We start from the raw sequence: 72,089 nt of genomic DNA on the forward strand, positions 1-72,089 counted from the left end.
CTTCAACTTTCCAGAGAAACTATTTATCAGTGTCTGAAAAATAGCTGTACAGTCCACTGCCCACCCATATCAGTGAGGGCTCCTGTTTATATTTTATGTTTAACTTAATTTATTTTCCGAAGAATGTGCTTTTTCACGTTTTTTGGATTTTTCTTTTCACGCAGCAATTACACTAATATTATTTAACTGGGTGGGATTTGGGTGTCAGTAGTATAGGCTGTAAACCAGGTTGTTGATTGATGGGTGTGTAATGCAGCGTTTCAGAGCCCTGAAGCTAAGCGAAGTTCGACTTTCTCTCAGTGCCGGTCAGTGGGGCCTAAAGGTGTTCAGAATACACGCTCATCCGGTCCTAGGCCACTCTGCTGCTCGCACAGTGCAATGGTCATGAAGTGCCGATTCTAATTGAGGTTCTAAGCAGAAGTGGGTAAAGCAGGTACACAGCTGTCAAACTTTTTACAGTGGAAAAGTAAATGGAAATGTACTGCTTGCAGCCAAATGTGTGTGTATTGGGAGGGTGAAGAGGCGATGCAAGGAAGTGCATACAGGAATGAACGAAAATGATGCAGAAGAGTAAAGCGGTGGTGTGTGCAGATATAGGATTTCATAAAGAAATGGGGAGAGAAGGAATGCATCTCAGAGGCTACAGAGGAAAGAACAGGAGTGATTGCAATATTCTTAAGGCCTCTACCCTTTCAACAGACCTTAGTCATCTTTAATTGATGCTTTCAGAATTGAAACCTTTTCAATCCCAATTGTTCACAGCAAAGTCATTGTTGTTCATTTGTCTGATTCTGTGAACAAGCATTGGCAAAACCAATAGGTCTGACTTATTTTAGGTGCGTGTGTTATTGTGACATGTTTTATTATTTATTTATTTTATTTTGAAAGTTTTATATAGCGCGAACAAGATCTTCGCAGATATCAGAGCGCTTTACAGAGGAGGGGAGCATGTATACGCAGATACATCAATCATGTTAACAGTACATTGAAGTGATATCATAAAACAATCAAGTAAGTCAATTTCAAAGTCAAAAATAAAAATACAAGGGTTCGAACAAGTAGTACAGATGAGTATCGAGTCTTTGTAGTTTTTCCTCAGTAGTCGTTCAAGTGTATTTAGCCATGAGGATCGCTTTCACTTCTCTCTTGAAAAGTATGGTAGAGGTGATAAGCCTTGTTTCAGGGGGGAGCGAGTTCCAAATCCTGGGAGCCATTCCTGAGAGAGCGTTTAAAGGTTTTTTCCTTGCGGAATCTTTTAGGCTTTAGCAAAAGGTTGTTTGTGCCTCTAGTGTTTCTGGAGCCTCCAGAAATCGTCAGCTTCTGAGCGAGGTATCTAGGTGAGCTCAGGTGGACAGCCTTGTGGGTCAAACAAGCTATTTTCAGGTGTATTCTGGCTTCAAACGGCAGCCAGTTCAATGATTTGAAGTCAGGGGAAATGTGTGAGTGTTTTTTTGATCCAGTGATAAGTCTCGCTGCGGCGTTTAGAGAGGCTCTTATGGGTGCCGTAGTAGCTAGGGGGAGACCGCAGAGGGCGGTGCTGCCGTATTCTATTCGAGGTATGACTAGTGATTGTACCGCCGTCTGGAAGTCTTTGGCTGGAAGGAAAGGTTTAAGTTTCCTAAGGGTGTTGATTTGGTAGTTTGCTCCCTTAGTTGCTTTGTTGATGTGTTCCTGCATGCTGAGATTGGTGTCAAGTGTTATGCCCAAAGATTTCGCTGAATCCACGATGGTGGGTTGGACATTGAGCGCCGTTAGGTCTTTAAGCCACATTTGTGCGGTAGTGATCTTCGCTGGAGGTGAGATCAGAAGGAACTCTGTTTTTAGGGCATTGAGTTTGAGATGATTAGCGGCCAACCAAGATTGGGTGCTTCTGATCGTTGAGTTCAAGAGCGTGATGTCTTTGGGTGATTGTAGTTTGAGATAAAGTTGGGTGTCATCAGCATACATGTGGAAGTGTACATTGGATTCTTGCAGCAAGGTGGTGAGAGGTTCCATAACTAGGTTGAACAAAGTTGGGGATAGGGAGGATCCTTGTGGTACGCCTAGCGATACGGGTCTTGGTGCGGACATCAGGTTGTTGCTCTCGAATTTCTGCGACCTGTTTTGCAAAAAGGAAGTGAACCATTTGAGCACAGTTCCAGATAGGCCCATTCTTGTGTTTAATAGTTTGAGTAAGCTCTCATGTTTGACGGTGTCAAATGCGGAGGAGAGATCAAGGAGGATGAGGAGGCAGGTATCGTTATGATCTAGGATTTGGAGGGCGTCGTCGATTATGTGAATCATGGCAGTTTCCGTACTGTGATTAGCTCGGAAGCCTGATTGATGAGAGTTGAGGAGATCAAATTGAGTAATGTGTTTAGTCAATTGTATTTGTGCGCATTTTTCCAGCAGTTTGGCCAGAGTCGGAATGTTGGTAATGGGACGGTAGTTGTTTAGGTCAGAGGGGTCGGCTGTAGGTTTCTTTAGCAGAGGTGTTACTTGTCCAACTTTGAGGGAGTCGGGAATGATCCCTTGTTGAAGTGAGCTGTTGATAATTTTGGTCCAGAGTGGAAGGAGCGACGGGGTAAGGACTTTGACAGCGTTAGCAGGAAGGGGGTCCGTGAGGTGATTGGATGGTTTCAGAGTGCTGAGCAGTTTGCCAATTTCTTCTTCCGTGTAGGTGACAAAGGTTGACCAGGTTGCATTGTTTTTTGGTTTAGTGGGTCTTATGCGGTGGGGTTTGGGATAGCTGCTTGCGTCCATGAGGAGATCATTCTTTATGTTGTCAGTTTTTTGGTTAAAGAAAGAGGCGAAGTCTTCGCAGGAGGGAGCTTCGCATATAGTGTTGAGAGGTTGGGGTTGTTCTTTGGTTTGTGTTCGGATAAGCTCAAACAGCTTTCTCGGACGATTTTTGGCTTGGTCGAGCTGACGGCTGAAGAAGATTGATTTTGATAGTTTTATTTTCCTGAAGTAGGCATTTCTCTTTTTCTTCAGGTTTTTTAAGTTCAGTGCAGAGGGAGCTGATCTCCAGGAACGCTCTGCCATTCGCATGGCGCGTCTATCGTCATTGAGACTCCCGTCGTACCAGGGATTGGAGATTTTTGTGGTGGCTTTTTTTAGCTGCAAGGGTGCGACTTCATTAATTATTGCGGTCATATTGTTAAGATAGTGATCAGTCAAGGATTGGACGTCCTTAACGCCAGCCGGAGGAAGTAGTAAGTTGCAGCTGTTGGGGGTCAGAGTTTGAGTTTAGCTTTTTCATGTCTCTTTTCCAGACTTTGGGCCTGGCGGATTGAATAGGGTTAAATTTAACTTTTTCATTGATGAAGAACGTGATAATATGATGGTCCGACCAGTCACAGGGTTGGATAGATTAGAGTTGGATAGAGGCCTCTTTGGAGATAAGGTCGAGGGTAGAGCCTTTCTTGTGTGTTGGACTGTTGCAAATTTGTGTAAGGTCAAGGGCGTTAAGGAAATTCTTCAGACCTTTTACCACCGCATCATTATGATCGTTCCAGTGGAGGTTGAAGTCCCCAAGGTATATTTGTGAGTTGCCGCCCTGAGTTGGTTGAGATCATGTCCATGATTTGTTGGGAGAAGGTGAGGTTGTCACCGGGTGGGTGGTAAACGCCGTGAAGAGTGCAGATCGGTTTGCCCTCACTGATAATATCTAGGCTGATGTATTCACAGGACGTTGGGGAGGGTAGGGGAGGGGAAGGTACTTTCAGGACAGAGAGGTTGCTCCTGTATATACATGCGATTCCGCCACCTTTTTTATTGCCAGACCTGTCAAATCTAGTGATGTGGTAGTTGGGGGGAACCAGAATGTCCATTATAGGTGTAGAAGATTCTGTTAGCCATGTTTCAGTCAGGATGATTAAGTCAAGATCCAATTTTAGGATGAGATCAGCGATAGCGGCGGAGTGTCTAGCGGCTGATCTGCAGTTTAGGAGAGTGCATTTGAGACGGGGTGTGTCGAGGGTGGAAGGGTGTTCTAGAGCGAGGGGGACTTTACTCAGGTTACTATGGATAGCGACTCTGTTGTTCAGTGTGGGGGGTCTAAGGGGATTGGAGTGAATCGTAGGTATGGCAGTGAGAGTGTCGGGTGTGTTGCTAAGGGGAGCTGAGTCATAGGAGCGGAGGAGGATGATTGTGTCTAGGTCCGAGAGAGGGTTGCAGGAGCGATGGGGGCGGTTTTCACGATTGAGAACAGGGATTGAGGTCCAGTGCGGTGGGGGTCGAGTGCGAGAGTTCGCCGCCCGGGTGGGGGACCAGTTGGGAGGAGAGGTGATGGTGGAAGCGCGTGAGTGATGTCTGGGGTGTGTGCTGAGCAGTTGTTTGATGATGTGAATGTCTTGTTTGATCTGGTGGAGGGTGTTTGGTGGGGGGTGACTGGAGTGTGATAGACAGAGTAGTTGTTGTTTGATGATGTACATGTCTTCTTTGAGTTGGAGGAGTGAGGCCGTAATGTGGTCCGCAGTGGGACATGTGTTGGAGGTGGGGATGGGAGGGTCAGGCGTGGATGACATAGGGGAGAGGTTGGTGGTGCGGATGAGAGTATTGGTGGTGGGCGTAGAGTGCAGGGTGGAGGATGGGCGTTTATTGGTGGTGGCGGGGGTGGAGGTTGGGTAATGGGGGGGGTGAGCCTGGGGGGGAAGTGGGATTGTAGATGGGGTCGAGTTGATGGAGGTGGCGTGTTCTGTGTGATTAGTTAGTGGGAGGAAGTGGGGGCTGAGAATGGGTGGGGCTAAAGGGTGGGGTTTGCCTTTGTGTGTGTCGGTCTGATGTTGATCTAGAATAGGCCGGTTGCGGGAGGGAGCTGTGGCATCAGGGGTGAGAGGGACGGGGATGAGAGGAACGGGGATGAGGGCTGGTGTGTAGGTGGTAGGGGTGGGGTGGTTGTTGTAAGAGGGAGAGAGATCTATGTCTGTGCTTGAGGGATGTGGGGTAGCTACGGTAGGTGGGAGAATGACTAAGGTGCCGGGAGTAAAGGGGTGGTGCATGTCTTTTTGGGTGGGGGCTGTGGTATCAGGGGTGGTGAAGGGGATGAGGGCTGGTGTGTGGGGGGAAGGGGTGAGGTGGATGGTGTAAGAGGGTAAGTAATCTATGTCTGTGCTCGACGGGAGGAAGGTAGATACGGTAGATGGGTGAGTGACTGGGGTGTCGGGAGTGAAGGAGAGGTGCATGTTTTGGGGTTGGGCTGGGTTAGAATGAATGTGGATTGAGGCTGTGGTGTCAGGGGTGACGGGAATGGGTGTGGTATGGGAGGGTGACACGGTGAGGTTGTAGGGGGGAGAGGGTAGATGGGTGAGTGACTGGGGTGTCGGGAGTAAAGGAGAGGTGCATGTTTTGGCGTTGGGCTGGGTTAGAATGAATGTGGTTTGAGGCTGTGGTGTCAGGGGTGACGGGAATGAGTGTGGTATGGGAGGGTGACAAGGTGAGGTTGTAGGGGGGGAGAGGGTGCCGCTGGAATGTGTGGGTGAGGGATCTATGTTTGTAAATGTGGAGTGCGAGGTAGCTACATTAGGTGGGTGAACGTCTAAGGTGCAAGGGGTGGAGAGAAGGTGTGTGTCGATTTGTGGTTGAGCTAGGTTAGAAGGGTTGTGGTTGGGGGCTGTGAATTCAGGGGTGATAGGCCTGCGGGTGCTATGAGTGGGGGTCCGATGACTGGCGAGGTGCTGTTTGAACGTGGGGAACAGGTTGTCTAGTAGTTCCAGGTTCTTGTCTGTGGATTGTGAATTGTTTGGTTAGAGTAACCGAAAAGTCAGAAGCCCGATTCACAAAGAGCTTCCGCAGTCATAGCCGGATCTCCGCCCTAGTGGTGAGATCTCCGTGAGAATCCCCAGTGCGGGTATCCTGCTGCAGAGGCTCTGTTAGTTGGGGGCCCTCCGAGTGGCACCAAAATGCTGATGGGATGGGTTTCATTGCTTTAAGGCCACATCCTCTTGGAAAGCATTCCTAAGGCATGCTTGTTAGGGGATGCCCCTTTTAGAACTCCCCTCACTTTTTAAGCCCTTCCAAGCCCCACTCACTGGATGGGCGAATTTGGGTAATTGTACCCCTTGCCCTCTCCTAGGGACATTTCTAAAGGTTCCAGATAAAGGCTGAGGGCGATACACCCCACACCCTGAAGTCTCGTTTGTTAAAGTACACTTCGGAAGACTTGCATTTCTTGTGTTTGTGTGACTACCTCTGCTCTCTCCATTCAGGTTTTTAGATGTGCTTCTTTATGCTTGTCTTTTTTTTTTTCCATTATAAATTCATGGCCATGATTTACAGGAAATACCTGGGCTGTGGAAGAGCAAAGCAAACACTGTGGAAGAGCAACTCACGCAGGAGACTCAGACACGAGAGCCGTGGCGATGGTGGGGCAGAGTCCATGCTTGGGTAGGCTTCAGGTTAATGTAACATTTGAAAGTGTGTATTGGGTAATGCAGGAGAAACTGATTCTGCAGTGCTTTCTGCATGATTAAGGATTTATCGCACTAGCCACATCTGCAGCATAACTTTCAGACTTCAACAAAAATGTTTCAATATCAACATTGCTTCTGTATCACATGGATGAAAAGTTACAAAATATGAAGGGTGGTTTTGCGAAGGTTAAGTGGTCCCCTTTCTATTGAGGATTACTGTGTTCAGGTGTTAAGCTGGTGCTACTAAGGAGGTCAAGCATTGGATTAGACCGCCTTGTTTTTTTAAAATGGAAAAAAGTGACCAAATACAGCCACAGAAAATGTAACAAAATTTGCATTTTCTTGCTTCATGTCACTCAAATCTGTAGCATAATTCGATTTATATTGTATACTTCAGTGGCCCTTCTGTCCCGTTATCCCCACACGAATGGACATGAAATGAATGCACCCAAGAATACCCAGTAAATTGGGTGTTTTTTCTCCTATTCCTGCCCTCTCGCATTTTTACTTATTCAGTGCCCTTAGAACTGCAGGTTATACTGCATAACCTATTACGTTTCCTACTGTGTTCTGCTATATTTCTAAACTATTTTAGTTTTCTATGTTCTTTCAATACCTAAAGTACTTGGTTTCTGTTTGTGTGTGAGCTTGTGAAGGCTTTGTCAGACCACCTGGGGTCTCATATCAATTTGGAAGTCGAACTTTCTACCAGTCTTCACTTAGGGTCTTCCATGGGGGACACGAAACAGCAAAATGCACAGAAAGCAGGTGCACAAATCTAGCAGTTTGGGAGCACTCACTGGTTGTGACTGTTTTGTTTTTGTTCAGGCTTTTCAATTTTTTTTTAAATTGGCCTGCTTCCCAAGGTGCATTAGCTCCTATCCAGTTCCCGCGATCCCAGCATGTGAATTAGTGTTAAATATTCCAAACATGCATTGCATACACAGAATTAGTCACTCCCCAGAGTAAGGGGTTTACTTTTTATATTTGAATTAACAATTGTATACTTTTGAAATGCTTAGGCTTCTTATAAGCAGTTACTATTGCATTGTATGTGCTCCTTGCATTGTCTTTAGTGACTCTTACAATCCGTTCTCATGGTAACTTCAAACACAGGCGTTTCCAACCTTTTATGTAATAAGAGCTACTCAAATTTAACGAAAATTAAGGCAAGCTACTCGTATTATTAGTGTTGTAATCGTTACCACATCAGGCAAGATTACGTTTGTCGCCACCATATGTAAGATTACTATCATTGATCGCTCAGTGCGCAAGTCAGGGCTGTCAGCAGTAATGTAAAAAGATTGTCCGTTTTGAGTCCCTTTACATGGCAACACAACAGCCATAGCTGCAACGTCCCTCATACCAACTTAATTATAATTTTAATAAGCCCTCCCTAAACCACATGATTTTTCACTTCAGTATGAGCTTTTGATATATTTTGGAAATGTTAACATTTTCTTTTCTTCTAACATCAACTAACTTTAGAAAACGCACACAACTTTGTCTCAAATAAACTTTCTCAAGTTTTAGGGTATGTATATTCCAAGCAAAAGCTAAGCTAGCAGGCTGGGTTGCACACATGAGAGCAAATTGCAGATAGCCGGAGAGCTACAGGTAGCTTAAAGCTACTCGTCGACTTGTCCTACACTAACAGATTTTTTTGTATTACGAAGTTTTTTTATTTTATTGTGCTGAAGGATCCTGATGTGTCTTGATGCTTGAGTACTAAAAGTCCTGCTATCCACGCTAATAATCATGCTCCCTAACTTCAGTTGGTAAAATGACAGATTTTAAGAGTAATTCAAAACTTGGAGTTTTGCATCAACTTTAAGGTCTTTTTGTGATCCCAGAGAAAAGCCGCCTGAGCGTAGCTGGAACTTTGATTCAGATCAGGAACCGGTCTGAGACCTGGAGAGCACGACCTTGTGTAAAGACAACGTTTGTCAGTGATGCCAGTTTGGGCAAAGTGCATGCCACACAGCTTATAAATTATAGTGCATTTGGTCTTTAAATGTATCCTCTTGCGAGAGGCAGCCTGTGGATATCCTATACACCAGGGGCATTGGAAATACATTGGCGACACCAGTTGTGTTGCATCAGTTTTTTTTTTTTTAACCAATGAAGACCGCTTTTACAGGCTGGCATGGATGTATCACTGCAGTCCTCAACACCAATAGCTGACATCACGTTGAAACAGGGCCGGCTCTAGGCTCACGGAGCCCTGAGCAGGGAGTGTAGGTAGGGGGCCCGAGGCCGCCAAATCCCTGCCAGGGGCCGCCACGCAAATATGTATCTAAGGATATATATTGGCGTGGCGGCCCTGTGCAGGTGCACAGCTTGCACATGCCTTAGGCCGGCCCTGGTTGAAATGGGACTCCACCTTGCCAGATCATGCAGAACGTTTCATAGGCCAGCAAGGAAATCCATCAGGAAGATTTATTTAAGTTTTGTATAGCGCTAGCTGGACCCGAAGGTATCCGACCGCTTCACATCGAATACAAATACGCATCAACAAGACAAGTAGGTCGAAAGCAGGGCAGGGAGAACAGGGAAGTAAAAGTCTATACAATATCAGCAAGAGCGCACAACATGGCGGAGATCAAGGGTGAGTCATCCGTCTGTGGGATAGGTTAGTGTGTATTGAAAGAGTACATGGTGGGGTTTTAAAGAGGTTTACCTTTAAATTACAGATATGCCCTACCTGCTCAGGAAAAATAATGTCTTTCCTTTCTATCGAGTAAAGTTTATGGACCAGGTCCACCACATGCTGACAAATGTTTAAAGGAGAAACAATTTAACATCTTTTAAGGTTTGTTCTCCACAGACCGTTCATCAGCTGTTTTTACAAATGGTTGCAAATCTTTTGATACAGAATATTCTTTAGTCTAAGACTTGGTGTGCAATGTGCTAGGTAAGACATAAGAGACTTGTGGCGCCATTTTGCTTAATTGTAATTCATGGTTATGGTGTGTAGCCAATTCAGGTGCCAGGGCCGTAATTACAGATTTCTTGTTAAACTGGTTTTGAACAGGTAAAAAAAACCTCATGCCACCAAATCCTACTCCGCTAGATTTCCATTCTGGCAATATTGTGCTATTCAGTTACTTCCAATCTGTTTTTAGGGCTGCAAGGTATGCATGCAAAGGAAGCATCCGTATTTTGCTTTGGCAACCCCAGCCCGAAGTCTGCAATATTTTAAGAACAAGATCAGAGCTACAGGTTTTGGTGGTGAAGAATGACCGACTGGAAAGGAGTGTGGCAGAGTGCAAGGTGGTTTTCAGAAATTAAATATGAAAAGGAGATCGGTTCCAGCATAAAATCAACCTGAAGGTTGGTAGTGTTCCCAAATGGCATGAAACAAGGAATATTCCATTTGGAAACGATGCAATGTAACTTTGGTTCGCATTGTGGCTTAGTTCTTGTAGTTGTGGACTGGAAGAACAGCACAAGCAGGCTCTGCGCTGCTCCACATAACTTTAATGGACATCAGAGTGCATTGCCGCCAACTGTGAAAAGTCCAGATATATTGCCACTATAGGGTCTTCAAAGTTATTTTCAACTTTGGTTTTCTATGCTGCATACCACCATATAGGATTACCCATATATGCATATGCTACCTTCAGAGGTGACATTGCATTTTTGTGCATGCAGATTGCTGCCTTCTTTTTGCAATGCTTGATGATTATCTGAGGCTTGTATTGTTATAGCAGTATTTCCTGTTCCAAAGGATTGCTGTAGCTCACAACTATATGATCAGTAATATGGGTATTAGTTGAAACCTATTTTCACATTTAGCTATTAATACCCATTAGGCTAAAACCTATGCGAGAAGCTGGCCTGGTATAAGATGTCCACTAATGTTAGTGGGCACCTTCCCCCAGTCCAGACAGCCCTTATGGTGATTTAAGAGGTCTTAAACCACCTCGGAGAGCGCTCTCTAAGTGGTAGCTGTGGAGAGCAGCCTTCAGGCTTAGTCCAGAAGGAGTGTAAAGCTGCTTATTTTATCAGACTGCAGTCGAATAGTAAATCTTAAGTGAAAGAACCACACCAAGTACTTATAAAACTGTGTATTTATGATATAATACACTCTAGTACATTCCAATATCTCAAAACCCGAAGATGAACACAATGCACACAATATGTTGGCACAAACACAGCAAATAGCACACAATACCCAGTGGTCCTTGGGGGACCAAACCATATACTAAGAAAGTGGTATTAGAACTATGACTCGTGTTAAGAGGACGTAGAAGTGCTGAGACCCCAAGGTGAGTACTCTGGAGACCCCACGGAGAGCACTCTGGAGACCCCACGGAGAGCATGTGCAGTGTGGAAACAAGACAGGGTGCACCTTACAAATCTGAGTGCAAATCGTGGTTGGATTTTTAGATTAAGGACCCTGAAGAAACACTTTGGAAAATAGAAGGTTGGACAGCCACCCCACCTGTGTATATCCTAGTACCACGATACCTACACCAGGGAAGCCGGGTGCATACATGTGAAGTGGTGTTGGAAACTGCTGTCGAAACCAATGGAGGACTTCAGGAAAGTGCAGCTGCTGGAAGAATGAATGTCCCTGTGAATTCAAACCTGGATTCTTGAAGAGGAGTACCTGAAAGCAGAGGTGACCATGTCACTCAGGCGTGACAAGGAGACTTGGAAGACAAATGCCTGTCGGGTGCTTCAAGGAGGATGACTATGACTTAGACTCTGCAGCTGTGAGGACCAGGCAATGCTGAGGAACACCAGGGTACGAGCTGTTCCACGAAGGATGTAGAGTGCTGAGGGGTCTGTCTGCCGGGAGCACCAACAATCCTTGGCAAAGGCAAGCCACAGGAATCCAAGAAAGAGCAATGTCCAGACCAGAAGGGTCCATGGCACTCACCTAAGGCAGGGGAATCAGGGCAGGCCCGAGCAATTGGGGGAGCCTAACAGTAACAAGTGTCCCTCAAGTGGACCCACAGGCAGGAGGCACTGGAGTTGCGAGAGGACTTAAAGCAGAGGCAGGCCATGACGAACACCATGCCGTGTGGCTGAAGATACTAGTCATAGGTGCTCTAGGTTGGGTTACTTGGAGCCCGAAGATCTTTTTGCAAAGAAACCAACAAGCCTTTGCAGCGGCAAGTTGGATGCGATGCACAGGGGTTCGGTCATTGCAACCTCCATGAGGGATACTAGCTTAAACTTGGTGAGAGGATAGAGCAGGCCTCGGGAGCTGTGGAAAACTACCACTTGTGTTGCAGAGCCCACTGAGTCCAGAGGAGCTCAGGATCTGTAGACCAGTCGACTTAGTTGCGGTGCCTGCAAATGCAGGGGAGTGACTCCTTCACTCCAAGGGAAATTACTTCAGGTGTCTTTGATGCTTCACAGGCCTTGGAAGGTTCCTGTATCATTCACAGACAATGCAGCAAACTGGAAGGGAGACTGCCAGGCCCAAACTAAGTCCAGCGAAGTCCAGAGTCCCCAGACTGTAGAAGTGCAGTGGTGTCTGATCTGAAACTTATCCTGCGACGAATCTAGGGGCATACACACAGGTAAGACCTTAAGTAGCCTAAGGAAAGGGCTGGGAAGATTCCAGGGACCCTCCCAGAGGGAGGTTACCCCCTTGTTCTTTTTTGCACCGGAAACTGAGCAAAGGGCTCCCAGAAATGGCTTAAACCAGACTATGCACGGGGGTACCAAGTGTGCCCCTCATTCAGACATTTTGGCGCTAACAAGCACACCCACCTGGTCCCAATACACTATCCTGTCTGAGAGGTGGTCACACCTCCCTGTGAAAGGATGCCTATTCCACCTTTCTCTTAAGCTTGGCTCAGCAGCAGAAGGGCAGAAATGTGTTTCTGGTCGGCAGCAACCATTTTGTGCTGTCTGGGTCTAGAAGACTGGTACTGAGAACACTAAAAGCCTAATGGAGGGCTCATCCAGTTCTTGGAATCGTACCCCCCACACCGTCTACAGTGTGGAGGGTATGATTCCAACGTGTTTTATACCAAACAGGATAGGATTCATTGCAGCAGTTTTTGAGATGGTCATCTTGTAACTATGAGGTGCCCCTCTATATAGCATATGGCTGCTTCACTGATATCCCACGAGAATGGTCTCCGTAGGCTTCAGGGGTGTCTTGCTTACTTAGAACCAAGCACCCTGCCTTCAGGATTGCAAAGGCCTGCTATATGGGTGATTTATAGGTTTGAAGTGCAGTGACCTATATCTTTAGTAAGTGGTGCATGCACCAACTTACACAGGCTGCAATGGCCGGCCTGTAGTTCCATTTTGCATGGTCTCATGGGTGGCATAATGAATGCTTCAGCCCATGGGAGACATCTGGAGTACCTATGCCATGGGTACCTTAGTACCATATACTAAGGACTGACAAAGGTACCACATTATCCCATCTGGAGTGTACCGAAGTACTCAACACAACAATTTAGGGAAAAAACAGATTGACTGGAATCCTACTAATCAGGACCCCAGTCTGTCTAGTCATAACACCGCTTGGCATCAGACAGAGTGGGGGTAACCATAAAAGTAGATCCTAGTTTCCTACACTATATTAATAGCTTTTGAGTGTTCTGCTTTGGAATCTATGCTACTGAACACTAGCAAGCCTATCTGGTCCCAATCACTTCAGTGAATTTGACTGCTTCATGGTAAACACCTTCACCTTCTTTCCAGGTGGGTGAATGTATGTAGCCAGTCGTGGAGTGGTGAACGGTGGAGGCACTCTCCTTTGATAGGCTGTTTGTTGGGGGCTGATATCGCAGGCAGTTGCAGTGGAACACTAAACACAGAGGGGGACTTGGAGCGCTTTATGGTCCACCATACAGGCTCCATAGGATACTATGTATAACAAAGTATGCCGTTCCTGGGGGGAGGGTAGGACGGGAGGATCTAGAACAGGGAAACTGGGAGAACAGATCTGGGGGTCTGATTGCTCAGAAGCAAGAACCCTCACACACCTGTGTTGGTGTTATGCTGCATCATAGGTCAGCTCCTTGTTTCCCTGGTCGAGGTGGCCCTTTGCCAGAGGTCTTTAGAGCAAGAGATGCTGATTAGAGGTGCTCCATGTGTAGATTGGTGTAATGTGGTATTAAAAATAGCCAAAAGAAACCCAATTACATTTAATAGGTGGGTTCTCTTGTTGTGATTAAAAGGCAATGGGTGGCTGAATGTGGAAGTAATGGTCCTATCCAGCTCATAGTAGTGTGTAGGTCAACATGTTTCTTGCCTCAAGTGTTGCTATCGATCTGGGCAATTCTTCAGGACTGGAAAATGGAACTTAATCTACTTGTGGTTGGTGAAAATGTATGTAATAGCAAATGGTACCCCAATCATTCAGCCAAACCCTCACAGTAAAATATGTACCCTTACAATATATTCGAACTAGTTAATCTGTTATGCCATTTAAATAAACATGTTGAGTTCAAAATGTTCATTTAAAGTGGCCACTCATATCTTTTTGTTTTTACTGCAGATCACACTATGAACATGAGGGCTACCCCGCCGCAGCATGATAGCTTACACTGGCAGCCAAAGAGGACCCCAAAAGCTAGTCTTCCACGAGCTTTTGTTGCACCTTTTAAGCTTGGTAAGATTGTTTGTTCCTTTTGGTCTTTGTTGCTACCCCATAATGAAACATGATGGTGCATTACAAATTAGCATGGCCAATGATTGGTGTTTTAGAGCAGGATCGCAAGGAAGCCAAATGAGGGGTGAGGGTGTTTATAATTCAGAAGGTATTATTGACCAATCTTCCCCCACCCAGTGGGTGTCTTTCCAGCAATTTAACCAAGCAGTGGGTCTTTCTGCCCCTCCTACCACACCCCCAATTTGATCATTGTATGGTAATCACTACAGTCCAGCTCATTCCAAATCCTTTATCTTCAAACCCTAACCAGCGTCCAGGGGCTGTAGACTTACTGCAGAGGCTGAGCTAAACAGCCAGACTTCCATACTTTCTTTGAAGCAGACCATTAATATGTTTACATTTTACAATATAGCTGTATCGCTTCTGCCTGTAACTTTTGCCATCTGGTGTTCCAGGTTGGAAAAGGAAACTGTCATCAAATCTTTATATCCTGATCTTAAAGCTGAACCCAGGCAATAATTTATAAATCTCAGTAAAGTTTCAGGCCTTACTGAATACCAGGCTAATGTTCACAGAAGCCACATTGGCCCCTGCTGCTTGGACTGCATGGTTTTCAGTACGCTGCAGCCCTCTGCAAGAGTACTGGGCAATGGGTTTCAAAATGCGCAATTCACTGTCTCGGCATGGTGGTCCTGAAATCCAGAAACTGTGGAGATCTTTTTTGCATCTATCCGGGAACCTTAAGTAATGGATATGCTGCCAATATGGACCTCCCTTGATGGCCTTCGTAAACAAGAAGCTTAACTTCTAAGAATTCTGTTCTAACCAACATCAAATGTAAGGAGAGAAATGTAGATATGGTTGGCCAGAAGCCTTGAGTTGTAATCTTACCTATACTGTCTTGTGCTTACCTTTCATGGTGGAAAAGATGTATCCATTTCAATTTGGCTGAACTTGTTTAGCATTCTACATAGTAGTTACCTAGGAAATTTAATAGCTGCATCAATCTAGCATGCAACCTAATCTTAACTGTTGGTTTCTGTTGTCCAATGGGTTTGTCTTTAACTCCGTAGAGAACAGCAATGCAGAGCAGTTTGAAGTCCTAGCTGCTTCCGTTGGAAGTCTTCGTGCAAGATTGAGAAATGTGCTGGATGTTGGACCAGCTGAGGTGCTGCCAAGAAGGTGAGGTGACCAGAGCCCTGTATCTTTTGAATGGGGCTGTCCAATGTCTTCTGATACAGTATTGAGACTTGCTTTATTTTTTTTAAAGGGCACCCCGGAGACTCTCCATGCAGGAAAAGAGTAGGCAGTTGGCGAAGATCCGAGAGGGTAGACGCACTATTCATTTCCTGCCTACTGTCGAAGCACAAACGCCACCAGTTGATTCCCCATTGCCTAACAGAGCTTCAGTTGCTGCTGGGCACCCACCAAATAAAAAACCGAAGCTGTAAGTTTACTAGTAATGGAATGTTTACTGTGGAGAAATTTAAAGTAGACAAACAAGAGTTAGGCGAAGCAGGTTTCTAATATTAAATATGCATAGCAAGACTTGTGTTGGGACATAATGCAATCCGCTTTTGTTTCTATTTAGGACTGTGCTGTCTCCTACTTAGGTCCAGAAATGCCATATCTCAGCATATCTGCTAATTATCTATATTCCAGTATTGGTTAAATGTGTGTGCATGTATACTCAAAAGCTGAGTTGGATCTGGACGTCTTGGGCTTAAGTTAAATACACCTCCTTTTGGGTGTAGATAGTTGGATGCAGGCTGACTAACCTCTAGGCATCAACTTTAGTGCGAGGACTTGATATGTGGAGATCATCCTTGCACAAAGCTAGTTAACACCTTGTAGGCATGCGCTGGTTGAAAGCCAGGTCAGACATAATCAGTTTGAAGTGCTAACAAGCCTTGGTGTCTGGAAAACATGTGTGCTTATGTCTTCTCTGCTCATAGGATCTTTAGTAATATGAGGAAGGGGTCCCAATGAGATAGAGAACACAAAGTAAAACTGAATAAAGACAACAATCACATGGACATGAAATTTAACCGCATTGTTTTAATCACAATGGGTAAAACATAATTAATCACAACAATAGTAAAATAATTCGTGAAAAGGTGGAGCAAAGCCCCGAAAGGAAGGAAAAGGGGGGGAGCGTGATGTTGTGAGGATACAGTGATAGGGAAGGGTTGGTAAGTGACAGAATAATCAGTATTTCCAACTGAATACTTTTGATGGTTACAAACTATGTACAAAGCAAAACTGAAAATAATTCACTTTAAAATCAAGACAAATCGTACTCCAAACAGTACAGTGTAGGAACAGTTGGGGCGTGGAGTCGATGATTAGGACGGGTAGTTGTCGACGTTTCGACCCTCTGTTAAGCAGGAATACTTTTATCCTTGCAACGGGGTCTTCTTCAGGACAGGAGAATAGGGGTAGACCACGTAATTAATGTATACAAATACTGGCATTATTTGAAATTATTTGACAGGTGGAAATAAATCACCATCATTAGATGAGAAAAGCACAGGGATCTATTGAATATAGGAAAGGGGAAACATGCAAAATTATACCATTGGTATGGATTAGCTCCACCGTGGTTGGACTATGATTCAAAAAGAGCGCTAGGAGAAGTTCTTGGAAGTTGCGCAAGAGACTAGTTGTTGCGGTATGCATGTATAGAGCGACTCCACAAAGGTAATGACATGTATCCAACCGTATTCCCTGTCGGACATCATGTGCACAGCACACAACCTTTGGGTGACGGGTCACTAGTCTCTTGCGCAACTTCCAAGAACCAATTCCCATCAATCACAATGTGGCGAATTACGATTAAACTCCCACACGATAATTTTTTGGACTTGCTATACCCTGTCAGACACTCCGTGCCAATCTTACACCCTCTGGTGGCGGATCACTGACTCTCCTAGCGCTCTTTTTGAATCATAGTCCAACCACGGTGGAGCTAATCCATACCAATGGTATAATTTTGCATGTTTCCCCTTTCCTATATTCAATAGATCCCTGTGCTTTTCTCATCTAATGATGGTGATTTATTTCCACCTGTCAAATAATTTCAAATAATGCCAGTATTTGTATACATTAATTAGGTGGTCTACCCCTATTCTCCTGTCCTGAAGAAGACCCCATTGCAAGGATAAAAGTATTCCTGCTTAACAGAGGGTCGAAACGTCGACAACTACCCGTCCTAATCATCGACTCCACGCCCCAACTGTTCATACACTGTACTGTTTGGAGTACGATTTGTCTTGATTTTAAAGTGGATTATTTTCAGTTTTGCTTTGTACATAGTTTGTAACCATCAAAAGTATTCAGTTGGAAATACTGATTATTCTGTCACTTACCAAACCTTCCCTATCACTGTATCCTCACAACATCACGCTCCCCCCCCCCCCCCTTTTCCTTCCTTTCGGGGCTTTGCTCCACCTTTTCACGAATTATTTTACTATTGTTGTGATTAATTATGTTTTATCCATTGTGATTAAAACAATGCGGTTAAATTTCATGTCCACGTGATTGTTGTCTTTATTCAGTTTTACTTTGTGTTCTCTATCTCATTGGGACCCCTTCCTCATATTACTAACCAACCCAGGTCCCCGTGACTTCGTCTGGGTAAACCCCCCCAATTGTACACCCATAGGATCTTTAGAGCAGTCCTGTTCCTGTGGTGGGCACAATCAATAAATGTGTACAGCGCGCTACTCACCCGTAAGGGTCTCAAGGTGCTGGGAGGGGGGGGGGGGGGGTTACTGGTTTGCTCCTACATCGGTCTTCAGTGGCTTACACTTGGCCTTTTCGGAGCTTTGACATTTGCTGCTATTTTGGAATCCCTACAATTTGTTTCAAACTTTAGCACTACAGGTCAGCTATGTGCATTATTGGTTAGACCCTTCAAAGAATTTGCTTTAGTTCAAGCTGGTGGCTTTACCATCTAAATGTTATGCTTCACTAAGCCAGGATATTTGTTTCCAACAAGTAATGCATGGCCCTTACTTGTAGCTTTAGGGCGCAGATGTGTTGTGCTCAGTGAGTGGATTGGGGTGTAATAAGAGTTTCTTCTTACAGGGTTAAGGGGAATGAACCAATGCTTGCAATTAAGCCACAGCTGCTGAGACGGTAAGTGCTTGACTGTAAGGTACTTTTAACCTGTGTACACTCTTATATAAACGTGGTCCAATGTTTAGATTCAAGCAGCCTCTAGCATTCTGATGGCAAATGGTGAAATCTCTGGCGTGTTGGTGGCACGTGGCGCCTCTGGCGTGTAGGTGGCACATGGTGAAGGCTCTCTCATTGGTGGGATGTGTGGTGCAGCATTCTGCATGCCTCTGGCTGGTTGGTGGCAAATGATGGTCCATCTGGTGTGTTGGTGGCACGCGCTGAAGGTGCACTTGCTGGTAGGACGTGGTGGAGCCACTGGTCATTAGACATTAACTTGGAATCTTCTTTCCTCTAAAGTACACTTAGCAAAGGGAGTTCAGCGGAAGGACCTTTGAACAAAGGCTCAGAGGACCATGAGGCTAATGTCTCTACCAAGCCCAAGCCCAGACTACCTACTCCAATCACCCCGATGGTCCTGAGGTAAGTTTTTTCAAGGGTGGTTGGTTATGGCTGAGGATGAGCAATATTCAGTCCTTTTTTTGTGTGTGACATTGATACTGAGTCAGTCGAAATATTCAGGAAATGTTAAACACCACATTGGGGGATTGCTTGAAGACCATAAACCCAGTCTAATGTTTGGGAAGTAATGGATAACTACTTGGTGACTTAGAGAATGGATAAATCTGACAGTCTTTTTGTGTTTTTGTAAGGCTGGTAAGTTTCATCTAGAAACTGAACAAATGTTCATATAAAACGGATGCACATATGCAAGTCATTGTTATAACCAGGTGTACAATGACAATAAACCTTGAAGCCCCCCCCCGATACCGTACTAACGAGTGCCTTGCATCCTCCGCTAGCCATGCTAACCACAGGAGGGCATGGGTTTTTGTAGGTCTGTCGTTCTTGTGACACCTCCACCACCCTGTTGACGTTTACGGGCCTGATTTTTATTTTGCAAGTATATGCTATTGAAGGACTCAAGTAGGTGACCAATTGAGGCTTGAGTGCAGAAAATGGGCTGCCTTATGCTAATCTGTGGGTGTCCACAGGAAGATTTTACATGTGCTTCACTTGTATTCTGAATTTTTGTTTGGCACTGGAGACACAGTAATCCAAGCATGTGCATAGGCCTAGGCTTGTTCTTCACTACAAGAGGTCCTGTACCTCTCCAGTAATCTGGAGTGGTGCTCAAAGCATGCCGTCATTGTGGGCAGAGGACTACTGTGTCTGTCATTTATATAGTGCATAAAGAAGGTGGGGACCGCATAGTGTATTTAATAATATGGCCAGACTGTTTGACTTTCTCAGGTTGATGTCTTTTGGTCCACATGTGCAAAGGTTTGCTCCAATGGACCAGGTCAGACGTTTGAGACCACATCCTGAGTGAATGTTTAACATGCATTGTGTGAGAACCTGAATAACTTAGTCTAATGAGATCCATTTTTGGTGCCACTGGCCTCACAAGATGGAGGGTGAAGACCATGCTCCGAAGCAGTGGAAGTGTATTCTCTACATTCTTGTAGCTTGAAGGAGATCAGACCCTGAAGCAAGGGGGATGGAAACCAGGCTACCTTTAGAAATGCCAGAAGACATCTTGTTAGTAAAGAGCTGCTGATTGGTCTTTCTAAGCACTGCTTTTTGATGGTTGGGTAGGTGTGAGGTGTTGGACAGCAGTCTGTCAGAGGTGAGTAGGTTTCTAGGTGAGATCTGCTATTGTCTTTCCTGGATCCTTCAGTTGGCTCATGACCATCTGATGCTGAAAGCTCACATCTTTGTGTATGGGCTGCTACAGGATGACAATCACCCCAGGGCTGCCTCCTGCTATAAGAAGCTTCAATGTTCACAAATGCAGTGTCTGAAGACCATGATGGAAAGGGCACTTGAAAGAAAACCCCCAAGACTGTTCTACAGTTTAAGAACATGGATCCACGTCCCCTCTCCAGAAGTTTATTAGTGGGACCCAGACCACCCCTCTTGTTCTGCATCGAAGTCCTTTGACCAAGGAAGGGAGTCCTCTGTAGGATACTCACTATTGTGGAACTAGGGCTGGTCTGCCTGACAGCTTCTGGGTTTTTTGCTTGATGAAATGTGTGCCTGCCCTGGAGGATGAGTAGCTAGGGGTATTGAGCCTGCCTGGCCATGCAGGAGGAGAGACTCCAGAAAACTGAGGTCCAAAGCATGCCTGGTGGATGTTGGTTTTTGAGATTGTGCAGTCTGCATCAATAGTGCACTGGAAGGATCCTAGTGCATGTAGGAATACCCCCTGCCCTCAGCACACTGATTTGTGTTGCAGGACACCACGATTACTGGAGGCTGTCTGGGCTGCAATTGCACAGCCCCAGAAGGCCCAATTGGGACTTTCTCTTCCGAAAGTAATTGTGTCTGGTAGAGGCTACATCTACCATTTGTTCAATGCCCAGTCAGGCTACATCAACCAAATACAGAAGGCCCAGACAGGGGTGCAATTGAAGGAATTGCACCTCCGTCGTCCCCTATCGCCCCACCCTATACACACACACATCCAAGGTTACATCTTCTGTGGTAGAACTGCATCCTCTACCTCATTCCTGCATGACCCAGTGCTGCCAGCTCTGAAGGATAGGCTGGGTGGACATGCTGCTGAAAGCAGCCAATGCCTGGCTCTGACGAAAGGGTTCATGACATCTTCACAGAAAGGAAGAGAACTAAGCAAATGTTTGTACTGTGGGTAACCCACACTGAACCGAGCCTGATTCATGCTACTCTATTGCTTTTGATGCAGGGCTGAACCAGTGTAGGTGGCCTGGGATATAACCGAGCAGGGAAGGTATCTCTCCTACGCGAGTGCCCAGAGTCGCTGGCATGTGTATGATGTTTGTAGCTTGCTCATTGCACCATCAGGATTCAAGCAAGCCGGGCCGACAACGGCTGAAATGCCAGAAACCGGTCCCCGGTAGCTTGTTTCCTTCCCAGTGTAAGAATTGGCTTGGTAGTTTGGTTTGCCCTGTTCCCATCATGCACTGGGACAGGAACAGACTAATTTGCATATAGCCAGGTTCTGAACTGGGATGGTGCAGTGAGCTAAAAAAACTGTGTTGGATCTAGCCCTGATCTCTTGACTGGGTGAGAGTATTCTGCTTAATTCAGAAACTGTCCATCACCACCCCTTGTTGTTAAATATAATATTTAAGGCAGCCGTGTGGTTAACCCCTTCCGCGCGGATGACAAAGCCAGCTTGTCATGGGCATTACATGCGCTACGCGCATGACGAGCTGGCTTTGTCACGTAACGCGGGTTTTTTGAAAATCCAGCGCGCAGCGGTAAAACCCGCTAGCGCGCATGCGGTTAAAGTCCTGTTTTATGCAAAGAACACTATGCTGGACATTAATCTGTCACTATAAATTTGCTTTTAGTGCCTATCTCCTTTACATGCTCGTTTTACTTTCTCCTGAAACCCCCATAGCACAAATTGTCCTTCCAGTACAGCTCTGGTCATTCTTTAAAGTGACCCCATTGATTTTCAATTTTCTGCCTCCTAATGGGAGGGTACTGTTGTGTGGGGGTGTGTGGGCCTTGCCAGGCACAGGTGGCCGCTTGCGCAGGGGTTGGGACGCGCAGCGCCAGCCAGTGAGCCACACACTCGTCCCAGTCGGAAGTGACGTGTCCGAGCACACGCCTTCCTTTTATTGATCCCCGCAGGCCACGCCTGGCCTGCGGATGCATGGATGCGTGCGTGCGTCCACTAGAGTGCTAACCGCACTACATCTCTATCCAACTATACAAAAATTCGAAAATGCTCAAACCAAACTGTTCACAATGTCACACTGAATGAAATCAGGCACTCTGTACTTGCGTGTCCCTCTTGATGACGGCTTCAGGGTCTCAGCTGGCAGGCGTAGTCGTTGAGTCTTTGACTTGGGCGGGGATTGGGCCTCAGACTGTATCGAGGGGTGCGGCCTTGCCCTCGTTCTCCCCCCCGTGATGGATTCCGGGTGGGGGTGCCCAAGATTGATGCTCCCGCCCCCGGCTCTGGCTCCGGCTCTCGGGTGACTCGTACTGAGCTGCCCTCTTCTTCTTGTGCCACTGCCCGTGGTGGCTCGTTGGTTCCATCTGTGTCTTCGGTGTCCATGCTTGAGCTAAGAGGGACCGTCTTAAACCATGAGGTGTTCCTCGAGACTTCTTCTCCCTCCCTGCTGGCAGTCACCATAGTCCCCTTCGTGTTGGTTACAGTCCACGGGCCTGGTTCATAGTATGTTTGAAATTTCCCTCCTGGGCGTCTGTTTCTGATGACAACTTGATCTCCTCGGTGTAGTTTTGGTGTCGCTCTGCGCCGGCGGCTCGCTCGCATGTTGTTCCTGCGCCGGCGTTCTTGAACCTCCCTCATGTCGTCCCTCACCAGTATCGGTACTGGGGAAGTGGGGAGGAGGTCTCTGCGTTGACCTTGAAACATTAAGGACCATGGGCTTTTCCGAGTAGTGCAGTGGGGCGTTCCTCGATATTCTCTCAAGAACTCATGCAGTCTTTGCTCCGGGTCGGCTTCCTCTACCACTGCAATCCTGAACATTTTGTTGAGAGTCCGCATGAATCTTTCTGCCTCTCCATTAGCTTGTGGCCACTGGGGAGTGATGCGCCGGTGAGCGATGCCTCTGGTTTTCAAGAACGTGGCAAACTCCGTTCCCTGGAATGGTGGCCCATTGTCACTTTTGATCTCGCCAGGCAGTCCAAACAGGGAGAATATTTTTTCTAACGCTGGCCCCACATGTGTAAATGCCGTGGATGGCACTCTTTCCACAATGGGGTATTTGGAGTACGAGTCAATGACTACCAGGGTGTGGCCCTCTCCAGGGAAACTTCCAAAGTCGACGCTGACCTTTGACCACGGGGTCGTGCATGCTTCTTCAGTGATTATGGGGACCGGCCTTTCAGGATCGCTGGTCAGCTGGCAGGACATGCAATTCTTGACATACTCTTCCACCGTGTTTTCCAGTTCGGGGAACCACACCTTCTCCCGCATGCGCGCCTTCATTTTCGTGGCCCCCATGTGCGAGCTGGGTAGCTCGGTGTCTGAGGCGTTTTGGTATCACTAGGCGTGTCCCTCTCAACAGTACAGCCTCTTCTGTGGCGCTGAGCTCGTGACGGATGTGCCAAAACTTCGTGAGGGCTTCTTTATCCGATGCTGTCCAAGTGTTGGGGGGGTGTAAGTAGTCGGTCCAGGATCCTTCTTGTACTGCCTGCAGTGACCTCATGTATGGATTATCGTCCACTGTCGCCTCCTTGATCTCATCGATGGTCATGCATTGGGGGCAGGAGGTGAGTGCTACCCACTGGACATATTCTTCGCACTCCATCAGCAGCTGCTGGCTCTTGGGGTATTGGGTGGCGCGATAGGTAGTCGGCTGGGTTTTTGGCTCCCGGTCTGTATACTACTTCCATGTCGTATGTTTGCAGCTGGATCACCCACCTCTCAATGCATGGCGGCGGATGGGGAGCAGTGCCCTTGAAGAGCGACACTAAGGGTTGATGATCTGTGACCATCACAAACGATTGTCCCTGTAGATAAAGGTGAAAGTGGCTGCAGGCCCACTTGATGGCTAGGGCCTCTCGCTCTATCTGTGCGTATCTGGTCTCGGTTGGGGTTAGCGCCTTGCTGGCAAACGCCAGAGCCGTCCATTTCCCTGGTTCATGTTCTTGTGTCAGGACGGCTCCTAGGCCCACTGGGCTTGTGTCCACGATGACCTCGGTCCGCTTGGCCGGGTCAAAGTACGAGAGTGTTGCGTTTTCAAGGAGTGCGTTTTTTTATGCTCTGAAAGGCATCGTGCTCCTTTGGGCCCCACGTCCAGGTAGCATCCGTCTTCGTTAGAGCTCGGAGGGGCTCGCTGCGGGTTGCCAGTCCCGGTATGAAGCGACCACAGTACGTGGCCATCCCGAGGAAGCTCCTCACCTCCGTTGGAGATTTCGGTGCTGAGGCGTCTTTGATAGATTTTGACTTCCTTGGATCAATTTGGACCCCTTCCTGGTTGAACACGTAACCAAAGAATTCTATCGATGATTGGAAAAATTGACATTTTTCTTTATGGAGAGTTGCTCCATGCGCACTTAGTCTTTTTAACACATCTCGCAGCTGTTTATAGTGTTCGGATGCAGTGGCGGAATGGATGAGGATATCGTCGCTTACATTGATCACCCCCGGCAGTCCTGACAGTAGCTCCCTGATGGTGTTCTGGAACACCTCCGCTGCCGAAGATATACCGAAGTTGAGACGTTTGTACCGCCGGAGGCCAAGGTGGGTGCTGAATGTTGTGATGAAGCGACTTTCTTCAGCGAGGGGCAGTTGGTGGTAGCCCGCATTGAGGTCGATTTTCGAGAACCATCTCGATCCATTCACATCAGCTATGATGTCATCCATCGTGGGTGTTAAGTGCCTCTCCCTTCTGATTGCGGTGTTCGGTAGCCTCATATCGATGCATAGTCGGATCTCGCCCGGTTGCTTGGGTTTTTCGACTATGACCATGGGGGAGACCCAGGGGGTGGGTCCCGTTACCTTCTCGATGACCCCCATATTTTCTAGTTTTTCGAGTTCTTTTTCCACTAGCGGCCGCAGGTGGAATGGTATTCGCCGATGGCGTAGGGCTGTAGGGATGACGGACTTGTCGATGTGGAGCTTTATCGGATCACATTTGATGCACCCCAGGCCCTTGAACAGTTCAGGGAAGCGCTCCAGTAGTTCCTCCACCTGGTGGTTCCGGATGCGGTTAGCGAAGGCGATCAACTTCAAGTCCTCCGCCGTGTGGCTGCTCAGCAATGTGTCGGCCTCCCGGTCGATGATGTGTATCGTTGCGGTCACTTCATTCTCGTCAGCTTGTATGGGTGTTACGATTTTTCCCTTCAGAGGGAGGGGAGTGTCTGCTCCGTAGGCGAATATTCTGGTCTTGGAGCGCAGGACCTCCGGACGAGGGCGTAGCTTGTTAAATTCTTGCAGTCCCATGACATTGACGGTGGCGCCCGTGTCAATGACTGCTTTTACCTCGGTCTCTCCCACCTGTACAATACACGTTGGCTGTGGTCGACGTCTGAGTTTGAGTTCTCTGGCAAAAGAGATTACATACACCTCTTCGTCTTCCGAATCCGACTCATCATAGGTCGTTGGCAGGAACTTGTCCGTTCTCTCTGGGGGTGGATCGGTGAGTGATAGTTGGCGGACAACTTTGGTAGGTGTCCATGACTTCTTGGCATTCCGGGGTTGGCTCTTCCGGCGGCAGACTGACGCAAAGTGGTTGGGAATTCCGCAGTTCCTGCAGGTTTGCCCTTGGGCTGGGCAGTCTTTAGCTGCATGTGGTTCATGTCTGCAGTATCCGCAGCGGCTTTGCGGTGCGTCTCTTCGGAATCCCTTTTTCCCTTGGCCACGTGGTCGTGGGCGTACTGCGTCAGCACGCTCAGCCTTGACGGTTTCTGTTTTGACGGGAGTTTTGTGTAGAGCCTGCTCCATGGCTGTTGCCCTGGCATCAGAGAGTTCGTGTGATCTAGCCAGAATGAGGATGTTTTCCAGCGATATTCCTGGTTTTCTCAAGATGTGGCCCCTCAAAGTCTTATCTCGGCACCCTTGTATTAGCTGGCGTCGTATGGCCTTTGGCTGGTCTTCGTCCGTGGAGCTAGCCAGCTCCCGGACTCGGGTGTAGAATTGGTCCATGGACTCACCCTCACGCTGGCGGGCTTGCCCTAGCTTGAAGACCTCGAAGTCTACATTTAGTTGAGGGTCAAAGTGGTTGTTCAGGGCGGTGACAGCGTCAGCATACGTGGTCGCCCCCGTTGGGATAGGTAGGTGTTTGAAGAGCCTGAAGACCTCGTCCCCAGCGTAGTGGAGAAGCAGCGATCGTTTCACCGCGTCATCCGTCTCCCTTGTGACTACAAAGTAGTTCTCGAGCCTTTCTAGCCAGATTTTCCAGCGGGGCGAGGCAGTAGGCGGATCGTTCGCCTCACTGAATGGCGGCAGCACCCCGGCAGCAGCATGCTGGAATGGGATGTTGATGATGGGGACCACAGCGTCTCCATCCCCCATGGTGGCGGTGCACAGGGATTATTACGGTAGAGTTCCAAATCACCCCAGCTCTCCCACAGTTTGCAGCAAGAAAGTACCTTGGCAGGGTCTCTCTCCACTTGTCGTCCAGAGTCGTGTGCCACGTGGTCCGTGGGTGAGGGGTGGTTACTGTGGCACTAGGGACTTCCCATCAGGCAGGCACCGACAGCAGGGGCAGCACCAGGCAGCAGTAGGCCCACTTGTGCAGTAGGAGCAAGGCAGGGTAGTGGATAGCCCTTCTTCTGGCGATTCCCGTCGTTTTCTCACCCCAAATGCGTGGGAAAAGGCCCAGGGCGGCGTCCTCGCGTACCACGCGAGATGCGTGGTAGTCGGCACCACGTGTGCCTCGTCGGACCGCTCCGCTCCGCTCCGCTCAGCTTCAGCGGCGGTCGCCGGTGCAGGCTGCAGGCACACTCGCAGGGCACTTCCCCCAGGGCAGGGCAGCGAGGGCGGATGATCGGCGCCCCGTAGCAGGCAAAGGGCATGCAGGAAAGAGCACGCCGGCTCCCGGGACACAGGACAGTGCGCCAGGATACACGCGGTATGCACCGCGGGGGTGAGCAGACTGCTCCGCTCAGGGCACGGCGTACGGGCGAGGGTTGGGCCCCTTCCCCTCGTCGCCAATGTTGTGTGGGGGTGTGTGGGCCTTGCCAGGCACAGGTGGCCGCTTGCGCAGGGGTTGGGACGCGCAGCGCCAGCCAGTGAGCCACACACTCGTCCCAGTCGGAAGGACGTGTCCGAGCACACGCCTTCCTTTTATTGATCCCCGCAGGCCACGCCTGGCCTGCGGATGCATGGATGGATGCGTGCGTGCGTCCACTAGAGTGCTAACCGCACTACAGGTACTATAAGCGGTTACCTTTCCTTTTCAATTGGATGAAGTCCTTTGCACGGGTTATTGTATTGAAAACTGACAATTTACCAATGCGGAGTACTAGCAGTCTGTGTAGAATTGAGCTGCCACTCTTTGGTCAGCCAAGAGTGGTTTTAGCAACTTCAAGCACCTGGTATTTTTTTTGGTCGAAATGTTTGTTAGAATTTTTTATAAAAACCATAGAAGACGTGCATCAGTATTGAGGTTGCACCTGGAATGTTTAATTGCACCAGAGGTTAGTCCAACACCCCTGGATGGCTTTAAAGGAGTGTCAAACTCTGGAAAGCAACACAACTGCTAACTAATATCCATGACCCTTTTTAGAAGGGCCTGTACTACGAATGCCCAGCTTGGTTGTCTGGAAGCATGCCTTTAGTTCAGGCTGTGCCTGAAAGGTAGACCTGATGTGTTAGGACCATTTGTATCCGTGATGGTGCCAGCGAACCCATTGCTTTGAATCCTGTCGGAAAATGACGCTGAAGTTTCCAGTGTATGGGTGAACAAAGCTGTGACTGTCAGGCTGGGGTGGAAATTTATCTGGTAGGAATGGCTCTTCAAATCTCGTTTACTGTTATGCAAGGGAAGGCCATTTTCAAACCCTGTCTAATTGTCTCTCTTGTAGGAGAAGAACTATGATGAAAGCAAAGAGCACCGAGGAACAAGAGCTAGAGAAGATTCATCATATGCAGCAAGAAGTGGTGGAGCAGCGCAAGAAGAACGAAGAGAGCTTTAAAGCGGCCATTGCAGGGGCAGGTTAGCTGGGCACTTGGTGGAGCTGGAGAAAGGGGAGTATAGTGGTTTCCAGATTTAATTTTTTAAAAAACTTTTTGGGTAGGTGAGCCTCCGAAAAAACTGATCCCAGGATCCAAACCTGTGGGGGATGTTCACTTCCAAACAGATCGACTCGGACGACAGTCGGTGAGCAAGGCAAACGATTCCAAAGAGGTAGACGTGACTGCTGTGCCCAGAAGATCCGTCTCCTCTCCAGTGAGTACCACCTGGGGATACTACCGAGGAGGGTTTGCACCTGGTGCTCGGTAATGAACATATCATATTGGCATACTAAGCAGAGTCCAAGACTGCACCCTTTTGTTAGCCCAGGCATATCAAAAAGTGATGACCACAGTTAGCAAAACGGTTCAGAAAAATGCCAAGCTGTAATGCCAGTCTGCTCGTGTGGGGGATACTTATTGTCACTCCAACTAGTTGGCCTTCTGTAATCCTTTCGCCATTTACATTATATATGCAGTATTGAAAGCAGACACTGACTTAGACCATCAGTGAATTGACTTTAATGGTGTTGCATGCTCCAAAATATCACTTATACAAAGAGGTATGGCGAGAAAAGGGTGTCAATAAAAGCAGACCCCTCTCAGGGCCTCTAATCTGGGCACTGTCTGCCATGGATGAGCCTTTTTTCTTAATCTTCAGTTTGAAAACCACTTCATCCAGCCTGCCGTAGGATCGTTCCGGTTTCAGCTTTTATTGTTTTCAGACATGTGCCTCACTCAATTAATGGCCAAACAGCCTGCTTTTAGAAAACCTCAAGTTGTCTGGCTATACTAGTCTTTGTGGAGATCATTAACAAACATTTGCAATGCACTAGGTCTTGCTTTTGGTAACTTGGAAGTATTTAGCTATGCAGCACATTGTGCTGGGTGCTGCAATGTCTGCTCTTTAACATGGAGGCTTTGACGCAAATAGGCACATTATCGTGTTACACCATTTTTATGTTAACATTTACAAAACTGTTGCAGCTGGCTTAGTAATTAAAGCGACCCGTGTACATGAGGAAAGACAGCAGCTCATTTATACACTGATGTTAGTTTGACTATCAGTCACCAGGACTTTGTACCATTGATCCAAGTTCCATGTATTGCCTGTGCTGTGCAGTTCGTGGGAGATCGACAGTGCTGCAGTAGGGAAAATGCTTCAGTATTCCAAATGCGCAATTGACAAGGAGCCAACACTAAGCTCATTTGGGTGAACCCCAAAATGGTTACACCATGATGTGCCCGCTTTCTCCCGAAGGGGTTTATCCTTTGCAAGCACCTTTAATCTTTTACCTACGTGTTTTTCTTAAAGCTGGAGCTTTGATTGCCCTGCAACTTCTGGGGTTTCCTATGGTACCAAGGTTCCATAAAGGCCTTGAGGAAGGGTCTTGGCAAGAGACGCTTTAGTGATTACCATGGCTACTGAGTGGGTCTTGTATTGGAGCCTACTCCAAGGTATATATGCTTTTATTCTGGCATGCCTCAAGTCTTGTGTTTAATCCAGTGTTGGCCTGTTGCCAGCAGAAAGTGGTGGCATCTGCTCTGTACAGAGCGCAGGGTCTCTGAAGACCAACACAAGCGCCAGAGTGAAGTAACTGATGGAAAGCTGAATACTCCATTTAGTGTTCTACCCAGTAGTGTGCTGGCTTATAAGAGCGGTCGGTCATGGAAAAGCTCGCTGGCTCTTCAGTGTACATGTCCACTGCCAAACATGATCAGAAGAGCTTCTTCATTGGTAACGGGGGGGGGGGGGGGAGAGGAGTAATGGTTCAGTTGTGTGGATCCTCCTTTACTGCAGACTTCACCCAAATCTAGGGTCAGCTGTTCATGTATTTTCTTGTCACTCATTGATTGAAATTGGGCTGGTGGTGACATGTTGTGTCCCTCTTATTTAAGGGCGTGGGTCCTTGTGCAGGCACACGTGACTGGTATAAGGCAGACCACCTAAGGGCCTCTGCACTGCAGCTAAGGCGATGTGCACCAATAACAGGCAACCTTCAAGTGTGTGCAGCATAAGCTACCAAAAGAAGTCTCGTTTGCGCATCCAATGATTTGTTTGAACACACTGGTTCATTTTAGCACTAGCAACTAACCGCATATAAAAGTCCCTTTTGAGGTAATTGTATCGCACACCAAGCCTTATTTCGAATTTGGCAAAAAATGGTACTCAGTCTAAACGTGGTGATGTCCTATCTGTTGTATGTGCCTTTGACTTGTAATGTGGCGGACGGAACACCCACTGTTTTTGACAGAGTACCTTCTCCATGAAACTGTCAAGGCCGAATATTGTAAAGAAAGTACATACTTTGTATTTAAAGAAGAAAATGGGCTGTTAGAACTGTTTTTTAAAACTTTCAATGTCCTACACGAGTGTCTAATTGTTCCTGGAGGTTTACAATTGCATTGGAACACTATCCTCTGCAATACCAGAAGTACAGAGTCCAGGTAAAAGTATGCCAAGCTTAAGCCACATACAGCAGACCAAGCTTTGACTTCATTTGCCAGCACCCAGTAGGAAATGCATACCTTTGGAAATGGCTTCAGTAGCTCATTTGGGTTGTTCAGCTTGACTAGAACAATTCGATTAAGTGCATGTGTTCATGTTTATCCATGCTTGATCATCAGATACTTCACTCTTGACCATACCATCCCTCATCCAATTACTGCTCATGAAGCATGATCGGATCCAACAGCAGAGAAAGGCTAGCGCCCTTTGCTGCCCAAGCCTGCCTTTACGCTGATGCCCATTTAGAAACAACATAGGGGCATACAGTATGGATCCTTGGCAGGTCCGCCTGATGTATACCCGTTCCGTACTACACATGGGTTGGTCAAATTGTAAGAGCTTCTGCTACCTACCTTTTCACACTTCTCCCATCATGGCCCGGTCAAATCAAAAAGTTTGCACCCAGGACACAGATGACACTAATGTTGCAGTGGTTTTTCCATCTGACTGTAGTATGCAATTTTTCACACTAAACATGACCACAATCTCCTAGTTTATCGATGGCGTAAGCAAGTGTTAATTTGAATTTGTAAAAGATTCATACTTTTCTATAATTCACTTTGACCCTAGAATATCTGAAAAGCATGTGCAAAAGCAAAACATGCAACCCCAAGTTACACGCCTTTTCCAGCACCAGTGTAACATTGCAGGGCATAGTGCTACCTCCCTGTTAGTACCCTTTTCAAATTGGCCGTCCATGTGTTCTTTTAGTCCAACACTGTCGCGACCTTACTTTCAACGATAAAAATGGATGATCCTTCTGCTAGTAAGAGGACGGTGCCTTCTGTCCATTACCCCTGGGATCACTGATTCATTCAATTGCTTTCTTTGAGTTGCACCATGCCTTAGACGGGTGTCCTACTAGAACTACTAACCTATGTTTCCTTTAGAAAATATTGGCTTTGGAACAAGCACCACTGGATTACAATTTCTGTTCTCCTTCTTTACCAAATTGTTTGATCTTTGGCAAATCATATTCTCCCTGTGCCTCTGCCTCCTGATCGATCAACAAGTGGGCTCTCAAAAGGAGGCCTAATGGAGGCATGTTCCCAGATTATGACCCCAGCATGATTTTCATTCACTCAGTCTAAATTGATCAACTTGGTCTTAAAATTCCCAATAATCGATAAATGCAACTTTTTGGTTATGCTGCATTGTTCAGAATCCCCCGTGTGCTCTAGCTCCTCACTCAAAGCCTCAGGTGGGCACCTTTTACAGGTCCTGCGTTGAAAGGAGGAGAGGTGGACAGGCTGCTTGGGTGCCCAGCCAGGGGCCTAACTATGACCAGCATAAAACTGTACATTTGAGGTCCTGCACGTGCTGAGGCCAGGAAACTGGGACAGGCGTGCAAAATAAGAGCTGCAGGGTCTAACTATCCTCTCATTCGAGGCCCCTGAATGGAATAGGCAGCAGGGGTAAGAACACTGTTTCTTCTGTCACAAGGCCCTCAAGCGCCACCCAAGTCAGTCTAACACCCCAACAATAATTGTTATGACGAGATAATCACTTGGTGCAACCCAAGATGAACACCCTTTTGCACTGCTCAACTTATCTAACCAGTGAGCTGTGGAAGGTTTTCTTTTGGGGCTGCAGCTACATGCATGGCCTTTGAACTACTGTGTTGGTGAGGGAGGATATGGCGCACACGACCTACAGGTACCTTGGACAGTACCCCTATGAGCAACAGTGTGGCGCACATAAAGGAGGCCAATCCCTGCACAGCAATACAGCAAGGGATGCCCTCTAACCAGGCTAACTGCTTCACTGTGCAACTACTCCGTGTAGGTCCTTGATGCCTCGTGCTTCACTCGGGAGCGGTGGGAGATGGTTTTCTGGCTCACACTGGCCACCCTGGTCTCACAATGTTCTTTATTTGATCCCAGATTAATCTTGTTCCTTATCTATGCCCCTGCTACATGCTTTGCCTTGACGTCTGACCACAGTACTGCCAATTAAGATGAAACTAGTCACTTAAGGTCCTGGTCAAGTAAGGAGTTTGTTTCCCATCGGGTATACAACTTTGGCAAGCTTCAACTTTCCCTCACAAACTCCGAGAATGAGCTAGTGATCCCACAGGAGGACCACAAGAGCCCCCCAGTTTCTTGTCTGGAGCTCAGCCTTCAGTCTCAATACACATGTTATCCTTGTTATGACTGATAACCAGCACTTAAGGTTTCCTCTGTAGAGGTGCCTTGTATTACCAGGCCTGTAGGTTTTTTGCAGTAGTTCCACACATCTGTAACTCCTGATGGGCGAAGTTCACGGACTTAACAGGTAAAGTTCCTGCCATGTCTGTCACACTGGCAACTGGGCGGGGATTAGGGGAGAGACTGGATGTTCTATGTAGTCTGTGCAGAAGCATTCCTGATTGCCACTGGCTAGCACCTTTCTGTCTGTTTCCTGCAGGCTCCTCTACCTAAGGGACGAAAAACAGTTCCAAAGCCTTTCAAACTACCAAAGGGAAACAAGAGGAAACTGGAGGAGGAGAGGGAGTCATGCGACTTTGTATCCACTGCTCAGCAGGTTGAGGCCTTTTTCAAGCGCACGCCTTGTCGCTATCACCTCCGGAGCCGACTGGAGCAGATTGCTGGTGAGTTTCAATGCCTGTGAACTACTTTGTTGTGCTAGGTTAGCTGAATGATGATCATTACTGCATCCTTTTATTTTTTTTGCTCACTTAGGTTGGTCATGCAGGTTGAAGCAATGGGGGTACTATTTCTAATGGGCTTACTGCTCCACACAACAGCCAGATACCATGTGATTGCCATGGGCAGTTGCTGAATGTTGATGGAAATGTGCTGCTGTTCTAGAGAATTAGTCCCGCGTGAGCAGTGGGATAGGTCTCCTGAGGGTGTTTCCAGAAGGTTCATTTTGACCAGAGAGGCAGCCCAATAATGAGTTCTTTCATGTGCCAGAAGGACAAGTCATCCATTCCTTTAAGGGGCTTTAGTTGGCTTTTGGCAATTGTTCCATCTTTGGGAGTGATTTTGATTACCCAAATATTTATCAGCCCATTCAATGGGAAGAACGTTCTCAATTTACAAATGGACACTTGGGGATAGATTCACAGCTTGTGATTTGTCTAGGTAAACTGTAAATCCAGATTTCTCCCAATTGGGACATTTCCTCCAGCAGTACAAGGAACAATCTTTCTGGTTGAGCAAGTATCAGCAGTACTTCCGCACACAAGTCCAATTTCAGGGTCTCGCTCCTTATGTAGGTCTCTTATCTGTTTTACTAATGTTTGTGGCAAAGAGTTCCATGATCAACGTGAACAATATAGGTGCTAGCTCTGCCATTTTCTGCTTGTAATCTTAAATGGAACTGCTAGAATACAGTTTGCGTGCCCCTAAATTTAGGATTTGACAGCCTTTCAGCACCCAATTGTAAATTAGGTCCTATAACAATTTTCATCACTTTTACCATGTATCGCCAGTTGACCTATCAAACATTTTGCTTGTTTGTTTTGTGTATAGCAGGCAATAATATGCAGCACTGGTTGCATTTAATCTGTAAGCTAGGATACTTGTTAGTCACGTCAAGGTTTAGGAATGACATTGGGCGGATTTTTGACCTGTCAAGTTGCAAGGGTGGGGCTTGGCCTACTTTGAAAACTGAAATTATAGCTTTGGTCATAATGTTTGTCACTACTTGTGTCTTAATAAATGTTGTTCCACATGCACCACAATTCCAGTGAACTTATTGAACTTAAGGTTCTAAACCAATCTGCTTATCCTAGCTATTATCGGTTCTATTGTGATTGGGAGTTAGAATTGTTCTGCTTCTATTGTAAGGAGGTGTACTTGTTTACCATTTGCCACACAGTGGTTGGTGGAGTTTTGCCAGAACAGTGTTTCTGACTGAGCAAAGAGTTGGCACAACTTCCCTGCCAGAGCATATTTTATTGCCCACCTCTAGTTGCAAACGCATTTTCTGTATGACTTTGAGTGTTATAAACTTCACCATTGTTCAGCCTATCATTTTCATGGAATTGCATCTCATAGTAGTTGGATTTTTTTCTCTTTACTACTGGATATTGTAAGAAAGAACGCAGGGTGATTCAATATTGCTTTGTGGTCAATTTCAGCCTGTTTTGTTAGAATTGGGCACTCAACAGAAAGTTATGTAGTCTACAACTCTCCTAAGATTAGCCAAAGTGTCTATAGTGTCACCTTCAGCAATGAATCCCGTGTGGCCCAACCAGAATGATTCATGTCTTATCTACTCCTGCAGCACAGAAGCATTCAGCGTGTCCGTGGCATACCGGGGTAACTGCAACGAGGCAGTATAGGATTGATGCTCCCCACAGTGCTTGATGCACGGCAGCGCTCTCCTTGCATACAGTAGTCTTAGGATCAATCCTGCACGTGGGCAACAACCCAATCCGTGCACATCCATATCATGCCACCTACATGGAGTCGTCTCTGCAAGGTCCAGTAGGAAACATTACACTTCTCACAGGGCACACTGGTCTTTTCAAGCACTTACATGCTGGAGCTCCAGGCTCCCAGGTAGGTGGTATGGTTTCCCAGAGTGTCCCCTCACCCAACAGACTAGCAGGCCTTGGCACCCAGTCCTGGTCACGGGCAAAAGTCTTGTACAGCTTCCCCTTATCACGCAGCCAATCTGGTTCTTGGCAGGTCTGGGGTCTCAACCTCCGCTTCATATTGTCCATTTCCAGACAAAGACTCAAACCCTAAATCACATTTGAAGATATATTTTAGGCTGCTGGTTCTTATGAAGTGTACACTTTTCTTTCTCTTGCCTTTTTAAAGGCTCACGGCTGGAAATACTCTGAATCATATTGTCCCAACACCAGGCATGAGAGTGACAAGTTCACACATGGATGTCAGCCACAGTGATATGTGCATCAAAAGATTAATCCTGGGCTCCCAGTCCCACTCTGATTCCTTTATCCATTCCATCTCCTTCCTGAGAGTTGTCCAGGCCCCTTCCTTGATTCCTTTATCCGCTCCATCTGCTTCTTGATGTGTCCAGGCCCCTTCCTTGTGATCTATCACTGAATCAAATAGCTAACTTTTAAAAGGTGAAGGGGAGTCTCACTCCCTCCAGTGTTTCCCACCCAGCTCCCAGAAATGCAGCAATACACATCTGTTTGGGGGGGGGGGGGGAGGAGGGCGATTCCTTGACTCCTCTTCATCAGGCAGGCCTGAGCTTCCCAAAATGGAATCGAACGCCCTCCATGTGATGTACCATTGCAGACACACTTGCACTCTGTGTACCTACACAGCACACATACACTCGTACTGTAGCCTCAAAGGATTGTGCCACCACAACTACATACATTCCGCTCACACATTCAGTCTACGCGCACTATTCAGTATGGTATCAACTGCCTTGTTCCAGGGTGGGTTATTTGCAAATACACACTCTGCTAGCACACACACCATGTGTGATGCCCAACATTTCACCATTTATGTATTGCGCTTCTCATAAGCAAACATTCACTAACCATACATACATACATGCACTGCACAGTCTTTCTCTGTGCTGGTACTTTACCCTTATGAGGCGCACAAACATCCAGCGCAGAGTCACTACTCCTGCGCTGTGCTTTACATCCATCTGATGTAGGCCAAGGGCGAGTTTAGCACACCGCAGCAGAACTTTAAAATGGTGGGTAAGCCTGTAGTCCTCACTTCACTGACACAGGGTAAAATACCGGTTTACTCCTACTGATCGCCTCAGTTTGTTGCCACCACCTAACTCATGCTACTTGCCTCTTTGAAGGCAGATGCCTTCCAGCACTGAGGGTAGGGATTTTAGCACCCTTCCAAAACCACAATCCGGCACATCCAAATGCCCCATGTTTGCATAGGACAACAATAATTTGCATTAGGGATGCAGAAAACTGCAGTTGGGCACTACCTGTAGGGGTACAAGTCTATTACCATGCAGAGGACTTTTCTGTCCTAACCATATGCCCTATATATTCTTGTATGGCTGCCTAAGCAGGTCAACTTTACATGATATACCGTGGCTAAAGTCTGGAATGGCTGAATTCCTTTTGCAACAGTTAGAATTTCCAGTTTTTCTGATATCAAATTGTAGAAGACTCCTTGATTAGTTTTCCAGTTTGTGGGTTTCCTGCCAGATTCTTCTTTCCGCACCAAATGATGGTGCAGTCCATTATCCTAACTCTTTATAGTTCTTAGATTATATTGCCAAACTGTTCCCAGGGTTCCTGTTTTGACAGACTTTAGAGACTGTGCTCTCAACCCCTTGCCTGCTGATGACGAGCTGGGCTCGTCATGAGGCACAGTGGAGCTGTGCTCATGACAGGCTGGGCTTGTCATAACTGCCGCGCCACTCCCCTGTGCAGCAAATTCCGCGCCTTTGCGGACGTTCTACAGGAGTAGGCGGAGACAGGATGAGCTCAGCATGTCATGAGCACTGCTGCCACGGAGTCGCGCGCGGCCACTACACCCCTCCACCCCCCCCCCCCACACCCCACACCGTGGGAGAATTAGCCCCGCGGTTATGGGGTTAAAGGATATTTCCCCCCCAGCACAAAACTAATTGGCTAGTTGTAAGAAAACAATATCAGATATAATGGCTAGATTTCTGAAGGGACATGTGCTGGGGGTGGCTCCTGTATGAACTAATGGGCTGTGGCTTTCATGTTATAAGCACTTGACTGAGCAAACTGAGTATTATTGCAACACTGGCTCACAAAGTGTTGATGGTGCAGGTGAGGATCTATAGGGCTTTGTGTAAACTGGGAGTAGAATGACATCGTGTGCATAGTAGGCATTGTTCATCTTTAGTGTGCCCATTTTATCCCTCATTGCTTCTGTTAGGGAGATGAACATGTGACACCTTGGTCGTATCGGAGTCTGTTCTACTATCTCTTTGCTTAGGACTCGCACCTGCATCAAAAACATTCATGCATGTGACTTTAGAGAACGATCTGGTAGTGGTTAAGACCAGGAGTAGAATTGTCTGACATCTTGAAGATGTCCAGATGTAGCTTTCATCAATAAGGATGCTGTTTTTGCTATTCGGCCTTTCTGATAGGACAATAGTGTATTTTCATATATTTTTTCCTTCTCCTAAATCCTCCTCACACTAAATTCAAGTTGTGTCCCTCAATCTGAATTCCTTTGAGATTTGCGTCTACATTTTTCCTTTAAATATCTATTTTTTACCTTTTTCATACCGTCTACATCCCCATATTAAAATGGTGAGTTCAGCAGGCCATTAACATGATGTAGGGCCATAAAGGTAAGGACATTTGTTGAGCCAATAGATCTATTTGATCAAATAAGAGCCTGTTTTGACCATGGTAAATGGCTGGACACTGGAGACTGCATGTAGTGCAATCCTATGTCCAGATCTGTTTCTGCAGGTGATGTTTGTACAGTGAGCTACAGGTGGCCTCAACGTTCAGTGGGGGTAGTTAGGCTGTGGCGGATGCTGGGATGGGTTTCAGGTTGTGGTGTTCTAGTAGAAGTTGGATGATGGGGGGGTGTTGGAGTAGCACAATTTTATAATCTGAATTGTGACAGTGTTTATCTTTCTCTGAAGGACCATCACCTGTGAAATGGGTAAAACCCAGGGTAACCACTCCCAAGACTCCTCACCTGGAGACAAAGAGGCGCCATCGCCCGGTGACCTGCAAAAGTACAGCTGAAGTGGAGGCCGAGCAGCTGGAGTACCTGCAACAGTATGTTGATAAAATAGACCGTAACCAAGAGGGTTAAGGTGTACAAATTCCCTAATCACAATCTTCATTTTTAAGCCACTTTAGCAGTATTTTGTCTAGTATCCACGTTTGCTAAAACAAAATTGGTTTAACTATGTAATGCGGTTATTTAATCGGGTTGTGATTTCAATTTAGGTACAAATTTCGGGCCCGGGAATTAGATCGTAGGATCCTGGAGGGGCCACAGATTCTCCCAAAGAAGCAGCCTGTTAAGGAGCTCACCAAGCCGGTTGGCTTTAACTTTCACCTAGAGAAGCGGATCCAAGAGCGGGAGGTGACTGGCGTGGAGACAGAGGTGTTCACATTTCATTCAAGGCCTTGTCCAACTAAGATTCTTGAAGGGGTGGTGGTAAGTTCCAGTAGGAGGGCATGTTGGAGGATATGTCCTTCAGTGTTTTCTTGTGATCTTCACCTCAGACTTAACTAAAGTAAATTGCATTACAGGGCGTTCCAGAGAGAAAATGTGTTCTTCCTACAGTACCAAAGTCGCCAGGTTTCGCTTTGAAGTACAGAGTCCGTCCATTCCCCCATGACGAGCAGGTAGGATTTGGTGTTCAGAACTACAATTCAGTTCTAGACTTTGTGGAAATGATTAATACTGTCCTACTCTTTTTTTAAGGAAGTGCCGGTCATTAAAGCCAATCCGATGCCAGATTTTGGTGCACCATTTAAGCCAAAAGCTCCAGAGCAGAAGCAGACAGAGCTGATACCATTCTCCTTTGAGTCCAGGGATAAAGAGCGTATCGCACGAACAGCAAAGAAACTAGAAGATCTAAGGAGAGAGGAGGTGAGGACAAATGCTGGTGTGGGTACGCTTCTGAGTTTAAAGGTGGATGGGTCTTCTATACGGTTAGCGTGATGTCTTACTGGAGTAGTCAGCCCTTCACATTCCAGACTTAAATTGTATTTACAGGTTCCAGTGTTCAAAGCTTCATTGCTGCCTTACTTTGACCAAGTCTTCCTTCCTGAGAAAAGGGTGAAACCTGTAACACAGCCAGAGCCTTTTAACCTCCAAATAGAGGAGAGAGGAGCGAAAAAGACCCAGCAATGGAAGCAGAAGGCCAGTACCACCTCTTATATCATGCAAATTTAATCTGGACTAATGTCATTATTCCTTGTGTGATTCAGATTTGTAGTGCGCATTCTGGGATATTTTTCCTAGTGGGATGGTTTGCAAACTTTTTTAAAGGCGATGCACAAGCGTTTGTAAATTGATAGAATGGAAGGTTATTACTGAACTTGTGTCTGCAGATCGAGGAGGAGCTGAAACAGCAGAAGGAAGCCACATGCTTCAAAGCTCGTCCCAGCACAGTCCTCCACCAGGAACCCTTTGTACCAAAGAGGGATAGCCGGATTTTGTCTGGTGAGACTTCCAAGCTCAAAGTTTGGGGAGGAGGGTTAGGGAAGTGGAGGCTTTGGGAATGTTGTAGAGCTATACTATCAAAAGGGGGGGGGGGCATTATTGGGCTCACGCCTGCCCTTACTAACTCGAACACAAATTGGCGTGATTCTCTCAGATATGTAGTTTGCTTAATCCACAAGTCAGCAGGTTAGTTCCAGAGACCCAATGAGTTCTGTGTGCTGCTAGTTGCTACCTAAATTCAAGGCGATTCTAAGAATTGGATGAGGATGGCTCACCGAAGTAATGTGACATGCTTCCTAATTTGCCACCTCTTCCCACCCTGGTAAGATGTTACTACCAGGGTGGACTCTGCTTCAGAATGGGACTTTTCTGAGGGAGCACTTGGATATTTCTTATCAGGACAATGATTTAGGTTCAGCTTATGATTAAAAAAAGATATAATCCACTAAAGTCTCCTTTAATTTGGTGATATCCCTGGTTGATTTAAAGATTACCAAGGGGTAAATACAGGACGCATACTTGAGTGCAATGATCTGTATGCGTCACTGTACAAAGATTGATGCCAACAGGTTTCTGCTGCTAATCGGCCATGGGGCTAAGGCATTTGTCAGGACCTTGACTATGCCCCTACACTGCAAATAGTAAGAGCTGGGTGGGCTAAGATATAAGCAGAGGACCTACCCCTCAACCTGTATCCTAATTAGTGATAACCTGGAACTAGTTGGCTAGATGCTTCATGGTATGTTCGGAATGGGTCTCTCCTGTAGTCGCACTTTCACAAGGTCGAGAACCCACTTGTCACCTCACTTGTCCCATCGAACAGCAGTCTGGTGCAGACAGACGTTAGATGGGGCAGGTTAGCACTAGCTAAATAGTTCTAGGTTATCACTAATTATACTAGTTGAGAGGTAGGTACTCTGTTTATATCGAAGCCCACCCATCACTTACTATTTGCAGTGTAGGGGCCATAGACACAGCCCTGACGAATGCCTTAGACTGACTGATTAGAGGCGGAAACATGTTGCCATAATTATTTGTACAGTGACGCTTACAGGTCATTAAGTATGCCTCCTGTATTTACCCCATGATACTCTTTTAATCAACCAGGGATACCACCAAATTAATTTATACTTTAGTGGATTATCGAATCGTTTTTTTAAAGTCCTAAACTGGACCTAAATCAGTCGTCCAGAGAAGAAATGGCTAAGCACCTCTCAGAAAAGCCCCATTCTGAGGTAGTGCACCCTGATAGTATCTTACCAGGGTGGGACAAGGTGGCAAATGATGCATTTCACATTACATGAGAGCCATCCTCCAATTCTTGGAATTGCCTTCAATTTAGGTAACAAACCACTAGCAGCACACATTGGGTCTCTAGTGCTAACCTGCTGACTTGCTGATTAAGCAAACCGCATTTCTCTGAGTATCACACCAATATTTGTTTAATGTTATAGAGCTCCCTGTGGAAGTGATGGATTACTGCTCCTTCCCCCACATGCTCCCTTTATGTAGCTTAGACAAGTATTGTGTCCTATGCTGGGATTGTCTGCTTGATCACTTACGCCAATCATCTTGCGATAGCTTTCACTTGTAGGAACTTTTCCATTTCAAGCTGAAAGATGGCCAAGTGGTCTTGCAGTGGCCGGTTGCTTGAACAGGTTTGCTTAATGTGGTGTCCTTGCTTCTTATCCCTGCTTCTTTCTGGTTCCATAGTTCATGATGACTTTGAGCTGGCAACTGAGAAACGTGCAAAGGAGAGGCAGGAATTTGAGAAGCGGATGGCTGAGCTGGAGGCTATAAAGGAGAAGATGGAAGAGGAGGATCGAATTCGGAAAGAAGGGCAAGAGAAGCAAGAGCTGGCCCGAATGAGGAAACATGACCTGGTAAGTCTGGACAAAAAAAATTAGGGTAACAGCAGTGCCTGCTTGGCGATAAATATTTTAATAAAAGCCCAAATGACTATGCTAAAATGCAATATTATCCCTTGGAGTGTCTAAGATAATTTGTTCTAATGGAATCCATGCAGTGCTAACTAGAAATATTGCTGAAGTCAAGAGAATCCAATTTGGGATGCAATGTAATCTTCTCATATGATTGTTCGTAAAATGCACACTGGTTCAGAAAACACTCTATAGATATCATGCTGCGATCTTCCTACCTGACCATTTAGCATCCTCTCAATGAGGGAATCCAGATGTTCTTCACTATCTTCCTCTTAGAATGGCACTCCAGCACCACCTTGCCTTAAAGAAGCCCAACACTCCTGGGCCCCATAAACATGTGTTGGTTGAATTATCAAGTTAAGAACTTTGTTTTCCCACATCTGGAGCATTCCTGTGCGACGTTCCTGTGCGACGTTCCCATTGGATGACCTGTGGTTTCACTAAAGTATACAGAGCAACTTTTTAGTACTTTATGGGAGGGCATCTGTTTTCTCTACTGTGCTGGTTCCCCCTTATATTCACCATGATCTTTCCTTGTTACTTTCTATCCACCATTGATCTTGCAGTTTTTCCATGCCTATCGCTTTTCTTCAACAAGCAGCTCCTGTGTCTCAGTAGCATTAACTTCCTCACCCACCCAGTCCTTCATTTCTGCAACACCCCTCATTGTTTTTTTAGAAATATATTTAAACATTTTGAGATACTGGCAGTTGCAATTTGGTACCAGGATACTTCGTTTTGTACGTGCATTTATGCCTATATTAACTTGCAGCACCAAGATTGGCATCTACCCTTTTTGGAATGGTAAATTTAAGAAATGGCACACACGTGTGCATGTCGTGATGCTGGTTTGATGAAATATGCATGCATATACATCATTGCATCCTTTTTAGGTCTCGCCTGTCGATGCGCATGCGCATCGAGCAAGCGAGACTATAGGGGCTCATCTACTCTTTATCTAACTTGCAAGGAATCGTGGCGATTCCTTGCAGTGCCCGTGACTTTTAAGCTCAATGCGCATGTGCACTGAGCTTAAAAGCGCGTGCACAGCCGCCCGCATTCCTCCGACACCTTTGAAGTGAAGCTTAGCTTCACTTCAAAGGCCCGGCTTCTTCACACCCACATGCCGCTCTGCCCCGCTCCGCCCCCTCCCCTGAGTCATCCTGCCTGCCCCTTCCCGCCGTGTCGCATTTCTCCTCCCCCCTCCCCTCTCCCCTCTCTTCCCTCCGTCTTGTTTTCTTTGATGCTGGTATTTCCATATCTGGCAGCTTCCTGCCCTCACCCCACGCACGCTGTTTATTTATTTATATTTAATATGCAGGAGATCTCAGTTTATTTAATTTATAATTAATGATGCCGCCCACGCTGAGGCTCGAACCCTGTTCTCCTTCTCCAAAGTCGGCATCGTTATATGTTGAGCCACCTCTTCGCACCGTTTGTTTGTGCTGACTTTCTTGCTCTGCCGCTGCTGGCAGCGGCATTGCGCTTGGAGGGAACATGTAATTGACCCGTCTCGCTTCTTTTCATTTGAATTTTTTTTACATTGTCTCCTTCCTTCCGCCCCTCGCAGTTTGTTTTCCTTGCACCGTCCCTTCTTACAGTCCCTTTAACCATTTTGGTGTTGCTCAGCCCCAACTAGCATGTTATTGTCAAGCCTCCAAATATGCAGCACAAACACGACGTACAAAGAGATTAACGTGTTGCCTGGAGCACATTTCGGGAATAACATTAAATGAAAGCCCAAACCCGCTTTACCGCAACTTGCTTTCACTTGTTGTCTTTGTTTCCAGTGCTATTTTAGAGCTTTGTGCAAACTACACTCTCGTTATTTTGCTGGTAATAACTTTGAGGGAATAGCGTATTTTTGTTTTTTAAATAGCATGCACGAAAACAGTATAATTTCAATTTGCACCACTTATTTCCCATGTTTGTCAATGTAAAAATCGACCCTGCACACCCAGCACCAGGGCCGTGTGCCTCAATGATGCAGTACACGCACCAGTAACTGAAATATGACGAAAGACTGAAAGGAGTAGCTACAAGCTGTGCTCTAGTTCTGCTCTCCAAAAAATCAGCAAAGAAACAAGCAATTAAGAACATTTCATTGAAGAAACCATTGAGCAGGAAACAGAAGGAAATCCTACAGAAAGAATCCTAGAGAAAGAAGCTTGAGGTATGTAAACACTTTTATTATGCAAAGGACGTCAATTTCAGGATGCTCAGATGCTCTCATTGGAGTGAAGCGATGGCTTACGTTGAATGAAGAAGCAGCTCTGAGCACTTCAAGAACAGCTGTAGTTTACCACAAGGCACAGAGGCTCTGGCAAGCTTGCATAATGTGGCGGTAGTCCACATCTCGTCATCTAGTGCCCCTCCCTCTGACCACATTATAACACGTTTGTGCCGAGTTGGCTCTATGGTTTATGCAGGAATGAAAAGAAACAAGTAAAATGCATCAGAGATGAGAAAATAAAAAACAGCGAATCTTTCGTACTAAAAAGATGTATGTGAAATAGTTACGAATCTGTTAAAATATGAGCGACAATCCTCAAGTCATCCACAACTTACACTGGTGCTGTTCACTGAAGGGTTCACACTCTGCTTATTCAATTGTTGGCCTCTTGCTGAGATGGTGAATAAAAAGCTATTTAGTGTTCATTTGTATTAGAGCATGAATTACAAGATCAGCGAGTAGTAGTGAGACCACCCAACAATTCTCCATCAGTTGGCAAGTAAGGGGCCATTCTAAAATGGCAACACCCAGATCCTGGACTGCCTAACTCTCGGCCCACCCATAGTATAGTCTGGTAAAGATGATGCTCACGAGTGCCTGTGCAGCAACAAAAAATATCAAAAATGCATAATCTCGCCGGCGCTGAACTATGGATCGATAATTATTTGTCAAATACATTTTTAAAACATAAATGTTCCTCTAAGGCACATGGCAGATGCTATCTGTAGCCTTGAAAGTCCATAGGCCCTGAGAAGTGAAAGGTGATTGGTGAGGGCAAGTTGTGCTAAGACATACTCCTAAGCTTGTGTGCTCACCCTCACCCTCAAACCTTCACCCTCAACCCCTCACTCACCCTCACTCACCCTCACTCTCACTCACCCTCACTCAGCCTCAACTACTCTCACTCACCCTCAACCCCTCACCCTAACTCACCCTCACCCTCACTCACCCTCAACACCTCACTCACCCTCACCCTCACTCACCCTCACTCACCCTCAACACCTCACCCTCAACCTCAACCCCTCACCCTCACCCTCACCCTCACTCACCCTCACCCTCACCCTCACTCTCACTCTCACTCACCCTCAACCCCTCACTCTCACTCACCCTCAACCCCTCACTCTCACTCACCCTCACTCACCCTCACTCACCCTCACTCACCCTCAACCCCTCACCCTCACTCACCCTCACCCTCACTCTCACTCTCACTCACCCTCAACCCCTCACTCTCACTCACCCTCAACCCCTCACTCTCACTCACCCTCACTCACCCTCACTCACCCTCACTCACCCTCAACCCCTCACCCTCACTCACCCTCACTCACCCTCACTCACCTCACCCTCACTCACCCTCACTCACCCTCACTCACCCTCACTCACCCTCACTCACCCTCACTCACCCTCACTCACCCGCACTCACCCGCACTCACCCTCACTCACCCTCACTCACCCTCACTCACCCTCACTCACCCTCACTCACCCTCACTCACCCTCACTCACCCTCACTCACCCTCACTCACCCTCACTCACCCTCACTCACCCTCACTCACCCTCACTCACCCTCACTCACCCTCACTCACCCTCACTCACCCTCACTCACCCTCACTCACCCTCACTCACCCTCACTCACCCTCACTCACCCTCACTCACCCTCACTCACCCTCACTCACCCTCACTCACCCTCACTCACCCTCACTCACCCTCACTCACCCTCACTCACCCTCACTCACCCTCACTCACCCTCACTCACCCTCACTCACCCTCACTCACCCTCACTCACCCTCACTCACCCTCACTCACCCTCACTCACCCTCACTCACCCTCACTCACCCTCACTCACCCTCACTCACCCTCACTCACCCTCACTCACCCTCACTCACCCTCACTCACCCTCACTCACCCTCACTCACCCTCACTCACCCTCACTCACCCTCACTCACCCTCACTCACCCTCACTCACCCTCACTCACCCTCACTCACCCTCACTCACCCTCACTCACCCTCACTCACCCTCACTCACCCTCACTCACCCTCACTCACCCTCACTCACCCTCACTCACCCTCACTCACCCTCACTCACCCTCACTCACCCTCACTCACCCTCACTCACCCTCACTCACCCTCACTCACCCTCACTCACCCTCACTCACCCTCACTCACCCTCACTCACCCTCACACAGTGCAATAGGTCTCAGACCATTTCAGTTAGAGCTTTAAGAAATGTTTATGGCTTTTTTTATTTGTAATTCTTTAGCATTGGCTACAGGAAACAAAAATGCTAAACATTTACAAAAAAAACCCATAAACAATTCTAAAAGCACTAACTCTAATGGTGCGAGACCTATTGCATTTCCAATGCTTGTTGATGCTGTGGTTCAGCATCAACTAACTATTTTTAGGTCTAGCCGAGCAGCGCATGCGCTGCTCTGCAAGGCATGCTGTATCTGCATTGGGGTTGGAAGCACCTCCCACCTTTTCTATTGGCTCATATTAGAGCCCTTCTATACCTGCTTTTGTTTGGTTATGTTTAATTAGTCCCGCACTTTGGTGTTTCGGACCCTCCCAGGCGACTGCCTCAGTTACTGTGGTCTTTTTTAAAAAAAAAATTCAATTTGTTCCTTCCTGTGCACTTTTTTTTTTTTTGCTTTCCCTCAGCTTGTGTACCAGCATGGTGCCCGTTTCTCAGACGCCACACTTCATGTCTTGGACAGATGATTCAAATGGCCCGTTATCCCTTCACTGCAGGGATTTTCGTTGCTCAGTCATATGCTGCATGTCTCATGCCATTTTATTTATGAATGGCGCTGCTTTGACTGAAGTACGCCTTTATAAACTGCCCCACTTTCACTTTAAATTGAAGAAGCGGAGGTGAGTGCAGCGCTTCAACATACGCATTTATTTCTGCACGGTGCCGTGCAACTCCTCCCCTGTTGATTGCTTCTCCTGTTCCCAACTTTGCTAACGGGCTGCAGCAGGGCTCCGAATCTCTCGATCCATGTGGGGTGCTTGCAGAGGGACATTGAACTAAATTTATGGATGATCCTTGTTAGTAAATTGATCATCTAATACAGGATTTCTATAATACAGTTGAATTCCTCAGCAGGATGTGTCCACTCACCTATTTAAAGTGCGACTCCAGATTTTAAAGCAAGAAAATGTTGTATTTTACACTTTCTTCACTAAATTACACCCACTTCAATTCAAGCACATGAGGGAAATTCCATTCACCCGAATTATTATTCGGAAAAAAATGGCTTTCCCACTCATGTGGGCAAGTACAAAGCGGTGTGCAGCACTGTGAGCTTTGTTCTATCAACAGCGCCTTTGTTTCCTGTGTAATTTGTGTGAAGGATGGACAAAGTAACAAGAACTTTCTCACACTATAGCAGTTGCGCACTATGAACAGAAGTCCCATACTGCACATGCAGTGTCTCATTGCACACCGCACTAAATACTGAATTTACTCCGACTAGCAGTTGGTAAAGATTCAGTCTTCACCGACATCACTCCAACTCCTCATAGAGCAGTCTCACCGCTGGCAGCACTCACGCAAGCCGTCTTGTACAACTGTCCATTTTCTCACACCGGTTACTGACACTGAGGGAAACATTGACCGCACTCTACAAACCCCAGTCTTTACTAGAAGAAAACTCGCTCCTTACAGACTAGCTGGTACTAATGGCAAAAAATTCTTGTATTGCTCACAGGGTAACCGTCTCGTACTAATGACAGCGGTCTTGCACTTTTTACACACAAACTGTTTCTCCCCCTCACATGGTTAAGTAACGGTCTGGTTCGTAGCATCCACATTGTTCTAAGAATGACCTGTTGCCTTTGCTTGTAAACAGGTTGTTCTCCAGCAAAACATATCTTAAGCATAACATGAGACATTGGGAAGTTGAGTCTTCAAACCGTGGTTACATATACTTGGAATCTATCGCCGACATTCCCCTGCACGATATGGTCTGTGTGACACACGGTTTTATTAAACACACGTACGTACGTACATACATACCCACCACTCAAATTACTTTCATATTTCAGTACACTAATCCTTTAATGTGTTCCGGAGTAGCTAGCTACTCGCCGCAAAAGCACTGCAATGCCTCATCGGTAGTAGGCGCTATATAAATGCAATTACTTACAATAGTGCCATGTCTCCTTTTCTTAATATTGGAATTTTTCCACCTAATCGCATTAGACCAGTGTGATTCTTTTTTCATTTTTAAGGTAAGTGCTTTACAATATGAATATGCCACTATGTGCCCTAAACTGCACTGGCTTTGTGGATGGCCATGGTGTAACCTGCTAAATTTTAATGTAGAGTTGGGGAACAAACAGCCAGATGTGGGGGACACAGAGGCTGGTTTCAGACCCAAATTTACACATCCATTTGAATGTACTCTAACTATTTTTTGGCTAAGCACAGGACCTCAGGTCTGCTTCAGAGGGAATGTTGTGATATTTTTACGTCTTTCATTTTCAGTGGTACATAATTGCACAGAGTACAATTAAACCATGTTCAAATGCAGCTAGATGCGCACGTCATTTGTTTTTCTTGCTGAGAACACATCATGTAGAAACTAATTTTCTAAATGCCCCATCCTTAACTAAGTTTTGGGGTAATCTGTTTTCCTACCACCCCACCCCTCGAGGGGAGTTGCTTCAGCTCTGTTTAGTCGCCAACCATTTTCAGGGTGGGAAAGGTTATGATTGGCGATTGTGAATGCCCGCAGATGTACAGGTTTGTTCACACAAACTCTCAATGCTAACCACAGGGGCGGCCTTAGGCATGTGCAAGCTGTGCACCTGCACAGGGTCGCCAAACCAATATATATCCTTAATATAATAATCCTCTGAGGATGGATACATATTTGCTTGGCGGCCCCTGGCAGGGATTTGGCAGCCTCTGGCTCTGTTCCACTTTCAAACACCCTGACCCCCCCTTCACTGGCCTCCGCGCCTCCTTGTCCCTGATTGGCTTCTTTTTGTCCGACCCACTGCTGGCCCACTGGTACAGGCGTATATAAGCCACGGCCACCGACATCCTTCCATTCCCTGTTACTCTTGTGCGAAAGCAACTATAACCTTTTCCTCTCCCGGCGGGCGAGTCATCTTACAAGTTTATCTATAGTTTTTATAAAGTACTGGTGTTAGCGCAATAGTCATAGTTAATATCTGGTGGGATAGGGGGCACACGACATTTACGTACCCATTGCAAGCAAAATTAAGAGAATGCGAGTACACAAATCTGGTTATTCGAAACGTAAGAGTTGGATCCGCAGGCTTTCGTAGCATCACAGGAAGGAGCAATCCTGAACTTTATCACCCAAGGGAAACCTAAAGATTGAGAATCCTCCGGCCAGAGTACTGCTGATGCACTAGGTAAGACACCATATTCGATATGGTATCGATATTAATGTTTCCGAGCCACCAATTCTTTCTCTGTGGGGGGGGCTGTGGGTCTGGGGCCCCTGTCATGGCCCTGGCACTGCAGCCGTCTGTGCCAGTCCCTCACGTTGTGCCACAATACCCTCCTCCTAAATTTTATCGTTCTGAGACTAATTCAGAAGGGTAGGAGCAGTCTCAGGTACTGGTCATCGAACACCTTTTCTGGATATTTTATTAAAACACCTTCCTGAGCTCCGGGGGGGCTCTACCCCGGCCGGACCCTCTCTTCTGGTGCCCGCTACCTACACTCCCTGCCCAGGGCCGCCATGAGCCTAGAGCCGTCCCTACTAATCCGTTATTCTACAACCCATACCCCACCCGTTGCTTGGGACCTCTTACTACACACTTCTCCACAGCACTATTCACGCCTGCTAGAATCCTTTTGTGAACACCTGCCAGGTACAAATGTAGCTAGTTTTGGTTTAAATGTAGGTTTAGAGCTGTAAATCCATTTGAGCCCTTCCCATTGTCTGTGCTTGCCTGTAATAAGCATGCATATATTTACATATGTTAACACTCTAAAGCAAGAATTATTCGTATGGCCAGTGCTTTTCTCCGGAAAAGGACTTCAGTGCAAAACATATACCCAGAATATGGTTCCAAGCTTGCTATGTCAAAGAACTCTAGTAGCATGTAACCTTCACAACTGAAACTTGCAATCTAGTTTAAAAACCTTAAACCCGATCAGGCGGTCCGGAAGAAGCCACATTTCAAGCCATCCATCTGTCTCTCCAGCACAATCCAGGCATCCTTGGATGTACATATTTGCTACATATCCCACTCCTGTCCTCTTCCCTTTTTTTTTTTTTTTTTTTCTTCTACCAATCTATCTTTGGCTTTGATGGCCACTTATCTTGGGTATTAATCTTTGATTACCACATGGACGAAAAGCAAAAATGATTTGCTCCCACAGCAATAAACTGTTAGCCCATAGGCCTTTCACTTGTATTGGCATTTATTTATAAAGTTTTATATAGCGCAAACTATCTGCCTCCGGACTATATTCCGGTGTTGTGTAAATGCATGCTCAACTTGGGTAGAGGTTGCTGATGTCAGTCATTTGGGTTGTCGACGAGCATGGCTGGCGCTTTCAAACCTGAAGCCTTTTTATTTTTATTAAATACTTTTATTTGTAGGGTTTCAACACAGGTACAGCATATACAAACAGTTGATTTAATATCCTCACAACAATCACCCTGAGGTATAGGCACGTGCAACATCGATGCACAGTCTAGTACTTCTCAAATACCCAGTGTCTCAGTCCCACCCCTTTACCTTTTTGCAATACCCTGCCAAACCTGAAGCCTTTTTGATCTTTTTACTGACCATATTTTCCAGCAGTACAAAACTTTGGTATGCCCATAGGTGGGCAGAGTGCTGCCTGCTGTAGGGATGCTACACCTCAAAAGGCCCAAACAAGGCTAAAACTAGCCTGTCGAAGGGAACAGGGTGTGCACCTTGGGTTTGACTGCACCCGTTTCAGGAGAAAGTGGGGCGGGTGGGGGGTCCCCTCTACCCATCAGGTACCTTCTGATGAAGTTTGTGCCAGGGTGCTTTGTTCCTCCAGACTGCCCCCTAACAGCTGTGCCAGCCCTGCTTGTTGCATCCTCCTTCTGGCTAAGGGTTCTCTTGTGCCCTCCCTTGACCTGCCTCCCTCAGCCTGATTTTGATCCCCTGTCGATGACAGTGTGTGGGGCCGTCAGCCAGTGGATTTCATGAACACCACCTCCGAAGCTTGAGCAGGGCAGTGAGCTGCATAAACCCTTTAAATTGTGTGGCTCCGTTCTGTGTTTTTTGGAGACATTGGCATTAAAACAAGCGCATCTCGTTGCAAGTAAACAGTGTGATGGAGCTGTGGCTGATGGTAGAAAATAAATCGAGAGCACAAATGAGGGTGAAATGGAGAGTAACCTGTATGATGGGTGGGTGGGGAGAATGATTGAAGGATGGACGCAAAGATGGATGTGAAGGAAGGATGATGAAGAAAAAGATGAGCAGAAGGAAATAACGAGGGTAAGAATGAAGGTAAATACAGATACGACAAATGGAGAGAAGGGAAGAGGAAAGATGGATGAGGAAAGGCGAGATTGAACAAGCAGGAAAAGGATGAAGAGAGAATGATGGAAACAATTAAGAAAATAACGAAGAAATGCAGTATGTAAGAAAAGGTGTAAGCTACTTTTTCGATTGACCTCTATCCTTGTATCTCTTCTATGGGTGGGACGTCGCAGCAGATTGGCGCTGACCACACTGGCCAAACAGTATGAGGATGGCGGGGCTGGAAATCCCACGCCTCGACTTGTATTACGCCGCACATCTCCAACATGTGATGTGTCGGCTCAAGCCGAATGAGAATTGGGAGGAATCGGAGGCAGTTGCATAAGATCGCTTGATGGAGGGTGCTGGGGTCCCGCAGGACCTCCCCATACTTAGTCAAAACACACAGCTCTTATATGGTAATGATTTGTATGGGTAGTACTGAAACGTGCTCCATTCCACAGAGAACTGACCCTTTGGTCACTGAAGCCAGTTAGACAGAAGATGAAAAGTATGTCTTCTCAGGCATGGAAAGCGGGAGGGAACACCTACGTATGATCTTTACCCTGGGGAGATGTTCATCTCCTTTGAGGCGGCCTGTCAGGAAATCGCTTCAGGGTCTGGCCAATTTTTGCATCCTGCAGGCCTGGCTTTTTTCCCCACCATGCAGGCCTGGCGGAAATGGCCGGGGCGGTCTGGCTTACTTACCCTGTAGAACCTAGTCCTTCGACTCTTTGGATCCTCCTTAGCTGTGGTACCGTCGTCCCTTCATTTCGCTACTGTACAGGGCTATGCGGGTGGACCTTTGGGGGGGAATCACCGCCCCGGGCTTGTGTAGCCTGGGACCTGGATCTAGATACCCCATTGGACAACAGGGATTGGACAAAAGTAAGCAAATTGACCCACTCTCTTGTAATGCCCACTTCAAATTTGTACTTTACAATTTTCTTTATAGGACTTAACCCTACCCCCAGAGACATGCACCGAATGACCTTGACATGACCAGATAGTTGCATGCGAAGTGGCAAGTGTAGAGCAGGCTTCCTGTGCTTAACCTGGCGGTGCAGGAATTCTGTAAACTGGTGGTAGACCACAGCACTAGGACCACGCTCTTGAACAGAACGCTATCCCCTCAATGCTGCTTTCTTGGTAACATGAGGTGGCTGAAAGGCAGAAAGGTGCACTGCAAAATCTTAGTTTGTACTGGTCGTAGCTCAACAGAGGGTCGCTATCACCTGGATGGGGCAGAGGGCATCTGAGGTCCCAATGCGGCATAAAGATGTGTCGGCGTGAGCGTTAGCGGAGGAGATTCACATGAAGCTCAGTAGGTGGGGATGATAAGTTAAATGACAAACTAGCTGACTGGAGAGCCTTGGTTGACACTTTCCTAGATCCTGATTCGGATGAGACTGCATTGGACAGTGATTGCATGGATGATGGAGGGGGTGATATCCAGATAGGGATCCCCAATGCCTGAGCAGCAGTTGTGGCTTATGACCCCTTGGTGGGAATAGCTCCGTTTCTACTTGTGGGGTTGTTTGATCACCAATTATCCCAGTGACCATAAAAATTGTCTTCAGCCTTGTGTATTGTACCTGTCATTGTGTAAACTGCAATCTGCTGTTTTGCTCTTGCAGTATTGTAAAACTGAAATAGAGGGTATAAAAAAAGTAATTGTGCTTTGGTAGCTAGGATCAGGCTAGTATAAAGTAGGTCAGAGCACCCAACATAAGTGTCCAAATTTACAAACCAGATAGGAAATCAGACCAGTTGTAAACTTGTATAGATGTGCTGTTTGGCGTTTTGCAAGGTATGGGAGACTGCATGGGTTTGAGCTTGCTGCAGGCCGTGCTTGTGGTAATATCAGGGAAATCCACAGGAAAAAACAGCCACACAATCTGCTATAAACCGAATCACACACTGATCTGTCTGCTCTCAGACCAAACGATCGGGCACTGCCCGATTGCCCTATAGGCCAGTCCAAGCGTGGGCATAACGAGATGGATGGCGGCGTCTCCTTCTGATCAACTTAAGTGATTGAGCACGGCTGTACCACTGGTTGTTTGAAGGGCACGAACGTGCTTGATTTGTGTCCAGGATGCTCATGACTTCTGTCAACACCTGCACTTTCTAGCCTAAACAGTGAAGGCCTAAATATAGACGAGACATTTTGGCAGATCGTATAAGGCAGATGAAGCTCTAAAGTTTTCTTGTAGTCTGGAGGAAAAGACTACTATGGCTTAAACTTGATAGTATAGTTGTGACTATCAAGCCAAGTTTTTTGTATATGCATTTAAGTAGGACAAGTTAATCATAATATTTTATCCTTTGCATATATAAACTAACATTCGCCACGAAAAAAACATGCTCCACTCGAATACACAATGGGGTTATAGAGCATAAAGAACAGTTCAATGTAAAAGATGAGACCAGTTTATAGAACCTCAGTATAATAGAAAATATATGCATTTAGCACAGTGCCAACCAGTCAACTGACCCACCCCACCCGCAGCTCTTGGGGCAGGACATCTAGGGGCTCTAGCAGCTCAGCAAGCATTGCCACCCAGGCCTGCAAGTCATCTGCCAGTTTGTCCTTTGGGTAGCAACGCATATGGCACTTCTCTAACCCTGCCCATTCAGCTGCATCTCGCAACCAGTCAGACACTTCGGTGCCAATAGGAGACAACCACCTGATAGCTACTATCCCTTTTGCGAGAACCAAACCAGGAGGAAAAACAGGCACTGGCCCATATCTCTAGGAACTGACCATCTTGTGACTGCATTTAAGGACTCCAATTGTCAGTCAGAAATTATCCAAGCCTGGACACCTCAAACTTGTGTAGAAAGTCTCTGCTTCCTGTCTGGCACAACTGGGATAGGAGGAGGAACACTGAGTAAATTGCATGTATCCTAGAGTGGGTAAGGTACACCTGTTGCACGACATGGTATTGGAGCAACTTGAACTTTGAATTAGTAGAGGCCCCTTCACTCCTTTGTGGATTCCTTCACATTCTTTAGCAGAAAGAGAGACCCCCCAGAATCCCATGACACTGGTTGTGCATCGGCAAGTCTGTCTGCGGCAAATCCTCCGCGCTCTAAACATGCGAGATCTGTCTCTGGCCCTCAGCCATATTTAGTTAAGTTCTCAACCTCCATGATTCCTGTGGGACAGCAGGAAAGGAGGGCCAAATCCCACAGGCAGTCGCTGCAAACCGCAAGAATTGGCCCGTCCCCAAGGCAAACGTTCCCACTGCATCCACCGGGGTGATAAATCTCATTAGGGTATAAGTCATGCAATGTGTCACACACCCGCTGGTAAAAGTTCTTTGTCGCTTACTTTTAAATTGGGCCCATATGTTCACATCCAGGAGTGAATGAGGTGCATGCAATTGACAATGGCTGCAGTGCAGGCCCAAAATAGACAAAACTGAAACTATGCACCCAGAATGCTATGAGAATGCAGGGACGTCCATGTGCATGCTGAGCACAAGGCCAGTGGTATGTCCTTGGGTCAAGTCAATACTAACATACTTTTAGCAGAAATGGGTCAAATCCTACCACAGTTTCAATTATTTGGTTAAGTTCAGGGGTAATGTCATCTGTTGGGTGTTGGGTTAGTTTTCTTAAGACTCCAGATGAGCAGTAGCTGAATTTGTATACATATTGATATAATAGTTTTAGCTCCAACAAGACCAGGTTACTGGCAATCCTGTCCATGCTGAATATGCCATGAAATGTCAACTGCAAAACCACCTGATGGATAAACGCATGGCAGTGTAATTTTTATTGTTTACTGTTTATATTCCAATAAGTAACCTACTCAGAGTTTAAGTATCTGCTGTTGTGCCAGTAAACCAACCTGGCAATCATCATAGGCTTCCCAAAGCAGCATTTGGATGGCATTACCATCTGGTGCCATGGCCTTCGCACTGGTGAACCGGTCTTTGGCTCCATTGCAAACAGAATGATTCCCCCTTGTGGGGTGTATGGTGTGGTCCATGCTTCAGCGCATGTGGTTCGCGTCTAGCTGTACAACCTGCACTCTGACGGGTTATTTAATTTGGGAGCGGAGTTTAGTTTGCTTGACCAATGATTAAGTTTGAGCATTCAAATCACTGCTTTAAGACTACTCCACTTTTCTCTGTGGTTTTCTGATGTGGTGTTTGTTTCACTGTCCGCCCTCCTAACTGCAGGTTCACAAAGCTCAACCGGTGAAGAAGTACAAGGCTGTGGAGGTGAAGACCAGAGAGATGCCAGTGACCGTCCCCAAGTCGCCCAACTTCTCAGATCGCTTTAAGTGATGACCACTAACTTCTAAGCTACTCCTAAATCCTTGGGACATGGCAGGTGGTCAATCTGTGGTTGATCTGCTGCTCCTGCCCAATCGATGGGACTAATAATGCTGTGTACTGATTGCACTTTAATATAATTGCACTTCCTGTAACCACCTGCATGAGCTATATGTAGTAATGTATCCTGGCTGCTTACTCCGTATAGCATTGCACTGTATAGGACATTCATGCATGTTAGAGGTTTTGCATTCTACCTGCTTGCACTGTATATAATTGCATAGGTTGTATACTGCTGTGTAGTTTCCATGTGTGATCTGAATAGAACGAGCGTCGTGCACATTCTGCAGGCTTTTGTACAATTGTGTATGCTGTTACCGTCTCACTTATCGAACTGCTCTATTTCTAGCATTTGCAGGCTCTGCTTGGCAGCGCACGTCATGCATCTGTATGTTGTGTGAATTTGTATATAGTTATTTGTTGTGTACCTGAAAATTCTGTATATATATATTTTCTGATGTCATGGACACTTACATTGTGCCAAAATCATCAAACCCTACATTTTATTTCAAATTGAAATGTATCATAGTGTCATCTTGTATTTTTCTAATAAAGTAAATACACATTACTTTCTGTTGAGCCGCGCTTTTGTGTTTAAATGATCATGATATTTTGTTTCCTTTTAGGCTGTACTAGTAGTGTTACCCAGCTGGGTGATGTTTTTTGTCTGAATGGTGTGAAGTCATATGACCGCTTCATTTATGGTTCAGATGGGCCTTCTCTTCATGCACTTTCTGTGCACTCAATGCAGTTACTCCCGTTGAATGGAGTGGGGCTCATTTCTGGCAGCCCACTATATTTCTTCAGGTTACTGCTTTCCCCTTCACTAAATAAAAATACTAGAAGGATGCCATTTTTCGGAAAGACTGCATTGTTTTAGGCAAGGCCTGATCCAAATAGTAAAAGCATGGAAGAATTTGCTACTTTTTGACCAGAAAAATAGGGAGCCAGCTAATTCTTCTGATGTAGAAATGAGGCGAAAGACACTGAAAGCAGGTACCCTTGCATCTCGGCTTACCCCCAGGGGCATCTTTTTTCCTAAACTGGTTCTGCATTGCTCCATGGACCAATCCATTTGACTTCGTCTGACCGAAGGATGAGGTTTCATTGCAAGTCCCCATCGGGCTGCAAGATACTAGAGTCCAGCATGCCCTGAGGTGCAAGCATTTGTGTAGAATGGAGGGGAGTCAAAAAAAATTAAAAAAAAATCTTGGCAAGCAAATGCTGTTAATTTTGAAGGTGTTCTGCAAATCTCACCTTTAGAATGGGTGTTCTCCAACTAATTTTTCGTAGACCTGTGGATTTTGGTAATGAGGTGGGATAATATTGTGTAACCTCAGAAGTGTCTGGACAGAAGTGCAGCTTTAGGTCTTATTTTAGCTCTATATTGAAGACCTACTGTACAAAGTATTAACACTGTAAGCAGGCTTTCGATCTGCCATTGCTTCTATTTTTTGTTGTCTTTGCAATCTGTTGCTTGCTTCTTTAATGCTTTTTAGGTCGAGCCTGGGCAGTACATGCGCTGCTCTGCGAGGCATGCTTTATTAGAGTATGGACTTGACACTCCACCCACTTTCTGCCCATATTTTTCATTGGCTTGTCACTGTCCTTTGTAAATGCTGGCTTCTGATTTGTTAATAGACTTGTTAGTTCCTCCTTAGTATTGCCTTCTCTTCCTTTTTAACCTCACGAGGACAGGCCATTTTACTTCCGTTACATGGTGTCTGTAAGCACTATTTTCTTTAATGAGGTCCTCCTACTACAGGCACGACATGCTTTCCTGCCACATTCAGCGCGCCATGCACGCTTTCATTTTCCAGCAGCCCGGGACAATGGCAGCTGCTTTGAAATTAAACCAGTCTGGCATTTACCAGTTTGAGCTAATGGCACTGTAAATGAGTCTTTTATTTCTGTTTATCAAAACCGATATATAGAAGCAATTGTCAAATGCGAGACCTATTGCATTGTAAATGGTTTTTTTTTCCCCTGGTCACCCTCCAGCTCCTCCCCCTCACCCCTTTTGCCAGACGAAAGCTTCTTGACATCCATGTATGGCTTGCATCCTTCCATAGCTCACATCAATTTACTACTTTTTTTTTTTTTTTTTCTTTTAGCATTAAAATGGAGTGTTTTCTTGCGCTCCGCATACTGCTTATACCGCACATCCCTGCCACCCTTCAGTTCGTAACCACACCCACCCAATTGTTCTGTACCGTACAGGGCCGTGTTTATCCAAAGATCAGAAGTTATAATGTTTGGTTTCTTTTATCACCTATCTTCCCCATGTTGCACCAAAGCAAAGGACATGGCACACAAAGCCCTCGCTCCGCCACAGTTTAAGGGAGAGGCGCGACTGTAAAAAGGTCTCTTCCGCCGGAAGCTTTCTGGGGCTGTGGAACAGCAGCAAAATGTTGAAACATTTGTGCCAGTTCAAAGTCTAAAGTAAATGACAACCATTTTCCTTAATGTTTTCAATTTTCAGACCGCTGTTATGTTAAGTACAGGCAATGAGTCTCCTATTTTAAGCTCAACCATTTTTGCAGTGATTTTCAGTTTTCCTGCTTGAAATTTGAAAAATAAACACGCCTTTTATAGCAATTGGAAACAATTGAATTCGATATGGAGTCATATCTTTAGAAAACGGTTTCCTTTATATTGTTTGTTTTTAGTTTTTTTCCCTAAAAAGCCACCATTGGCAATTGCTAAGCACTTGGATTATAAAGGAGAGCTATTGGCGTTACCATTGCTCGTTTTTTAAAACCATTTTTATTCTGCTTTGGGACTTCAAACACTTGGCCAACCTACTTACATAGTTACCAGCAGTATTCAGCAGTCTTGGAAAAAGGACTGACATTTTTGGTGCCTATGAGGGATCTCTAGTAAATGTGACTCTAAGTTAGTGGAAGGGCGAGTACTGGATGTTTGCAGGGAGAAAACAAACCCTGCATGATTTTGTGCTGCAAATTTTATCTTAAGCTGTCCAGGGTTCTTTCAATGGAGGTGTCACTGGTGGATCACTAAGTATTCACCTGCCTTAATCCAGTTACTCTTGCATACCAAGAGTACTTGCTTCCAAATAGTCTAACAGTCTGAGTAATTCTTTGTACAAAAGCAGGACCCAAGAGCACACGATTTCTAAACCCAAGAGGTGCACAACAGGATGATGGTGCCTAAAGCTGCAGGATATTTTCAGATGGCAGTGTTTCTAGGCCAGGAATATGTGAACCCCTCTTATTTTACTTCTTTGCGCCATCACTACCCTAGCAGCCCCTTTTTCTATCCACCACACCACGTCTTCACCTCATCAGCTTATCATGGCTTCCACTCGAATTAGGTCTGGAATCAACTGCTTCAGTCATTTATCCCCTTACCTGTCCAAAGCAGCAGCAAAACGGTTCAAGCTTAACACCATTGAACAATTTCCAGATTCCCTCTTTGTTGACCAATTCCATAATGGGTGCCTAGGGAAGATCAAAAATTACGTCATTTTCTTCACTCATGACATCCCTTCCTGGTCCTCCAGCTTCTTCAATTCCTTCAACGTCTCCTCCTCTTCATTCCCACATGGGAAGTGGCTAAAAATGTCTCCCTCCACTTGCTTTAATGGCTCTCACTGTTACTCTTTATAACAATGGCAGTGTCATGATCCAAACTTCAGACTCGTGTCTCTCTCTTTGACCACCTCTTCCACACTTTGTCCCACCCCTGCGACTACTATCTCCCTAGATTCTTCCTCTTCTTCCAGCTTGTCTACTTTCTCCCCCCTTGACCCCCACACATTCCTAAAGACCTCTCTCGGGAGACACGGGTCTACCCTTTATCCCCCTTGTTCCCTCCCCTCCCATTCTGCCCCCTTACCAACTGGACCTCCCCATTACCTCGTCTGCTTTACACCCCACTTCACCTCTACATCCTGCATCTCCCCAATATTCCACTACATGCTCTTGCTCCCTAACTCCCCAATTCCTACCTATTTCCCCCTACTTAATCCATCTTTCTTAATCAATCAAATTTGTATAGCGCGCTACTCACCCGGAGGGTCTCAAGGTGCGGGGGGGGGGGGTGTCCGCTACTGCTCGAACAGCCAGGTCTTGAGTTGCTTCCTGAAGGAGAGGTGGATGGGGATGGAGTTCCAGGTCTTGGCTGCCAGGTAGGAGAAGGATCTTCCTCCCATGGTGGCTCTTCCTCCCATGGTGGCTCTCGAATGCGTGGAACGGCGGCGAGGGCGTGGCTGGTCGATGGTAGTTGGCGGGTGGGAGTGTAGAAGGTAAGGCGGCTGTTGAGGTACCTGGGGCCTAGGTCGTGGAGGGCTTTGTGTGCGTGGGTAAGAAGGCGGAACGTAATTCTTTTGCTGATGGGGAGCCAGTGCAGGTCTTTCAGGTGTCCGGAGATGTGGCTGTGACGGGGGATGTCCAGGATGAGTCGTGCTGAGGCGTTCTGAATTCGTTGGAGTTTTTTCTGCAGTTTGGCTGTGGTTCCGGTGTAGAGGGTGTTTCCGTAGTCCAGTCTGCTGGTGACAAGTGCCGGGTGACCGTCTTCCCGGTTTCGGTGGGGATCCATCGGAAGATCTTGCGGAGCATGCGTAGGATGTTGAAGCACGATGACGAGACGGCGTTGGCATGTCTGGTCATCGATGGGGAGGAGTCCAGGATGAAGCCCAGGTTGCGCGCATGGTCCGTTGGTTTGGGTGCGCTGCCTAGGGCCGGGGGCCACCAGGAGTCGTCCCAGGCAGACGGTGATGATCCAAGGATGAGGACTTCCGTCTTGTCTGAGTTCAGTTTCAAGCGGCTGTTCTTCATCCATTCAGCTAAATCTTTCATCCCTTCGTGTAGGTTGGTATTGGCGGTGGCGGGGTCGTTGGTGAGGGAGAGGATCAGCTGGGTGTCGTCGGCGTAGGAGATAATGTTGAGGTTGTGTTTGCGTGCGATGGGGCTCATGTATATGTTGAACAGGGTGGGGCCGAGTGATGATCCTTGTGGTAAGCCGCAGATGACTTCGGTGGCCTCGGATCTGAACGGGGGGAGGCGGACTCTCTGGGTTCTTCCGGCGAGAAACGAGATCCAATCCAGTGCCTTCTCCTGGATTCCGACGTTGCTGAGGCGTTGTACTAGGGTGCGATGGCAGACAGTATCGAACGCTGTGGAGAGATCCAGGAGGATGAGGGCCGCTGTTTCCCAGGCTCGGATGTAGTCAGTGGCTGCGATGAGGGCGGTCTCGGTGCTGTGGTTGGCTCGGAAGCCGGACTGCGAGTGGTCGAGGGATCCGTTTGTCTCGGAAGGCGGCCAGCTGTCTGACGGTCTTCTCGATGACTTTGGCAGGAAAGGGGAGGAGCGAGATGGGGCGATAGTTTTTGAGGTCGGTGGGGTCCGCTGATGGTTTCTTCAGGAGGGCACTGAGTTCGGCATGTTTCCAGCTCTCCGGGAAGGTGGTGGTGTTGAAGGAGCAGTTGATGATGTCCCGGAGTTGGGGTGCGATGACTGAGTCGGCCTTGTTGAAGACGTGGGGGGGGGGGCATGGGTCGGTTGGTGATCAAGAGTGGATGGTGTTCATCGTGGGGATGGTGTCTTCGGTGCTGGCCGGTGTCCAGGCGCGGAGGATGGTGGTGGGGGGGCGTTGGTTCGGTGGTAGGGTGCGTGGTCTGTGCGCCGAAGCTGTTGTGTATGTCTGCGATCTTGCTGTGGAAGAACGAGGTGAGTGAGTAGCAGAGGTCTTGCGAGGGAGTGATGTCGTTGTTTCCGGCGCTGGGGTTGGAGAGCTCTTTGACGATGCTGAAGAGTTCCTTGCTGTTGTGAGCGTTGGTGTCCAGTCGTACCTTGAATGCTGTCTTCTTGGTGGTGTGGATCAGCTGGTGGTGTTTGCGGGTGGCGTGCTTGAGGGCGGTCATGTTGTCTGTAGTCTGGTCTTTGCGCCAGGCTTTCTCGAGGGTGCGGCAGTACTTCTTGGAGTTCTTGAGGTCGTCGTTGAACCATGGTGCTTTCTTGCTTCCGGTTCTGCTGGGATTGGTTTTCAGGGGTGCGAGGTAGTCGGCGCAGTTGGTGATCCACTGTGCGAGGTTGAGGGCTGCTTGGTTGGGGTCCATTGATCTGGCGGGAGGGTCCTGGTTTAGTGATGTGGTGAGCTGGTCGGTGGTGATCTTGTTCCAGTTCCTGCGAGGGCCCTGTTGTGGGAGGTGGTGAGTTGTGGTCGTTCTGAAGCTGAAGTGGACGCAGCTGTGGTCTGTCCAGTGGAGTCCGGTGGAGTGGCTGAAGGAGATGTGCTTGCTGGAGGAGAAGATTGGGTCAAGTGTGTGTGTCCGGTGTAGTGGGTGGGGGTGTTCACCAGTTGCTTGAGTCCGAGGTTGGCGAGATTGTCCAGCAGGTTGGAGGTGTTGTCGTTGTTGTTCTCCAGGTGGAAGTTGAGGTCCCCTAGGAGGATGTAGGCGGGGGGGGGAGGGCGTGTGGGCTGATGAAGTCTGCAATGTCTTCGCTGAATTGGGTGCGGGGTCCCGGGGGTTTGTACATGAGGGTGCCTCTTAGAGTGGTCTTGGGGTCGGTGTGTATCTGGAAGTGAAGATGTTCGGCGGCTGTGAGGGTGTTGTCGGAGTTGGTTTTGATGCGAATGGTGTTCTTGTGGATGATTGCGATGCCTCCTCCCGTCTGGTTGACTCGGTCCTTACGGATGATCATGTAGCCGTCCGGGATGGCTATGGCTATATCGGGTGCTGAGGAGGCGTTCATCCAGGTCTCTGTGGAAGGCGACGGCCGGGGAGGTGGTATCGAGCAGTTCCCATAGTTCCACGGCGTGTCTGTGGACGGAGCGGGTGTTGAGCAGGATGCACTTCAGGTGGTTGCTGTTGTTGGTTGGCTTGGCCGGTACGGGTGAGTTGCAGGTCCGGATGCAGGAGAACTTGCAGGATTGGCAGGTGAAGGGTCCGTGGGTGCGTCCTGGAGTGGCTCGGTGGCAGCCGGGGAGGCGGCCGGTGTTGAGTGCACAGAGGGTGGCGGCGTTGTACGTCCGGCGGGTGGGATGGCATCTGCGGGGGCCAGGGGCTCTGGCGCTGGGAGCGGTCCAGGCGCGGACGGGCGTAGACGGGCTTGCCTTTGGCGCACCATTGGCGCGCCCGCTGCGCGGGCTCTGCCATAAATGGAGTGGAGGGGGCGGAGTGAGCGAGGAGCAGCTGGGAGGCGGGAGCGGGGTGGCGAGTGGGTAGGGGAGAAGATCGCTGATGCTGGGGGGAGCGGGGGTGGGCCCGCGGGGGAGCAGCAGCAGGGAGCAGGGTCGAGGGGCAGCAAAGATGGCGAGGACACAAATACAATGTACTGGCACAACAGCAGGGGCAGACACAATGCGGGGGGGAAAACAAATTACTGGCACAAACGGGCAAAACGAGATCACAGATTACTGTAACAGATTACTGGCACGAAACTGAAGCGACAACAGGGCAGATACTATACGGTTGAAGATCAGGGCACAGCAGAGGCACAATGGGCAGTGGCGGCGGAGGAGACCGGGCACACCAGGGATGGGCCACGCTGCGGGTGGAGCGACCGGCTCTGACCAGGTCAGAACTACTGATTAACTACTGATTAACTCGCCTTACCCTCCATCTCCTCTTCTCCTCACCCCTTTCCGCTCTTCCCCTTTCCTCGTACCTTCAATTCTGCTTTTACACTTCCCATCTCTCTACAACCTTCACTCCCCCTATGCCTCACATCCCTGCCTCCCCTACTTGTAATTCCATCCTCTTCCCTCCCTCTGACCTTTCACCTCACCAACTTACACCCCCCCCCATGCTTCACAACCCGGTTTCCCTGCTTGGTAATTCATCCGTCTTCCCTCCCTTAGACCTTACAGTCCTTGACTCCTTCCACAACTTCCATTTAGCTCACCCCCCCCCTGCTCTGCCTGGTGCCTGTACCCCTACACTCACCTTTCATTACCCCTGGTTCCTGGCCTGCACCCTCTTCTCCCCATTCCTGTGGCCTACCTTTGACCTCCCTCCCCCTGTACAGCCCCTTTCTCTCATCTCACTGTATCCATGGCCTTCCCATAACCCCCTCCTCTCCCATCCATTTCTTCTTCTAAATTTTCTCCTCCGTATCTCTATTCTTCACCTCTGCTTAACACCAGTAAATATCTTACTCCATCCACTCCTTTCTATCGCCATCTTCCTCCCCCTCAGACCCTTGCATCACATCTCTCCCCAGTCGCCCACTGTCCTCCTTCGCCTACATCACTTCCTCCTCCTCCTTTTGACCCTCGCACCCCAACACTCTCCCCCCCGGTTCCCCACATCCCCCTTTCCTCCTTCGCCTAGGCCACTCCCTCCCTTAACCATTGAGCCACCCTTCACTCCGTGCACAGCTCACCTCTTTGGAAACTAAACTTGATTCTCTGATCTCTTCCATTTCCCAGCTTGAAGCGTCCATGCTTGAAGCGTCCATTTCACTCTTAAATGCTAAGATATTCCCCTCCCGAATAACCTCATTCCATAGATTCCATAGTCAACCCCTTCCTCGCTCCCACGCCCCAATAAAGCCAACCCAAGTTTGTCCTCCAGACATCACCAACTTACTGGCTAGCTACAAGACTACCAACGTCAATTCCCCTCCACACGCTTCTCCTAACAATTCTATTCAATTTACCAATCTGACCATCTCTTCCGTCAGAACTTACCAGCCTTGCCCTCAAGGAGCACCCTCATTCAAGAATCTAATCCATAATCCCCCTTATCAGTCAAGACACTCACATCACCAAAACAGTTGCGTCAGAGCTTCATTGTATGCTCCATAACTGCAGATCTGCAACCAAACACAAACTGGAAATATCTGACACTATCACCCACCACAATCTCAACATGCTCTTTCTCACTGACACTTGGTTTAATGACTCCTCTCACTATCCTCAAATGACAGAACAGACAAGATAGGGGGAGGTGTTGCGATTATTTTCAGAAACTCCCTTCAAATCAAAGCCTTTCCCACATCCTCTTTTGAATGTCTTTCCCTTGAACTCCAAGTTCATCATGGCTTGCCCTTCAGGTTCCATGCCATCTACCACCCTCCCGGTAATTTCTCTTCCTTCATGGAGGAACTCATCGACCACTTTAGTGACCCATGTGCACAAAGCGACAAACAGATCTTCATAGGGATTTCAATCTCCACTGGGGCTCTGTGGAAGACTCCGCTGTAAGAAAGGTTGCAAGCTTGTTGGCAGCAAACTATCTTGTCCAACACTGCTCGGAAATTACACACACCAAGGGCTCAAATCTGGACCTTGTTTCTAAATCGGACCAGCTTACCACTGCTACCCCATCTGTGTAGACCGGTCAGACCATTTCCTCATTCCCTTCTGTTTTCACCTCACACATTATAATTCTCGGCCAACCTAAAAGAGCCCCTACTTGGTTCCGCAACACAAACCTTGATCTTGGGATTGTGATTCTGCAATGCGTTCACTTCCTAGTCTAGAGCCCAATACGGATGTCAACGATCTCCCTCCCCGTTGCCTCTCAATCCTTGCAGTCGAAATTGACAAGGTTGCTCCACTCCAAAGCAAAAGACCCACCCCTTCAGCTCCTTGGTTCAATAAAGCTATCTATGACGAAAGGAAAAACCTTAGAATATTGGAGACAATCTCCATCCACCTCACGTTCAGCAAGATCAAAATACCACAAGCATATCTTCCAGGAAAAAACATTACATTCCAGATCCCTCCTCGATTCCGCTAAAAACAGACCCAAAAACTTTTCAACCAAATCAAAAACGCATTGTTCTCCCCAAATAATTAAACCTGAGGATGCTGCGAAGAGCAACTGAGTTTGCTATAATCTTTGATCAAAAGGTTAAATTACTGGTGGAACAGGTCACCCACCCCCATTGAGGAGCGAAAATCCTTAGTCACTTGGCAGAACTTTTCGGCCATCTTGGAAGATCTCCTCAAATGCATCCTCGAAACCAAACCCTCCAACCATTCTTCTGACCCATACCCAGTGTCATAGTCATTGATTGCTATACCAACACTCTCGCCTATTGGACCAGGCTAGTTAATCTCTTCCTCAGTCAAGGATCCCTCCCAGTTGTCCTCAGGACAAGTTACCCCTTCTAAAAAAAAAAAAAAAAAAAACCCTCTGTAGATGCGAACGACCTCAACTTCCGCCCCATCACCAATCTCCCTTTTCTTTCAAAGATTACAGACAAATGTGTTGCAAAAACAACTTTCCCAACATATTATGGACAATCTCCTTGACATGTTCCAGTCTGGCTTTATTCAAGATTGCAGCACCAAAACAGCCCTGCTGCGAGTGATCGATGTGCTCCATATGCTTGATTTTGTGGGAATCGTGTCTTCTGATTCTTCTTGACCTCTCTGCAGCCTTTGACGCTGTTAATCACAACACCCTCCTTAACACTCTTCAACAGAGAATGGGCGTGGAAGGCACAGTACTCAAATGGTTTGCCTCATTCCTCTCGGACAGATCCCAAATGATCAAGATTGCAAGCGGTCTCTCGTCTCCACTGGTGGTTGGTCAAGGCGTCCCTCAAGGTTCTAGCCTTGCTCCCACTCCGTTTAATCTCGATCTGGAACCACTAGAGAACCTCCTAAGCAAATCTGGAATCCTCTACCATCTCTATGCGGATGACACCCAAATCTACCTCAAGGTGTCTTCCTCATGATCCCTCACTACTCAACTCTCAACTGGATGTTAGTTCACCAACTAATTCTCTCAAACGGAATTCCTCCTTATCTAGCTCTTGCCCTGCCCCCTGTTCAATCCTGGATGGATCAGTTGGAGTTACTCAACAGTAAACCCGTCATTGTTGACTGCGCTAAATCCCTAGGTGCCATACTTTACAAAAGACAACCTAATCTCACACATCAACTCCATTGCCAAGAGCGCACATTATCAGCTGTGCCTTTTATGTGGGATTCGTCGGTTCTTCCCGGAGAATGACCTAAAAACCTGGTCCCATTGCGGGTTCTTTCTAGACTAGATTATTGTAACTTCTGACTGGCCTTCCCGAATCTCCCCCCTCCCCCCTCAAAACCGTCCTCCATTCAGCAGCTTGCTTCATTTCAGGGTCCAAACAAAGTGACCACATCACTCCTATCTTCTCTCCGATGGCTTCCCATCGAGGCTAGAGCTATTTACAAAATGGTGTGCATCACCCTCAAAGCTTTGCACTCTCCTTCACCCCGCTATCTGGCGAACAAACTGAAATTGTCTAGAGGCTCAAGACCTTCTTGGAATGCGGAAAAGTTCCTGCTTGAGCCCCCCTCCTTCAAAAGGGAAAAATTGATGGCTCAATCGTTCTCAGGTAATGCGGTGAGAATCTGGAACTCTCTTCCTCCTTTGCTCTGTGCCATCACCTCCATCCAGATCTTCAAAGCGGACGTCAAATCTCTTCTATTCCAAAGACACTTTCAGAACTAATTCCTTCCTTCTCAGACCCCGCCAGGAAGTTCTTTAGTCATTGAACATTTGTCTTATATATTTATATTTTGTTTGTACATTCTGTGCTTGCTATGTTTAATATTGTGTTCCTTTTGCCTGCGTTGTCTTGATTCTATGGCCTGCTATTTGTGTTTGTTTCCATTTTTGTAACATTTGCCTCATGTAAAGTAACTGGTTCTATTGTGTAATAGCATGTTTCTCGACTGTTCTCACTGTGGAGTCCGAACAACCTTGGCCAATGACTGGTGAAGCTGTCCTATGCAGCTATAGAGGAGTTGGGCCCTGGTTCACCCTTTCAGCCGTCACCTACCCAGCCGGACATCTGACATTGTTTTCCTCGCCTCCCCATTATGTTTACCTCCCTCTATCTTATGTCTATACTTGGAATCTGTAACTGAAGTAATTATGTAATCTTTAATTTTCTGATCCTCATGTAAAGCGCTCTGATACCTACGGGTCTAGCCAGTGCTATATAAAACTTTGCAAATAAAATACTGTGCTCTGACACCTTCGGGTAAAGTCCGCGCTATATAAAGATGCATTAAATAAAATTAAAAAAAGACTGTTCCAGCTTAAGATGTTTTTCAGCGTGAATTAAGCAGTACGTTACGTTATGCAATATTTATTTCGGCATTACGCCATAAAAGACAGAAAACAAATAGAAGCATTTCAAATACAAAATCATGTATAAAGATCCATAAGTAAAATGAGTTTATCCTTCTCCATATTCGTTAAAACATTAATAATGGTAAACCGTCTTTATAAATTAGATTGACACAACTTCAACTAGTGATTGTCCACATGTGTGATTGGTGATGTGTGGGTAGTTACACTCAAATAGGTGATTTAAAAGTACATATCCCGTGCGTACCCAAACACACAATATAAATACTATTTTTCCAGACAATTATCAAATATTGGGACCAAGCCCTTTATCTTTAGATTTGGTGCGTGTGACTTTAAAATTCTGTTATTGCTATTTGTGGTCCTAGGTGTTGTGGTTAACTGAAGCAGATTAGATGGACTTCTCCCTAATACACCATATTGCAAACAAATATTTTGACACTGCAAATACAATATGCTGGCTAGTGTCAGTTTGGAGGTTTCGCAAGGCCTCCGTATGCCTGGCAAGCCTTAAATTCCTACAGATAGTTTAAATCCATTTTGACCTGGCCAATCTGTACATTAGGCAAAAGAACATAACGTGCCCCAGTTTCAGTAGACTTACCACAGGTCAGGCATACATGATCATCTCCATAAAAAACACTATACCCATTTTTGGGTGGAAGCACACTAGGGCAGTGCCCCGTGTATAAATTGTAGGTACAGCGTTCTAGCAAGATTGGGCTCCACCTCACCTATGAACTCTACCTTTGTAGAAGGTCTTGTGCTGTAAAAGTGACCATAGATGGACTTGCTAGTAAACTGTCTAATTTTAGAGATGTAATACTTTATTTTAGATCTTTGTGTGCGTACATTTTCCCTCTGGTTTATCCCATTACCTGCTTCCCCATTTTGCCTAGTGTCTGATATGCCTCAGCCAGGGTTGCTAACCTATATTTCCATTGGCTCTTTTAGCCCTCGTCGATACATGTGCAGTTCTGGAGTGGCCCATATCTTTCTCCAATATAATACGGGCTTGATGGCAGTCCCTTCCACAATGGGTCTAGTACCCATTTCCAGCCTCAGTGGAATCGGTGGCATGTTAGGTTAAATTAAGCAGTACATTGAGGGTACACTGCATTGCACTAATAGGGGAAATGGATGACTGGATCACCAAAGTGGACTATTTTGTGTGCCCAGATGTCCTTTACAGCTGTGCTGCTCGATGGACTGGCGTTATTGGAGCAGAGGGGAATGCTCACAGCCCCAAATTATTTGAGCAAAGCACTAGATCCGGTCTCACGTGTATTTTGCACAAAGATTTGTTTCACTTCTAAGTCCGTGACTTGCAAGGATCCAGTTCCCTTCGTCTGTCCTTTCTGATTCCAGATATTCTGCTTCACATGAGGATGCTGTCTTCTGGGAAACCGAGGTTCTCATAGCAAAGATTAGATGTGCACTTTGCTTCAGGGTTTATGAAAGATAAAACATGAATAATGGGAAGAGAATACCAAATGTATCATCTGTCGATACATCTGGGATTAACTGCCCTTCAAATATATTTAGAGGAACTTGGCAGTCACCCAGGAGTACAGCAAAAAAACATGCCACCTATCCCGTCTCTGCCCACTATGTTGACGCTACCACCACTGTCTGTGGAGTCTGTTTAGGTCCCCATACCTCCCCATGTGTACCTAAATGTTCTCCATCTTGTGTGTAGGCTTTAGAATAGCCAGACATAGTTCTAAATGGCCAATATAGAGCATGTACCACAATTGCCTGACGTGTACAGGGAGGTTTTTACAAATTAAGGACACATTTAGAATTAACTGCGACAAAACACCCCTAGTGCATCCCAGTAACATCGATTTTACACCTAAAACAGCTCTACTTGAAGGTCTGAAGCAACATTATTCGATGCAAATTTTCAATCTGTCCAAAAAAGGCAGTTAAACATGAACTTCGTCAGTTTCGTTAATCTCACATGGAGAGCATTCGGACTCGGAGTTATTCAAGAGTTCAGGCACACCTAAAGTACGCCACAACTATGGACTACTAGATAAACTGAAGATTTTCAGTTGGTCTTTCCACACGCGGGAGACCTCCACTGCACACTAAACAGCACTAGCAGAGCCAATAGGTCTCGCCCTAGGGTATCAGACGTTACATGCAGCCATTAACCACATAGCAACTTAATACACTTTGTTTTGTCAAGCTGTAAATACCACGTAAAACTGCTGGTACGTTTTTTCTTCTTCTGGTATTTAATTGTTTATTGGAGAAGCACCTTTTTGAAAATATATTTTTGTGGGGGAGAGCCCAAACATTCCATAACCCAGTGGCATTCGACCAGGGTAGGTCTAGATAGGTCAGCTGTTCCATAGCAAAAGTGTTTTTTGTGTTGCTAGTAACTTTGGCCCCTTTTGACGAATCTACAAAACTTTCCAAAAAGGTGCCAATTTTTGACTAGATTGTTCATTTTGGGATGATCTGTCAATCGTGGCTGAAGAAAAAATAGGAGGGGGGTTCATAATGCAAAATTCCCGTGTCCGGGTGTAAATCTGATCATTAGTTTGAGATATTAAGGTTGAAAAAAATATAGTTCTCTGGATGGTTTGGCTTGAGGGACTCTCGCCAGAGAGCCACAATCCTAATTTAAAAAAATAGTGTCCCGATTGGCCCAAGGAGCTATTTTACCCTCGGTGATGGGGGCCCCAGGGCCTAATAAGGCTCGGGCCCTCACCCCTACCAGCCACTTGGATGCTATGGCATGTCCAATGATTTACAGTAAATTTCCATTGAAATGAATGGGCACTCCATGACGAGCTGACCTTGTCATTAGCATGGAAGTGGTTACGTACAAAGGGCGCTAGGAGATCGCATTCCCAGGGCCTTTTAAAGGCTCGGGGAGGGGGCTGCACAGAACCCCTCAACTTAAAAAAAATAATATATATATACGCCCCTGGGGGGATGGGTTCTTGCAGACTAATAGTTGGGGGGGGGTGTGTCATGTTTCCCCTACCCTTTAAAAAAAAAAAAAGCAACCCCTGGGATATGGGGGTCCCCGGGGCTTAATGAGGGTCAGAGCGGGGGCCCCTACCCTTAACATTTCTTTTTTTTAAATGAGCTGCTGAGGGGGTCCCCAGGGCCTAGTAAGACTTGGGGAGGGGGTGCATGTGGCTTCACTTTACTAAAAAAAAAAGCCCTGTGCCCAACCCCCCCTTCTGCTGTGCGCAGTGGGGAGGTGGGTTTACTTATGGTAATAAAATATTACGTTACTTTTTTTAAAACTAGAAATTCACTGAAAAAAACACAAGGTTAAAGTAACGTTCTAGTTGGGTGAAAATAAACATTATGAACTAAAGAAAACCACACATTCACCAGTTATAGTTGCAGGGCTAACTCTTAACTATGACTTGTGCCCCTGCCATGCACTGCTTATGACCTCTCATATTCCATCACCTATGACATTTTAATGGTATCATTGGACATCATCCAAGCTTCTACTGTACATATTGCTTTACAAATATGTTTAGCCTTAGAGCTATGAAAGTGCAAAATAGCTCTGAATAGTATGAAGCATCATACTGCTATCATACAACCCCCCCTTAGGTAAAGCAAGATTGTGTTGTGTAATATTTACCCTATACCATACATTTCATGGGTAGCCGAGTTCATGTTGACTATGAACCACAGATGAAAGGGTAACTTATCCTGTACACAACTGTTCAGGGAAAACAAAGTTCTTCCTGATACTGAAGCCCTGTTATGTAACTAATACCCTAATATGGACAGGCTTTACTTGTATCAAACCCCTGACAGTAACTGAACCTACATTGAGAAATGAAGTGGATATAAGTAGAAAAGTGTGTACTGTTAACATGGTTTACTCTATGGAGAGTTTACTCTGTACCACACTGTTTGCAGACAGTGAAACACTCACCACAGAGTATTAAATATCTACTAAGAACAGTGTACACTATGCAAAACTTGTCCAAAGAGCGACTATTCACTAAAAATACCCACGGTCTGAAGTTGCAAATAAATCATACTACGGAAGAACCCTGAACATCCATCTCCCACCTCTGAACCCAAGGAGATAAGGTGTGTTCCCCCCCCCAAGGCTCATTTTACCCATGCTTTTCAACGCATATATGACCCCACTGCCTAACAGTCGGATCCCATGGTCTTAACATACTAACCTACACAGACGACACTCCTCTCAGCCGCTGACAACACCACCACCAGAACCTACTTCCACATATGCATTACAAACGTTGTTGGCTCGATGAAGAACTGCCTGCAGCTGAACACAGGCAAGACTGAAGTACTGATATTTGACTACAGTGGCAACACATGGAATGACTCCTGGTGGCCATCGAACCTAGAACTCCCACCCACTCCCTTCATCCATCCCAGAAACCTCTGAATCATCATTAACAGGCTCATCGTGAAATCGCAGATTAACGTAGTCTTCTCCACTTGCTTCCTCACTCTGCCCATGCTGCATAAGATCTTCAAGTGACTACCCCTACACATGAGAGGCACTGTGACACAAACCTTCATCACCAGCTGACTGGACTATGGAAACGCCTTCTATGTAGCAATCGCCGCACACCTACAAAGACTTCAGACC

General features: G+C 46.7%; 1 protein-coding gene across 1 annotated transcript; it reads left to right on the forward strand.

The window, feature by feature from the left end:
- Positions 1-6,237: 6,237 nt before the first annotated feature.
- LOC144768242 (targeting protein for Xklp2-B-like) lies at positions 6,238-55,984 on the forward strand. The gene is made up of 17 exons (XM_078651757.1): positions 6,238-6,366; positions 13,870-13,983; positions 15,057-15,165; positions 15,254-15,430; positions 18,073-18,123; positions 18,463-18,585; positions 27,658-27,788; positions 27,871-28,022; positions 32,721-32,904; positions 37,863-38,001; positions 38,176-38,389; positions 38,485-38,580; positions 38,660-38,827; positions 38,954-39,100; positions 39,292-39,403; positions 41,117-41,286; positions 55,261-55,984. Exons 1-17 carry the CDS (start codon positions 6,342-6,344, stop codon positions 55,366-55,368), a joined length of 2,220 nt encoding a protein of 739 aa, XP_078507883.1. The 5' UTR covers positions 6,238-6,341; the 3' UTR covers positions 55,369-55,984.
- Positions 55,985-72,089: the final 16,105 nt, after the last annotated feature.

The sequence above is a fragment of the Lissotriton helveticus genome, chromosome 7 (genome assembly GCF_964261635.1).
Source record: "Lissotriton helveticus chromosome 7, aLisHel1.1, whole genome shotgun sequence".
NCBI lineage: Eukaryota > Metazoa > Chordata > Amphibia > Caudata > Salamandridae > Lissotriton > Lissotriton helveticus.

Excerpts from the sequence above, each read along its gene's own strand:
- LOC144768242 (XM_078651757.1), top strand. The coding sequence starts at position 6,342 with ATGGTGGGGCAGAGTCCATGCTTGG. Across the intron at positions 38,002-38,175 it reads CAGCTGGAGTACCTGCAACA|GTACAAATTTCGGGCCCGGG; the intron begins GTATGTTGATAA and ends ATTTCAATTTAG. Across the intron at positions 39,404-41,116 it reads GGATAGCCGGATTTTGTCTG|TTCATGATGACTTTGAGCTG; the intron begins GTGAGACTTCCA and ends CTGGTTCCATAG.